We start from the raw sequence: 72,089 nt of genomic DNA on the forward strand, positions 1-72,089 counted from the left end.
GAGGTTGTGGGGACAGAGGAACCCTTTTATATTGCTGGTGGGAATGTAAATTGGTACAGCCTCTGTGGAGAGCAGTCTGGGAAACTCTCGGAAGCCTAGACATGGACCTTCCATATGATCCAGTATTTCCTCTCCTGGGTTTATACCCCAAGGACTCCATAACACCCAACCAAAAAGAGTTGTGTACTCCTATGTTCATATCAGCACAATTCATAATAGCTAAAACCTGGAAGCAAGCCAGGTGCCCAACACCAGATGAGTGGCTGAGAAAGCTGTGGTATATATACACAATAGAATACTATGCAGCTATCAAGAACAATGAACCCACCTTCTCTGACCCATCTTGGACAGAGCTTGAAGGAATTATGTGAAGTGAGCTAAGTCAGAAAGATAAAGATGAGTATGGGATGATCCCACTCATCAACAGAAGTTGAGGAAGAAGATCTGAAAGGGAAACTAAAAGCAGGACCTGATCAAATTGTAAGTAGGGCACCAAAGTAAAAACCCTGTGGTGAGAGGTAGACATGCAGCTTCCAGGGACAGTGGGGGGTGGGAGTGGGTGGGAGGGATGGGTCACAGTCTTTGGGTGGTGGTAATGGTGTTTATGTACACTTCTAGTAAAATGTAGTCATATAAATCACTAGTTAAATAATACGACAGGTGGAAAATTAATTGTATGTCTCGAAGTTTTTTAAAACACAAACTGAATCTTTTCAATATATAGGCTGTGTAATTGATATGCAGACTCTCTCAAAAGCCTAGACCAAGTAGATCAGAAGCAATCAATAGCACAACTATATGCAAGATACTGGGTACTGTACAGCAAACCCTAACAAAAGGACTTTTCAAAGTTAACCCAATTACCAAATAATGTGATGATAACATTAACTTTCGATTGTCTTTTTGAACCCTAAGACAGCAGGAACCTCACATCTCCACTATAGAGCCTCTACTTTCCCCAGTCCTGGAACCCTTGGATAGGGCTCACTTTCCCGTATGCCTCTCCCAATCCATATCAAATAATATTGCATCTGCCGATCACAACCTAACCAACACAACGATGGCCACCTCAACATGCTTCACTTCAGACTGTGTCCAGAGACTTCACGTGTGGAATGACAACCCTTCAGCTTCATTACTCCGGTGAGACCTTTCCTTTCATAGTATACTCTAATTCCATCTCAAGTAGTTCACTTTCTAACAAAGTCCCAAACCCTAGATGTACACCAGTTTCTGTGAGAGAGAGCATATGTTCACACGTATCCGTAAACTACTGCAAAATATATGCCTGAAAACAGAAGTGCACTAGAGTTTGCAGTGAGTACACCCTATCATTTCTTCTCCACTATTCCAAGCTTTGGGTCCATGATTGCTCAACAACTTGTTTTGCTTCATATGTTAACTCTCTTTTCAGTTACCAGGTTCCAGATGTCATCAGGATGCCGCCCAGGCTTCCCTAGACTGAAGACCCCACCAATGTGTCCTGGAGCTCTGCTTCCCCAGAAACCCACCCTACTAGTGAAAGAGAGATGCCGACTGGGAGTATGGACCGACCAGTCAATGCCCATGTTCAGCGGGGAAGCAATTACAGAAGCCAGACCTTCTACCTTCTGCAACCCACAATGACCCTGGGTCCATGCTCCCAGAGGGCTAGAGAATGGGAAAGCTATCAGGGGAGGGGGTGGGAAATGGTAGTCGGTTAGTGGGAATTGTGTGGAATTGTACCCCTCCTACCCTATGGTTTTGTTGATTAATCCTTTCTTAAATAAAAAAAAAATAAAAATTATAGTCACAAAAAAAGAAATATAGAATTATATCTAAATGTCTAATTTGCTGGAAGATCTGGTATGAAAATTTTGCAAGCATAGCATTCAGTCCCTACGGTTTTTGTTACTTGACTATATTGTTTGTCTAACGACCTGTTCTCTGCCTTTCTTTGTCTGTCCCTATCTGAAAAAAAGTTAGTTTGAAGTAGGGAACATTCAGTGATAGAAGGGAAAAAAACAAATACAAAAAGAAAACAGCACTAGTCCCGTGTGTATATCTTCATCTGCCTCTACTCTTCTCACAAATGGACGTCCTGGTAGCTACTCTTTCATTTGCTTAGACCCAAACCAAATGATACCTCAATGAAGAACCGAGTCTCTCTGGAGGCATGGCTTAAGTGGAGCTATCAGCTAAGTCCAGCCAATCCCTTCACTCCAACCTGCTAAGAAACAGTAGTATGAGCTAAAACATATATAGCTTTTTACTATTTAATGCCATTCTGTCTCTATTTTGGAATGCTATGCGGTAATTACAAACTAATATACTTATATAGCCAAATTCACAAGGCACTTACTCTTCACCTCACTGTAAGATTCATCAGTCTTGTTTTGAATGAATTCATAAGCCTACCTTAAAGTAGAATCTTGGTGGAAATCACCATCAAACAAGAGTTTGAACAAAATGCTGCTTGCTGAACTCAGACAGAGTAATAATATTTGCATTATAAGACAAAACCTTACCATTCATAATGCAGTGTTCTATTTTGAAATAATTATTTTATTTGCTCCATAAGCTACAGATAAAAAGAGAGAAGGGAAATCAGAGCAGTACTCTAAGGTACACAGTTCAGGGGATTACATTCAGGACTTCATGACTGAGTACAAGCCAAGAGTTCTACCATTGCACCACCTACCAAGCTACAATGCAGCATTCTTGGTTAACATTAGAAGCTTACAAGGATATAGTATGTTTCAAAGAGAGTTGGTATGTGCAAAAAGAGACAACACCATTGCCCAGTTATTTCATTGAATTGCTGACAGATTCACCTCTGGGTTTGTTCAGCCTTCATAGTGACTAGGTAATGGTAATGTGAGTTATCACCTTGTCTCAAGGGAGGATATTGTAAAACACTCCCTGATAATCTGGATGGATGGGGGTAAAAAAATAATATCACAAACAAACCACAACATAACTTTAAATCAGCATATCATTCAATGATATAACTTATTTCTATAGTATAACTATTTTCCCTCTGCTCTTAATAAAACATGTCATTGCTTTTCTTTTGTAAGTAACTATCTTTATCATCTCAAAATTGTAATATCATAGCAAATATACCAGTCTACAAGATTTTTAGTAGCTGTCCTAGAAATTATGACATGTTGAAATTTGACCAGAGTGGTTTTGAGCTGGAAAGAGCACCAGAAGACAACTAGATTGCCATTCTTGGGAAGAAGCACTGCACAACATAGTTTAGGTAAATTTACCACTGCTGGGTATTCACATTAGTTGGGGGGGGGGCAGGCAGTGGTGCACCTGGTTAAATGCACACATTATGTTCTGCCAGGACACAGGTTCAAACCCCTGGTCCCTACCAGCAGGGGAAAGTTTCACAAGCAGCTCTGCAAGTGTCTGTCTCTTTCTCTCTCTAGCCCTTCCTCCCCCTCAATTTCTCTTTGCTGCTCTCCAATAACAAATAAATCAAATATAGGCAAGAAATAAAAACATAGTTTAATAATAAACATTAGTTATGAAGTTCTGGGCACACATTTTTTCAGTTAATGAATGACTAGACTGTAAAATGACTTTAACAGCTACTTGTGTATAAATTCTAAGTGTCTCGTCATTTTTTCCTGATAAGTTTCTTGTTATAAAATCACTGATCAGTATAAAGGTTTTTAGGAAGCAAATTAGTAATCTACAGTTTAGATGATGACCCAAAAATGAGATGAGTTCTGTAATTATGGGGAAAAAAAAACAACTTTCCACAAACCAGAGAATATCACCGTCTCAGAAACTTGTCTGTTACACTGATTATCTATTCTTCTAATCCTAACATTTTTCTAGTTCTTGACATTTCCCCCTAAGGTGGCCATCCGTCACTCTATTTTTCCTAATATAGTATAACACAATTTATACTAAATTTCAATTTTAACTAGGTTGTGTATTCCGAAGATTACATTCAATTTATCTTGAGGAGTTCTGAAGATCCTCAAACTCATCAGTCATACAGTGTGCAAAAGTTGATTACTACGTTGTTGTTAATGGCTTATCATGAATAGCTAATCATGAGAGCTAAATGTGGACTTGTACAGTTTGACTTTAAATGATTTTTCCTTCTTTCTAATTAAAAGTAAATTCTTCTTTCTAACTTTAGTATCACTCCCAGTGAACACATTCTCTCTCAGTAACTGTTGATAGCTATTTTTTGAAGGAAATGCTTAATGAATTAATTACTGAAGCTATAAACCTAAAAGATGGCAACATTATTTACACAAAGTTTGAAACTTTAAAACAGAGGCTAGAAACATAGCTTACTGGGCATGACACGTGCCTTACAGGACCCAGGTCTGAGTACACGGAGTGTTCTACATTGGCACTAAAAGATACTTTGGTGTCTTGGTGGTGTGGTTCCCTCTCCTGTCCATCGTTTTGTTTATCTCTAGGTAGAGGTAGACTTTCAGCATTCAGGTAATGATGGAAATGTTCAGTGATGGAGTCCCACATGCGTTAGGACTCAATGGTGCTAAATCAATATACAAGTAAATGTGAGAGCATGTGAACATGTAGAGCAACGTCCATTTCCTTTCTTTTCTTTTCTACTTTTTCTTTTCCTTTTCTTTGAATATTTATTTATTTATTTATTCCCTTTTGTTGCCCTTGTTGTTTTATTGTTGTAGTTATTATTGTTGTCATTGTTGGATAGGACAGAGAGAAATGGAGAGAGGAGGGGAAGACGGAGGGGCAGAGAAAGATAGACACCTGAAGACCTGCTTCACCTCTTGTGAAGTGACTCCCAAGCAGATGGGGAGCCAGGGGCTGAAACAGGGATCCTTATGCTGTTCCTTGCGCTCTGCTGCCATGTGCATTTAACCCTCTGGCTACCGCCCGATTCCCTCCTTTCTTTTATTTTAATTTTATCTCTGAAGTTTTTGATTATGCATTTTCTAATATTTGTCTTTCACTTTTCCATTTATAAGAGAAGTAAGATTTGTATCTTTTCACGGGATCAGACAGTATTTCTCATATTGAAAATAATTTACCTGTATTTATGGTCACATCTACATTGTCATTTTGTACGTACTTGCTGACCATTAAAGATGTATCTTTTCTTTCCTCCCCTTGGAAAGAACCAAATGCCCTGAGACCATGTTCCTTTTCACAGTTTTGAGATTTTTTTTGAACTTGGCATAAGTAATATAGAATATTAGATAAGTTAGAATGACTAAATGAAAATAAAATAAATAGAAGCGATGACCTTTAAAATAAATTTTTGGTGAAAACAAATAAATAATATCTCAAAGTTAACTATCATTATCATTTTAGGAATATTATTAGGTATTTCCCCCTTTTAATTGTTATTATCTTCAATAAATCTGAGTATAATATTGAGCATTAAGAATATTAATGACAAATCATTGTCAGTATTCTAGCTTTTCACAGCATGACAGATACTAAGATCGTTAAAAATAGTAACCAATGAGAGTCAGTGGTGTGAATGTAGGGTTAAGTTCTAACCAGAAAACAACATTTAGAAACCAGTTCTTGAGACATTCTTTATAAAAGAAAAATTATGCATGGCCTTTCCCCCTTCTAAATCTTGATCCTCATTTCAACAGTGCTGCCTAAAAAAATCAACATTTGTATCATGAAAAATAAGAGTTCATTCAGGAAATTACCTAGTGAAAGAAGGAGAGTATTCCAGAATATAAAGCGTCAAAGACTATCTAGAACTGTTAGCCTCTGGATTTAATTCAAAGAACAGAGAATTGAGCTCAGTCATTTAAATTAAGAGTATATTTTCTTTTTATTTTTATTTATTTATTCCTCTTTGTTGCCCTTGTTGTTTTAAGAGTATATTTTCATCAACCTACACTTTGTCCTCCTTGATACACTCCTGAAGTATCAAACAATATGTCTCCATTTCCATGACTTTGGCTGATTCTTAATGCAGGACTCCCAGTAGAATACAATGTCCACACTTGAGCACTATAATTTAGGGAACTAATATACAAATTCCCTGGGAAAAAAAAAGCCACAGGTAAGTCAATGGAAAAGATGGTTTTCTATTCTTATAGGAAAGATGAACTGACTGCCCTATAATATATTTGTGATCACTAAAATAGCACAATCTCATCAGGAACAGTACCTCAACATAAAGCTTTTGCACAAGGAAGGCAAATTTTACATTGTGCACAACTTTCATCCTCTCCCTTGTGACTATTTCTCTCTCATTTAGGACAAAAACTACTGATTTGGTTGCATGTGTATGTGTAACTTTATACACATAACTTTATATTTACATTTCTGTGTAGATGTATACAAAGAACAATTTGCAGTACTTGTCATTTTACCGAATAATTGCAAAATAACACTGTATTAAAGCTTATAGACTAAGTATTCACCAGGAAGTTAATTTTCTACAACCACAGTAGTCCGAACATTGCCAAAAAGTTTAGGTGGATTGCATACAAATAGAAAGGAAAGAAAATGATCATAATTTATAATTAATCTGAAATGACCAAATTACTAGAGAGAAAGTAGAGATTTTAAGTAATAATGAAAAACCTGTCTTGCTTTCAGATGATAGCTGAATTGAATGTACTTCGATTTCTGAATGTCTGATTTCACTAGAAGAGCTATATTTTGAAAATAAACCAGTATTTTCTGAAGGAAATTAACCCTTCTAAAAATTGTGTTAAGGGAGCTTAGTCCATTAAAAATACAGTGATCAAATAATTGTGTGAAAGCCTTTGTAGAAAAAAACATCTTATGTCCAATAATTTGTACTTTTTGAAAAAATGATTTTTTTCTTTTACCTACTTTGTATACTTAGTTTCTAAGTTTTAGCAATATAGATTTAGGATTGTCAACTGCAGTTTTTTTCCTAGGGGAAATCCCAAATCAAGCCCATTATTTTCCATCTACCTTTTTAGATTACAATTGAAAGAAATGTGGAAAGGAGCAAGTTCTATTAGTTGGTAATGTTCTGAGATACTAATTTGGAAATGTTAGTGGAGTTTTCCATGTCACTGAAAATAAAGAAAGCCAAAAAAAAAAAAAAAGGTAAAGAGTAAAACTGATAATCAGAGTGGCAAAAATAAGACATGCAAAAAAAAAAAGAAGAAAAAAGTAAGCCTTACTAGTCCTTCATTTGGTTCATGTCTGCTTTATTCGCTGCTTAGCTTTGTCATGATCCTCTGTTGTTTATTATATACATAGATTTTGAATAAGTCAAGTTATAGGTTTTTGTCTTATCTGTTGGTGATAAGAAGTGGATCAGAAGCAACCAATGGCACAGCTACATACAAAATACTGGGTACTATACAGCAAACCCTAACAAAAGGACTTTTCAAAGTTAACCCAATTACCAAATAATGTGATGATAACATTAACTATCCATTGCCTTTTTGAAACCTAAGGCAGCAAGAACCTCACATCTCCACTATAAAGCCTATATTTCTCCCAGTCCTGGAACCTTAGGATAGGGCCCACTTTCCCACATGCCTCTCCCAATTCATATCAAATAATACTGCGTCTGCCGATCGCAACCTAATCAATGCAACGATTGACATCTCAACATGCTTCAGCTCAGACTGTGTCTAGAGACTTCACATGTGGAATGACAACCCTTCAGCTTCATTACTTGGGTGAGACCATTCCTTTCATAATATTCTCTAATTCCATCCCAGGTGGTTCACTTTCTAACAAAGTCCCAAAACCTAGATACAGACCAGGTTCTGTAAGACAGAGCATATGTTCACACGTATCTGTAAACTACTGCAAAATATATACCTGAAAGCAGAAATACACTAGAGTTTGCAGTGAGTATCCCCCTAACACTTCCTCTCCACTATTCCAAGCTTTGGGTCCATGATTGCTCAACAATTTGTTTGGTTTTTTATGTTAACTCTCTTTTCAGCCCCCAGGTTCCAGATGCCATCAGGATGCTGGCCAGGCTTCCCTGGACTGAACACCCCACTAATGTGTCCTGGAGCTCCGCTTCCCCAGAGACCCACCCTATTAGGGAAAGAGAGAGGCAGACTGGGAGTATGGACCGACCAGTCAACGTCCATGTTCAGCGGGGAAGCAATTACAGAAGCCAGACCTTCCACCTTCTGCAACCGACATTGACCCTGGGTCCATGCTCCCAGAGGGATAGAGAATGGGAAAGCTATCAGGGGAGGGGATGGGATGTGGAGATTGGGTGGTGGGAATTGTGTGGAATTGTACCCCTCTTACCCTATGGTTTTGTTAATCTATCCTTTCTTAAATAAAAAATAAATTAAAAAATGGTGTGGCTTGGAAAAGTGAAGGTGAGGCTTGGGTGTTAAAAGCTGGATCTGTAGGGATGGTGTGCTCTCTGGCTAGGTCACCATTTGTGTAACAGCTCTCTTCTCTCTTCTTTCTCTCCCTACCTACATGGAACTCCTCTCAAGATAGAAGTAGGGTCTCTCTCTCTCTCTCTCTCTCTCTCTCTCTCTCTCTCTCCCTTGGCCTACCATGTGAATGTCCTCAATTTTGTTGAATAAAGTTTAAAATTCCTGAAATTCATGGTCTCTTCTCAATTCTTTGTTGAGATAATGCATGACAGACTTTACAAATGTTTGGGAAATAAATGCTGGTCCACCTATCCCTCCCCCAATCCAATCTGACCTCCAATAAGACAGAAGGATTAAAAAAAAAAAAAAAGCAAGGTAAAACAGGATGAAACATTGCTAAACCTTGACCAATTTTCAGTATGTCTAAGAGTTAAAGAGAGATTGGGTAGAGGAAATCAAAATGAGACTGAGGTCACGGTACCATATGATAGAGGGAGATGGCACTTCAATAGTGGATTTGGTGTCCTGGGACCTATTTTGGGAAAGTGTGAAATAGGGTCTTATACTGTATTTACTTTCAGTAAAAAATAAATCAGCATAAAAAGAAAAGATTGAAAAATGTGTTTCATCTTGAGTATCACTGGTGAATTGAATGTAGATTGAGAATCACTCAACATGCAGATAATTTTTTAAAAAAAGAATGTTTTAAAAAATAAAGTAAATAATAAAAAATAAATACAATATAGGACATATTTCTTTCTGTATTCAGTAACATAAGTAGACACAAATCTTTTTGGATGGTATGCTGGGTTCTTTAGGATATATCCCTAGAGAGAGAGAGAGAGGAGAGAGACCCCCTATTTTGTCAAAGGCTTTCTCTGTATCTATTGATATAACCAAGTGGTTTTTTGGTCTTGCTTTTATTGATGTGGTAGATTACACTGATTGATTTATGTATATTAAACTAACCTTGCTTCCCTGGAATAAACCCCACTTGGTCATAATGAACTATTTTTTTAATATACTGCTGTATCATGTTGACTAGAATTTTCTTCAATATTTTAGCATCTATGTTCATCAGAGATGTTGGTCTATAGTTCTCTTTTTTGGTTATGTCCTTGTCTGCTTTGAATATCAGAATAATGTTGACTTCATAGAAGCTCCAAGGGAGTATTCCTGTGTTTAAAAGTCTCCTGAAAGACTTTTAAAAGTAGAGGTATTAACTCTTCCTTGAAGGTTTTATAGAATTCATTTGTAAAATCATCTGGTCCAGGACTTTTATTCTTGGGAAAGTTTCTGATAACTATTTTAATTTCATTGGCTGTGATGGGCCTGTTTATATTATATACTTCCTCTTTATTTCATTTTGTAAGTTTGTAGGTATCTAGGAAATCTTCTTTTCCTTTGAGGTTCTCTAGCTTAGTGGCATATAGTTGTTTATAGAAGCCTCGCATGATATGCTGAATTTCTGCTATGTCTGTTGTGATATCTCCTCTTTCATTTATGATCTGATTTATTTGGGACTTCTTCCTTTTTTGTTTTGTGAGTCTGGCTAAAGGTTTGTCTATTTTCTTCAGTATTTCGAAGAACCAACATTTACTTTCATTGATCTGTTGTATGGTTTTCTTATTTTAAGTGTTATTTATTTCTGCCCTAACTTTAGTTATTTCAGTCCTTCAGGTTGCTTTAGTGTTCCTTTGTTCTTCTTCTAGGTCTTTAAAGTGTACAATAGGTTGTTTATTTGTGCTCTTTCTTGTTTCCTAATGTGTGCTTGTACAGCTATGAACTTCCCTCTCAGTTCTGCCTTCACTGCGTCTCAAATATTTTGATAGCTTATGTCTTCAATTTCACTGAACTCTCGAAACATTTTGATTTCTTTATTTCCTCTTTGACCCAGTAGTTGTTAAGTAGGATATTGTTGAGCTTCCATATTTTGGAACTATTACTAATCTTTTGTTGATTGTTGAGTGTTAGTTTAAGTCCATTGTGGTCTGAGAAGATGGTAGGGATTATTTCAATGCTCTTGAATTTGCTGATGCTGTATTTGTGGCCTAACATACGGTTTATCCTTAAGAATGCTCCATGTGAACTTGAGTAGAATGTATATTCCAGTTTCTTGGGTGAATGACTCTGAAAATGTCAAATAGTTCTAGTTTATCTATCTCCTCATTTAGCTCCCTCATTTCCTTATTGATTTTCTGCCTGCATGATCTGTCATGTTGAGAGAGTGGGGTGTTGAAATCCCCTACTATTATTGTGTTACTGTTAATATGTTGCTGTAGCTCTTTCGGTAGATGTTTGAAGTATTTAGATGGCTTCTCATTGGGTGCATAGATGTTAATAATTGTTAAGTCCTCTTGATTGACTGATCCTCTGGGCATTAAGTAGTGTCCATCCCTATCATTTTTAATTTTATTTATTTTAAAGTCTATCATGTCAGATATAAGAATAGCTGTTCCTGCCCTTTTTTGTGGGCCACTGGCTTATATGTTTCCCATCCTTTTACTTTGATTGTGTGTTTGTTTTGTTGAGTTAGTTGAGTTTCCTGTAAACAGTATATTGTTGGGTTGTGTTTTCTGATCCATCTTCCTACTCTGTGCCTTTTAATAGGTAAATTCAGGCCACTTATATTTACTGGTATCATAGACTGAAGATATTTTAATGTCATTATTATAGTTTTTAGAGTTTTCTGATATATGGCCTATTTATGGTGGTCTGACTGTTTATAGCAGACTTTTCAGAATTTCTATCAGGGCAGGCTTGTGATAGTTGATTCTTTCAACTGTTGCTTGTCTGAGAAGGTTTTTATGCCTCCATCTAGTCTGAATGGCAGTCTAGCAGCATACAGTAGTCTTGGTTGAAAGCCTTTATCTTTGAGCACTCAATAGATAACTTGCCATTCTCTTCTGGCCTGTAGTGTTTGTGTGGAGAAGTCTGCTGCTAATCCTATAGGTTTTTCTCTTTAGGTGAATCTTTGCTTTTCTCTTGCAGCCTTCAGGATCCCATCTATATTCTTATTCCTTCCCATTCTAAATATGATGTGTCTTGTTGACCTTAAGTGGGTTAATTCTGTTAAGGACCCTGAGCTTCTTGATCCTTTATGTCTTTTATGTTGTCTACACTAGAGAAGTTCTCAGTTATTATGTCCTGAAGAATTCTTTCTTCCCCTCCCTCTCTTTCTTCCTCTGGTAAGCCAATAATGAGCATATTATTTCATTTGAAATCATACCATATTTCTCTGTTGTTGTTTTCAGTATCTCTAATCTCTTTTTGAGCTCTCTTACTTCTTTTTTGTTGTCTCTAATTTGTCCTCAATCATGATAACTCTGTCTTTGGCCTCATTTATTCTATTCTCTCTCCCCTCTACTGTTTTCTGTAGCTCATCTTTTTTGTTACCCTGTTCTGATACTGCTTTAACTTGTTAAACTAGTTGTGTTCTTAGCTCAGCTATTTCAGCTTTCAGTTCTCTAATAACCTTGAGATAATTAGTGTTTTCTTCCAGAGTCTCATTTGTTGTTTCTGCATTTCTGATGACAATTTTTTTCAAACTCTTTACTCACCCTTGTGACTATTTCCTGAACAAGCCTTTGGATGTTGACCTCATTATTTTGTTCTTCAGTCTTTGTGGGGCTTTTAGCTGGACTCCTCTCCTGGTTCCTTTCTCCAATATTTCTTCTTGTTGGTTTGACCATTCTATATAGTATGTTATGAGGTCCCTCTCTCAGTACTTTTCAAATTACTGATCACTCTTGCCTGAATTGACTTGTGTCTAAGTAAGGTATTTAAAGAGTTCACAGCTGTGGAAATTAAGAGTTCTTTTAATATTATTCCAATCCCTGATTTGGAACACAGAGGCTGTTAAAAGCCTATTTTGTTCTTTTTCTTCCCTGTAGGCTATGGGAACCTGAGGGCTTTTAAACTATAAGTAGACTTCTTAGCTTAATCACTCAGTCCTGACCAAGAGATAAAGTAGGGTGGGGGAGAGATAGCACAGTGGTTATGCAAATGGACTCTCACTTGCCAAGTATACAAAGCTCCAGGCTCAATTCAGCTTCTCTGCTTAGCTGGGCAGCACTGTTGGGCCCTGTGAGTTTCTAAACAAGACCCGTTTATAGTCTGTAGATTCTGAGGCAATTATTCACCATGTTCTCATCAGTAGAACAATGTGGAAAGGCTCCCACCACACAGTCCCACTGCTAGGCTACCAATGTTTAGCTCTTCTCCTGAGTTTCCTGTTCAGTTTTCTATTCCCAGATGTCAGCACAGGGCCTCTCCCCTGCTGCTCCAGCCCCTGATGGAAGTAGCAATGGAGACTCACAGTTGCATTTGGTGAGTCTTAGGGGAGTCCTCTTCTCCCTTCAGCAGTCTTTTTGTTGGTAAAACAGACTAGAGGCAGTGCCTCAACTGTTAAACTGCTGGACTGTTGCCAGCCACTCAATCTCACCTGAGGCACCTCCCTGTCCAGGAGCCATATATGTTTGCACTCACTGGTGGTTTGGGTTCTTGAAGCCTTTCTAGTCCTGCTTTGTTGTGGTCTCAGGTGGTCTTCTTTGGTATTCCTTGTTGACCTGGGAAAGGAGAGGAGAGAAACCTATAGTTATTGCATTTTTTATCAGCAATCTACAATGACTTGTCTCTTTATTTATTTAATAGATATATCGATAGACATGTAAATAATCATATATAAATGTAGATAGATATAGATATATGTGTGTTTCAAATCTTTATCAGCACTGATTATGAAGCATGGGGCTTGAGAGTTACTATTTTGATATTATACAGTTGGATTCAGCAAACTCAGGAGAGTGGTATAATGTAAAAATATAAGATGCAAGAAGAGTACAAAATCTCCCTTGAGCTAACCAGAGATTCTTGCTCAATGACAGGCAAAGCTCCAAGGAATATGATCCCAATCGTTAGCTCATGCTTTTCCTCAGATCATTTAAAGTAGAACCCAATTGGGTTGTCTGCTTCCTTTTGACATGATATCTGCCCTAGGCAAAGCTAACCTCAAAGGGACCAATTACAGTAAGAACAGGTTGGTTATTTCCTTTTAAAGTCCCTTGGCTCAGTACAGTTGGCTCTCATTTTTCATGCCCTCAGGAGGTCCTTCTTAGGACTACCCACCTACTTGTGCAGAATTGTGTCCCCCCACTTATAAGTCCCTGTCTATCAATAGTATTCTCACTTTGTGCTCTGTGAGCCACACTCACTACCTTTAATAAACTGTGTGTATGAAGTTAACGATAAAACAACTATCTGTTTATATTCCTTAATTCTTATTCTATTTAGTGGAAATTTAGCTTTGTAAAAGCAATGGAGCAAAGAGATTTAACTGAGTTGTCAGAAAGGTTGATATCTCTCTATTGATCTAGAAAGTTTCATATGAAGATAAATTAACCCTATTCCCCCCAAAAAAACAGGCCACCCTGTCTTTGAAGAGGTTGAGTAAGTTGAAAGTCAGTCAGAAATGGTTTTTGTTAAATAGCTCTACAGTCTACCAACTCCACTCTTTGAAAACCTTAGCCAGGCATATTACTACAGAGTAGACCTTAGGCAATTAACTCAGAGAAAGCCAGGGCATCCGCCCATTATCCAAGGTTCTGCAATTCTCTTTGTGACAGGTACAAGTCAGGTGAAACTCTCTTTTGTGATTCCTCTTTTGAAAATTGACATGGGTCTGTGAAGTCTGTCACAGAGCAATTAAAAGAGAATCCAATCACACAGTTCTACTGTATCTTAAAGTTGCAGCTTGTTCAGCCAAGACTGGTAAGTCTTCTAAGTCAGAAAGGAAGAAAAGCTGGTATAATTTTCTTTCTATAGAACTTTTAAAAAAATTAACTGTGAATTTGTGTAAATCTTAAGATTATATTTAGAGGCCTATAATTTCATATTAAAGTTTTACTATACCATCCTATCCATAAAAGTTCAATATATCAGAAACAAAAATATAAGATGAAAGACTATTTGAATTGTAAACAGATACATGTATTTTGAAGTTATAGTTATTCTCAAGTAACACAAAATTTGGTCACTTCTCATTCCAATCAGTATAACTGAAAGACAATTGAGTATAAGTTCTATGTTAAAGATTTATAACACACAAGTTTTAGTTTCCTGGGATGCTAGAAATATATACTAGGAAATACAAAGGGGCCAGAAAGATAACTCACCTGGAAGGGTGTCTGCTTAGCTATCCATCCATATCACCCAGGTTTGAGCCTGGCCTTCAGTGTGCTTAATGAAGTTTTACTCAAATGATCTATTTCCCTGTGTAACTCTGTCACATTAACTTGTACAAGTTATGAAAAAGCTTTAAGATCTAACACACAGTGTAATGATAAAATAATTGTCATACTATAGTGATGTGATGTGATAAATATTGATTCGATGACATATTTGAAAGCAATACAATGTATACCTTAAGTTTATAAAATGCTATTTTGTCAAAGTTATCAAATAAAGAAAATAAAATACATCTTTTATTATGTATATATCTTAAAATGTTTATTTTACAAATAGAAGCTAGACTAAGGCAGCAGCCCTTAAAAGCTTAGTATTTTACTTTTCTACCATGACTCACAACCATAATGTGTTTTTGGGTAATAGGAGTTATTGGACAAAAATACATCTTTATACAATTTTAAATTAACATGCATATTACCTATGACCATAAAACAATAAAGGTAGTATCATATTCTAAACATATATCAAGCAAAAACATAGTCATAAAATATAAATGGTAAATAATCATAATAAAATACATTTAGTGAAAACCTAAAATTTGATAGATCACTAAGAAATGAGGCAGACAAAGAAGATTAAACAACCCACTTACAAATTAATAATGCCACTATTAACTACATAGTAAACAATATGAAAATAAAAATTGCATTTTAGCATTTGGGGAAAATAGAAATATTATTTATTTATTAAATTTAAAAGTAAATCAAGTTTCAAAAAAAAACTTATGTAATATTTACAGTTTCTTACAGATCAATCTCTAGAAGACAAAGAACAGAATGACTCAAAATTTACAGCACATCTCTGAATTAAAATATATTAAAAAAGCAGAATTAAATCTTTTACATGATAGTGGAAAATTAGCTGCATAAACATAAAGTAAATCACCATCCAAAATTAAATAAAAGGACAACACAAAAATGTAATTATTAAATACCCTAAAACCAAATTAGGCTTTGAAAAGAAAAATAAATGAAAAAAAAAAAAAAAACACTGACAAGAAAAATAATCTGTCTGTGTAAAGTATTAAGATTTCAAAGGAGAGCTGCAACAGTAAATTTTATTTTGTCATTTTTACAGGCCATTTTTGTTAGCGAGCATAAATCAAACCACCATCCACTGTAAGGAAGCAAAGATGTTTATTGACGAACTGCAATCCGGGCCGAGATGGTGACTGGTGTTAGTCTACCAAGCTCGGCCCCGAACAGGGCTCAAACCATACAATTTATAGGAATTCAGACTACACTCAGGGAGGGAGAGCACATCACCTTATCAACCTACATCCAATAACAGGCTATAGCAAACACAAGATCCAATCATTTCAAACTTAGCAAAAGCATGATCCATTCAAAGCAAAGCGCGGGCTAGTTTCAAATATAGTAAGATCACACAACCAATAGAATTCAACCAGGCACATCCTCCTGGCTATGACCACCCATCCGGTAGACAGCACACCACAAAGTCTGTTCAAAGGTCCTGATAAGGCTTGTCCCCATGTAGGGTCCTTCGAACAATGGGTGGCCTTCACTGATAAGGTCCTGATAAGGCTTGTCCTCAGGCAGGGTCCTTTGAACAATGGGTGGCCTTAACTGATTAGGTCCTGCTTATTCAAGGGGGAAGGGGCAAGGAATTTTACACCTCATACTACAAGCAACTCATACTAAAAGCACTTAACAAACAACTGCATAAAAAGGGAATTTCAAGGCTACTGCCTCTTACAATTTTTAAATTATAATAATAATGATTTACAAGATTATAGGATCACAGGGCCTACACCACACCCACCTAAAAGCATTGTATCCCCATTCTCTCAAGGACAACTACTGCAACAGTGAATATGAAAAGCTATCTAAAAAGAACAAGGGTTAGTGAAATAATTCTCTTGAATAGAACATTGTTTTACCATATATGTGACCTAGGTTCAAGCACAGCCTCCACAACAGTGAAGGAAGTATGGTCCCTTTTATCTCTCTCCCTCTCTCTATGCTTCTATTAAGACATAAGTAAAATAAAATAAAAAAATTAAAAGGGAATGAATATATTGGAAGGATTTATACTTTAAAATTTAGGGAAAATGGACAATACACTAAAAATATATATAGTTTGCCAAAATACAATTCATAGGAAATAGAAAACATTAGTAAACTCTAAATATTAGAAAAATTTACCCATCCCCTCAAAAAAGAAAAGAGTCAGATAAAGGAAAAGAAAAAGTGAGGAGGGACAGATAAAAGAAACAGAAGAAGGGAAGAGGATGGGACTGAAAAATATACAAGAAAAGGAGTTGAAAAGTAACTCATTTGTTATGGGATATGTTTTGCTATGTAAGAAAACCAGGGTAAAGGCAGGGTGACAGTATAATGGTTATGCAAAGAGACTCTAATGCCTGAGGCTTCAAAGTCCCAGATTCAATCCAACTCTCCCCACCCCCACCAGAAGCTAATCAGTGTATATATATATATATATATAAACTACTTATTGTGGTTTCTCCCTCTCTGAGTACAAAAGTGGCCCAGAACAGTCAATCATATATATGCAAGGTCCAGCTCTGGGAAAGAAAAAAATATATATTTGTAAGGGCCAGGTGGGGGGGTTTAACACATCTAGTTGAACACACATGCTACAAAGTGTACAGACCAGGGTTCAAACCCCCAGTCTCCATTTGCAGGAGGAAAGCTTTGCAAGTGGTAAAGCAGTACTGCAGGTGTCTCTTTGTTTCTCTGTCTCTCTCTCTCCCTATTTCCTCCTTCCCTCTTGATTTTTAGCTGTCTTATCCAATAAATTAAGATGATAAAAAAATAAGTAAAGTGAAAAGAAAAAAAAGAATGTCAGGGTTCAGTCCCTGGCATCACATAGGAACTCTAAATCACCTAGGACATCTCTATGAAATTGTGCAGTAGTTTTCTCCCCTCTCTGTTTACCTACCTACCCACCTACTTTCCATATGTCTATCATCTACCAAATATGTATACTGTTTTTAAAGGATGGAAAAAAATCATCCCCAGAAAAGAGTGATGTATATGTATGAAACCCATAGTCGAAATAAAGCACCAGGTACTAGTGGGAAAACGTAATATTTCATATACAAGTTCTCTCAACAATGCAAAAGAAATAACTCTGAGCAGATAAACATAACAAATGTATGTACATATTACAGAAATCAGCATATGAAAATCTGTACCAAGTAACAAATCCTGTTTTGAAAATTGTTTCCCAATTTTCTGTATGTCTATGTGCTATATAAAATATTTTCAAAAAAAATTTTTTTTGTGGTTTGATATTAAGATATACTGATTCTGAAATTTCTGTGAATAAGGAAAAAAGAATGGCTGAGAATAATGAAAATATTACTTCAAAAACAATTAGGCATTGTATTTAAGCAGATTCTATCAGATATCAAGCATTTTGCAGAAATTACAAGGTACTCAGCATGATGGAATACTAAAGGTGTCTTGTTTTTGAGTTCCTACCAAGGAACAAAACAGTCAGTCCAAATGGGTACTGTGGGCAGGTTGACAGTGAGAGGGAATATATCAACCAGAACACCCAGAGTTCATTAATTATAAAGGAACTATGTGGGAGTCGGGTGGTTGTGCAGTGGGTTAAGCACACGTGGCACTAAGCGCAAGGACCAGCATAAAGATCCCAGTTGGAGCACCGGGGCTCCCCACCTGCAGGGGAGTCGCTTCACAAGCGGTGAAGCAGGTCTGCAGGTATCTGTCTTTCTCTCCCCGTCTCTGTCTTCTCCTCTCTCCATTTCTCTCTGTCATATCCAACAACGATGACATCAATAACTACCAATAACAACTATAACAATAATACAACAAGGGCAACAAAAGGGAATAAATCAATAAATATTTTTTTAAAAAGGAATTATGTTCCATCAGGACAATGGAGACCACAAGTTTGATCACTCATCAAAAATGACTGGAGCTGGGATGGGATGTATTCCCACACTCAACATTCTCACCTGACTTTCTACCATCAGTCTTCCATTGATTTCTCTCTCTTCAACAGTCCTGGTATTACAACAGTGTGATTCAGAAGAGGTAAATCAGCACATTGTTTAGTTTTTCACTGATAAAGACAGGTCCTTCTATCATCAAGAAAGTAAGAAACTCACAGAAATATGGCAAAAGGTTACCAAACAAAATGGGTAATATATCACTGATTGATCGTTGTTCCTTTTGTAAATAAATGAACTTTGAAAAATACAGGATAAATACATCATGACATTTCCAATAACCCAATAGATTCTTACATGCATGACCCAGGTCCCTCTCACTACATTGAAGAAAACTGGTGCTGTGGTTTCTTTCATTCTCTTTGTGCCTTGCGTGTCTCCCTATCTTGATCTTAAAAAGCAAAACAAAATATCAAATAAAAGTACAGTACAAGTGGCACACTTGGTTGTGTGCACATGTTATAGTGTGCAAGAACCTGACCTGCAGGGGGAAAGCTTTGCAAGAGGTAAATCAGTACTGCTGGTGTCTCTCTTTCTCGTTCCCTCTCTATCCACCACATCCCCCCCGCCATTCCCTCTTGATTTCTGGCTGTCTCTATCCAATAAATAAATTGAAATTTAAGAAATTAATTTAAAAAGTACAAAACAATTCTTTTTTAAAATTTTTTTAAAAATATTTATTTTATTTATTTATTCCCTTTTGCTGACCTTGTTGTTTTATTGTTGTAGTTATTATTGTTGTTGTCGTTGTTGGATAGGACAGAGAGAAATGGAGAGAGGAGGGGAAGACAGAGAAGAGGAGAGAAAGATAGACACCTGCAGACCTGCTTCACCGCCTGTGAAGCGACTCCCCTGCAGGTGGGGAGCCGGGGTTCGAACCGGGATCCTTATGCCGGTCCTTGTGCTTTGCGCCACCTGCACTTAACCCTCTGCGCTACAGCCCGACTCCCCCAAAACAATTCTAAATGTTGCTAACATAATGGCATTTTTTAATCAATCTGAATGTGAAGAAGTTGAAATTTTTAGGTTCCATTGATGAAACTAATATAGCTCCATCCCAAAAATGACGTTGGTGAGTACTTGCTAAACTTGATGAACTACATAGGTTTCAAACAAGTCTTACTATTCTAGTTGTATGCCCTAAAGAGATACATGTATATTTTCTCTTAAAGGCGTATACAGAAATGCTCAAAGAAGCAGCAACTGAAATGACAAGAATTTAGAAGCAACTGAAATATCTACTAACAGTAGAAAAAGGTGACAATTTGGGGCATGTATATTCACTATGGCCATTCACATTCACTGGGTCCCGCGGCAAAGAAGTGGCTCTTTTCATTCCTGTCCCACATCTTGGAATCTGAGTCTATGCCCAAAGTTTGGTGTCGTGCAAAGATTATAGCGGTTTTGAAACCAAAGAAAGACCCAACACTGGCCGCCAGCTATAGGCCAATTTCTCTCCTCTCCATGTGTTACAAACTCCTTGAGAGGCTGCTTCTGTCACGTATTTCTCATCTTACAGAGAAATTCCTATTACCTGCCCAAGCTGGTTTCCGCCCAGGAAGATCTACCTGCGAACAAGCCCTGGCCCTCTCAACTTACATTGAAAATGGATTCCAGAAGAATTTAAAGACGGGTGCTGTGTTTGTTGATCTCACAGCAGCCTATGACACGGTCTGGCACCGTGGTCTCCTAGTCAAGATCTCAAGATGCCTGCCTCCATGGGTGGCCAACACTATATCGTTTCTTCTCCAAAACAGAAGATACCGGGTGCATCTGGGTGACAAGTCTAGCAAATGGAGACCTGTCTCAAGTGGCCTCCCCCAGGGCTCTGTTCTGGCTCCTACGCTATTTAATATTTACATCAATGACCTCCCAGAAACTTCTTCAAGGAAGTTCATCTACGCCGATGACATCTGCTGTGCAACTCAGGCATCAAAGTTCGACATCCTCGAGGAAACACTCACGAAAGACATGTCTCTGATATCTGATTACTGTAAAAAATGGCAACTAATCCCTAGAACTGCAAAAACGGTATCATCTGTTTTCCATCTACACCATGCCTCGGCCTCGCATGAGCTTAATGTGCAGCTTGGCGGTACGAGAATCCGGCATGAAGCCCAGCGAGTCTATCTTGGCGTTACTCTCGATCGCACTCTGTCATTTCACAAACATCTCATAAAAACTGCAGCAAAGGTGGGCGCGAGGAACAACATCATTGCAAGACTGGCCAGCTCCTCATGGGGCGCAAGCGCTTCCACACTACGATCATCATCTCTGGCATTATGCTATTCTACTGCAGAACACTGTGCCCCAGTATGGTTCCGTAGCCCCCATGTCCACTTGGTCGATTCCAAATTATATTCCTCCATGAGGATAATTTCTGGAACCATCTGTTCCACCCCGGTTCCATGGCTGCCAGTTCTTAGCAACATCGCCCCGCCAGATATTCGTCGGGATGCGGCATCATCTAAGTTCATTTCCCACGTCTATGCTCGACCGGACCTACCAATATACGCAGATATCTTGGCCCACCCTGTCCAACGCTTGACGTCTCGTCACCCAATCTGGTCCCCTATGCCTACACTGAACTTCTCTGTTCCAGTCTCTTGGAAACAGAGTTGGCAGTCAGCTGAGGTAAAGAACAAACACCTCATCACAGACCCCTGCAAGCGTCAACCCAGCTTTGACCTAGCACGTTATGATTGGGCCCTCCTCAATCGCTATCGAACAGGCCATGGCCGGTGCGCCGCTATGTTCCATCGCTGGGGAACCAGAGACGACCCGAACTGCCCCTGCAGCTACAGACAGACTATGACCCACATAGTCAACGACTGCCACCTCTCCAGATTCAAAGGAGGTCTCGAAACTTTACATCAGGCTCAACCTGACGCTGTTGACTGGCTACGGAAGAAGGGCAAACGCTAGAAGAAGAAGAAAACTATGGCCATCTAAAGTTTTGAAATGAATTATACAGAGCTATATGAATCTGAAGCAATTTCTATAAATACTAAAATATGGAATATAATACTACTATACATATGTAAGTAGCAATGTGTAAAAGAATAAATGAAATTTGTAAGCAAAATTTCAAAAGTATGCTTAACCTTGGTTAGAAGGTGGAGAATAGAATCTAGAGGATTCTGCAAAGCTTTTCTGGTGCAAGTATTTCTCTCTTAAGCTTACTACGGATATATTACCATAAAGTATGCATTCTTCCTTCCTTCTCCTTTTGATTACTATTTATATGATAAAATATCTTATGATGATTTCTTTCTTTTTAAATATTTATCTATTCCCTTTTGTTGCCCTTGTAGTTTTATTGTTGTTGTAGTTATTATTGTTGTTATTGATGTTGTTGTTGTTGGATAGGACAGGGAGAAATGGAGAGAGTAGAGGAAGACAGAGAAGAGGAGAGAAAGACTCCTGCAGACCTGCTTAACCGCTTGTGAAATGACTTTCCTGCAGGTGGGGAGCTGGGGGGGCTCCAAAAGGGATCATTCTGCGTGTCTTGCGCTTTGCGCCAGGTGCACTGAACCCGCTGCGGTACCGCCTGACACCCCCTTATGATGATTCTTAATGCATGTGTATTTGTTTTAAAAATATTTTATTTATTTATTTATTATTGGATACAGACAAAGAAATTGAAAAGGGAGGATATAGAGAGGGAGAGAGACAGAGAGACACCTGCAGACCTCTTTCATCACTCATGAAACATCCCCCTGCAGATGGAGGACTTGGGTCCTTGCACTATAATGTGTGTGCTAGCAGGTATGTCACCGCCTGACCCTGAATGTGTATTTTCTCAAGATTATAGAAGAATGATAAGAAGTAGACACAAAATTTCATTTTACAAGTGAATCACTTTAAAACAAACTGAATTTATTGTCTTGTATCTGAGTTGGCAATATTAGCTCTATCAATTTTGAGAGCAGAGTCTTCATACTATGAGTCAGTTTTTTGAAGAATCTCATCTTTCTGACTCTCCCCCCTGACAAATTTCCTCAACTCGGGAACATATAGATAACAACACTACAGAGGTACATGAAGGTACAAAGATCATGTCATCATGCTAGGAACTAATCTGTCTTTCTGATTAATATTAGATGCAAGCAATTTCAGACTACTGATTAGATTTATCAATAATTAATGCAATGTTATTGTGGATGATTAAGGTTATTTCATTTAATTGGATTTTCAAATCACTTTTAACACCCTTTTATAAATTCTTGATGACAGATCCCTCTGTATATAGTTTTGCACACCTACCCAGACAAGCATTGTACTCATGATTCAACCAATCTCAGTGTACATATAAGAAAAATAAGCTTTCTCAGGTCTAAGAAATGCTTAAAGTAAAACTATTACATGTAGCTATGTGGTTCCTTACATTCAATCTTAGATACGTTATGCCTTTGTGATTTATTTTACCTGATATCTAGGTGTGTTTATTCTGTAAATTTATGCCCATGATATGAAGTAACGTCTTTGAACTTAAAGATGAAAAAAGATGTTTCCTTATACTTTTAAAAAAATACTTTTAAATTATTTTCATTATCTTTATTTATTGGATAGAGACCGTCAGAAATCGACAGGGAAGTGGAAATTAAAGAGAGAGAAAGAGAGACATCTGCAGCCCTACTTCACCACTAGTGAAGCTTTCCCCTTGCAGGTGGGGACTAGGAACTTGTACCTGGGTCCTTGCATGCTATAATGTGTGCGCTTCACCACCTGGCCCTTCCTTATACTTTTAATTTTTTAAAAATGGGAAGAATACATAACAGAAAAGTCGCCAAAAGGGAAAAATAAATTTTCATAAAAACAAAACTTCAGAACCTGCCTCACAGTCAGATACATTCAGAGAATAAATCACTAGTGAAATATCATTTTCTCCTGTAATATTATCAGAGAAGCCTTTGGTAGTTGATAGTGTGTGTGGAAGTTAGGCTGTTGTGTAAAATGTGCTTCCTTCAAACCATAAGACCCTTCAGATCTGAACTAAGGATTCTTCAGTCTTGGGTAGGAAGTGACTCAGCATGGAGAGCACATTCCATGAATGACTAAAAACTATGGTTGATTCCTGGCATCATCTTTGTCAGGTACCTGCATTGGCTTCTCTCTCTTTCATAGAATAAAAAAAATAATAATAATCTTATAGACTGATTTTTAAAAAGATTTGGCACATATTAGAATGTCAAGGAATTGAAGAAATGAATATTTAGATGCCCAATTACTAGTAATATAAAACAGTGTAATTTTTTTTGTTTGTTTGTTTGCCTTCAGGATTATCAGTGGGGCTAGCTGCCTTCACTACGAATCCACTGCTTCTGGAGGCCTTTTTTGTTCCCCGCCTTTCTCTGTGTTATACTTGATAAAAGAGGACAAAAAGAAATTGTGAAAGGAGAGGAGATAGTGAGAGAGAAAGCTAGACATCTGCAAACCTGCTTCACTGCTTATGGAGTGCCCCTCGCCTCTGACAGGTGGGGAGCTGGGAGCTCGAACTTGGGTCCCCTTCACAAAGTAACAAGTGCTTAACTGGGTGTGCCACCTGCTGGTCCCAAACAATGTAATTCTTTATTTTAAATATTTAATTCTTAAGACTTTACTTATTTAATTTGATAGCAAAGAAAGATGTTGAGGGGATAGGGAAGAAAAAAGGTAGAGAGAGACAGAGAGACACCTGCAACATAGCTTGTTTGCTCTTGAAGCTTTTTTCTTACAGATGGAGACCGAGTACTTGGACTGAGGTCTGTACACATGGTAACATTCACTTAGCTAGGTATGCCACCTCCTAGCCTCAAAATATTGCAATTCTAAAGACCGGTTTAATTATTCCTACTAAAGTTTACATAGGCATTTTGATCCAGGAATATATGGATTATAAAAGAGTATATTTTCTGTAATCAGAGTATCTAGCTTCAAACCTTGTATCATTATTAGGGCTGCTTAATTTATCTGTGCCCAATTTTACTCTTACTTAGAGTTAATGATAGTGTTTCCTATAGAATGTTCATGAGAACTAGACAAGTGAATAATTATAAAGAACATAGAACAGTGCTTAGCATTACAGTAAGCATAACTATGTAAGCCTTTATTAATACATCAATTATGTAGTATTCAAAAGCAGCACATTTTTTCTCCTCCTGATGCCAGCTGAAGTGAATATGGTAATTTGTTGAGAAGCTGTTGAAGATTTAGAAAACACTCAGCAGCAGGGAAGGAAAAATGTCAATAAATCAATACATTTATTAATGATGTCACAAAGTGAAAATAGTTCAAGATCAGTGTTCTAGAGCCGAAGATGATATTTAAATATTTGGCTACAACACACTCAGGGAGAACAATCAGAGTCCAATTTTCATTTTAGAATTACTCACTGATAAGTTCTCAGAAAGCTTGGTGAAGTAGAGGATGTGTTAATAACAGGGTGGGTTCAAGACCCCCAAACTGCAGTTGAGCCATTATTTGATTTGTGACCAGGAAGATGATTGACCAGTTTGGAGGCTAAGACTAGTTGCTAGGGTCATGTTGTATGCTTCACATTGGTTTGGTCTCGCTCTCCCTCCGCCAGGAGAATTGGTTTGGCCCTTGCTAGTTTCGCGCCTCTCTTTCTCCCCCACCCCTTATGCTACGTAGTTGGGGAGTTCTGGCAGAGCCGCCGGAGGAGAAGGATGCAGGACAGATCTGTGTGGTGATTACTTTGGGTTAGTTTATGAATCGTTGTTTGTGAATAAAGAAATACAGCTTCCCGGCCCAGCCGTGTGTCCTCGAATCTCTGTTTACCGCTGCGAAGCTAGCTCAGCCTGCTGAAGCCCAAACTTTAACAACAGGGTCAGTGGAAAATTATCAGTTCTTTCACCTAAGGGGAAAAAAAATAATAAAACTGGTAGCAGGGTAGTAGCCCACCTGGTTGAGTGCATATGTAATCTTGTACAAGGGTAAAGACTTGAGTCCATTGTCTCAACCAGTAGAGAGGAAGTTTCATGAGATTGGTGAAGCAGTGTTACAGGTGTCTCTTCTCTCTCTTACTCTGTCTCTCACCCTCAATAAAAATTAAAAAAAAAAAAAGAGGCTGAGTAGTAGCGCAGCGGGTTAAGTGCACATGGCACAAAGTTCAAGGACCAGCATGAGGATCTTAGTTTGAGCCCCCATCTTCACATTGCAGGGGGCTTGCTTCACAGGTGGTGAAGCAGGTCTGCAGGTGTCTTATCTTTCTCACACCCTCTCTGTCTTCCCCTCCTCTCTCAAGTTCCCTCTTTCCTACCCAACAACAACAGCAGCTATAACAACAATAATAATAACAACTACAAGGGCAACAAAATAGGAAAAATAGCCTCCAAGAGCAGTGGATTTATTTAGCAAGGGATGGAGCCTCAGTAATAATCCTGGAGGCAAAAGGAAAAAAAAGAAAGAAAGGAAAGAGAAGAATGAAATAAAATAGTACCTGGGGAATAGTGGAGTTGTACAGGTACCAAATTCCAACAATAGCTTTGGTAACAACATAGAAAAAAAAAGAATAAATAAAATGCTAAGAAGCCTGGATTTCCAAAAAATCAAGATGCCAGTGTGAGAATGTTTCACATCAGTTATTAGGAAAATTTAAATTAAAGCTGCTCCACTCACCTAATTGCCTACATTAAAAAAAAAACTTGGAAATATTGTGAAGACCATAAATACACTTCTCTAGAAAGGAGATATATTCAAACCTATGTTCATAGATGTTCTAGCAGTTCTGTCTACAATAGTCAAAATGTGGGACAGGGGTGATAGCATAATGGTTATGCAAAAACAGTCTCATGCCTGAGTCTCTGAAGTCCCAGGTTCAATCGCTTGTGACATCATAAAACAGTGCTGAGCAGTGCTCTGGGGGGGGGGGAGGTAGGGTGGGATGGGAGGGAATTATGATGTCTTCTATTCACAATAATCAAAATATGGAATCAACCAAAATTACTGAATAGAGAAGTTACTCAAAGTGTACACTATGGAATACCACCCTGCCATTAAGAAAGGCATTCAGGACAAAATGAATAAACTGAAAATGAGTATGCTAAACAAAATAAGCAGGGAAGTGAAAGACAACTATGAGATAGTTTTGGTCATTTAAATAAAATAAACAAACTTGCAAAATAATATAATAATGAGGGGGCAGGCAGTGGTGCACCCAGCTAAGTGCACACATTATCAAGTGTGAGGAACCAAGTTCAAATCCCCCTCACTCCCCTGCTGCAGCGCGGGGGGGGGGGGGGCACTTCAGGTACAGATATCTTTTTCTCTTCCTCTCTATCTCCTTCTCCTCTCTGAATTTCTCTCTGTCTTATCTAGTAAAAATTAGAAAGATAGAAGGGAAGGAAAGAAAGAAAGAAAGAAAGAAAGAAAGAAAGAAAGAAAGAAAGAAAGAAAGAAAGAAAGAAATAGATAGAAAGAAAGAAAGAAATAGATAGAAAGAAAGGAGGGAAGGAATAAAGAAGGAGGAGAAAAAGGGGGAAAAATGACCAAATGGAACAGTGGACTTGTAGAGCTGGCACCAAACCCCAGTGACAACCCTAGTGGCAGAAAAAAAGAAAAAAAAGTAATAATAACCAAATTGACATGTTGACTCTGTGAAAACAATGATGCTATTTGGTGGAGGGATGCTATTTGGTGAAGGAGATGTTTGTCTGGTGTAATAACAATGGAATTTGGTGAATCATACACACATACAAATATAGAGGTATGGAACTATATTCCTAAAAACTTGTAAAAATATAAACCAATGTCAAGCAGTCACAATAATGAATATATTCATAAACAGGAAAAAATTACACTACAGATAAGGAAGTAAGACAAGGAAGGGAAAAAAAACATTCCAAAAATATGAGCTGAGTGGAATGTTACTCTTTATACTTACATCAATGCCACATAAGTACCCAAATCCAAACTCCTCTATATTTAGAGAAGATAATCTAACCAAAAGTCTTCTATATAACCCAACTGGTGTGAACCAATTCATAATTTCAATTTCTTATCAATGAGGTGAAGTAATTAACTCTAATAGTGAGTGGCTATAGACACACATAATCCTCATATTTAAATCTCACATCCTGCCATCCAGTTATATAGGCCACACAGTCTTTTCTTTTAAACTTCGCACAGTACACAGTTTATTCTGAAAAAGACTCAAACAGAATGAGTCAGTATGGATTCTAATAATACAGTTAGGTGGTTAAAAATTTACTGCTCCTATTAACTGTCAATTTATTTGCTACTTCTTAGAGGACATCATGAACAGTACAGTTTTACACTTTTACAACAGACACATTTGTAATCATCTGTGTAAGTTGAGAAACAGATGGTGAGAATTGTGTTTTGAATTTCAGGAAAGCAAAAAAAAATTCTTATTTAAATAAAACTAGTATCTGAAGTATATGTGTATATATATGGCATGTATATTTTAGCCTCTAAAAGTGCTCAAGCACCTGCTTCTACAATTTATTGTTTTCAATATAATGACTTGCTTTAACTCTCATTTGTATTTTATTTCTTAAATTTATGGGATATAAACGACCGATATATTTATGTCTATAAGTATAAAAGTAGACTACAATAATAACTGCAATTACATGGTGACTCTATTCTATTCTGATACAACTTCACTTATCTCTAAATTTGATTTATTTTTGTGAAGTAGTTTAAACATTGGAAAGATAAAAGAAAAAGACATTTGGGAGTTTTTGTAGTTAACAACTTTGCTTTGCATTTTAAATAAGTTTCTTAATTGTGCGCTAGAAATCTGGGACTAACACCCCCTTCCCACCCCCACCCACTCAAGTACAGAAGGTAAAGCAATTTTTTTATTAGTGATTTAATAATAATCTACAAGATTGTGTTATATGAGGGGTATAATTCTATACAGTTCCCACCATGAGAGTTTCACATCTGCTTCCCTCCACTGGAAGCTTCCCTATTCTTTATCCTTCTGGGAGTATGGACCTAAGATCTTTATGAGGAGCAGAAGACAAGTGGTCTGGCTTCCATAACTCCTTCTGGACCTAGGTGTTAACAGACAGATTAATACTCCTAGTCTGTTTCTATCTTTCCCTAGTGGGTTCCAGGACTCATTGTTGAGGTCATCTGCCCAGGAAAGTCAGGTCAGCGTCATGACAGCGTCTGCAAGTTGGTGGCTGAAAAGCATTAATATATAAAGAAGAACAAATTGCTTAATAATCAGGAACCTATAGGTAAGAATATAGCAGATGAAATCAGAGGTTTTGGGGTGGGAAGAAGCTAAGAAGTCCATTTTGGTATATTTCAAGGGACCCATGACTATCTTATTTTTTTGTGCAAACCAAATAGCTAACATGCAGGCAGACTAGGAGTATTGTCTAGGAAGATGGTGTCAGAGTTTGTAATAGAACTAGAAAGCTGGATCAGGGCAGAGAGAAGCTCCCAAATATGGTAAAAGTATATAAATACTGTTACCTATAAACCCCTGTATATCAGTAAATAAGACTGTAAATCAGTCTTATCTAGGACCTATATCTATCCATACTTTGCATAGGAGCCTGTGCATCCCAGCTGGTATGAACGAACACACATTCCATGGTCCTAGCTAGCAATATTCTAAGCTTCACTCATTTCAGGACCAGTCTTCCTCGAGTGAGAGAGTATGTTGACCCAGCTTCCCTTCAGAGAGTGGGGTAGTTTCTCTAATTGTTGTTTTACATTGAGGGCAAGGTCCTATAGAGGCCCACAAGAGGATTTATGATGCTGTTACTGATGGAGATTACCAGTGATGGTGGAGAGAGGAATCTGTTAAAGGTCTAGGCCCATCATATCTATGTGGGAATCCCAGAATTCCCTAACTAGAGTCCAAGATGAAGGCATGGCCTGGTAGAGATCAACAAGGCCATCATTAAAGTGTTGTGTTCTCTTGCCCTTATTCACCTTTTGTAGTCCTTACTTTATCTAACAGGATTAGGTGATTGGGGGAATGCCTGGAGCCATGTTTTGGCAGGTCACAGGTTACTTCCTGAAGGAAAAGGGAGTCATTGAATAAATGAAGTGAAAGACATGTCAGCTGCTTCAAGTGCAGGAGAGAAGCATCTCTCTCTCTTTTTTCTCTCTCTCAGGAGATCTTTATTTTTAAACATTTTTTCCCAGATATAAGTTGATATCATGCAAAATTGTTTTTATTAACATCAAGGATACAGTTGACATCATGCATGATTGCTTTCTTTAACATCAAGAATAACCTTAAACATTACTATTATTCTACGTATGTTTTCCTTAGAAAGTTCCCTTGGTCTGGAGCATCTTACTCTTTCCTTGAAAGTTCCTTTGGTCAGGGGCAGCCTAATCTTCCCTTGAAAGTTCCCTTGAAATGACCATCTGTGTTTTGACCATCTCTATGTTTTGACCATCTGTCTGAATCAACATTCCTCCCTGGAAATCAGTCTCAAGCTTTTCTTCTTAACCCATTCTTGGATGGGTCTAACTAAATTATATGAACCAAGTATTTCATAAAATCTAGTAAGCTGTCTACCTAAAGAAATATTCTGCTGTAAAGTAAGTATACACTATGGGAGATCTCTTCTGTCTGACCTTTGTATATATGAAAGTTTAATAACTTTTACCCATATAAACTAACATTAGCTATTTAACTGCACAACCTCTATATTTATCTCAGATACCTGTAAATGTTAGTGGGGGGGAAGCTGGGGGGGACGGTACACAATAGGGCCTCTTTTTATGTGGGTGGAAACCACACTCTGCCACTCACTCTATAAGCCACTCACAGTTCTAGTTTTTGGTCCGAGTCCAGCTACTAGAGAAGCTATAGTGGTAGCAAATAGCATTTTCTGAAAGCCTCTTAATGACTACAGCAGCTTCTGTTCCTAGGCCATTTTTAGTCTTGTTACACTCCCTGCCGTGATTGTTGTAACTATGTACTTCCCCTGGAGATCTCTTTTTACTGTCCCCAGGTAATATCTGTGTATGTCCAATATCGCCAATAGGTCCTCAAATTACCAATGTAATTGAAAAAAAAAAAAGGATGAATAGCTTTAGTTGGTCTTAGGACTTCCCTGTTTGCAGGTAGTGCCAGCTTGTCTGAACTTTGTCAGTCAGCAGGCTTGAATCTGCCTCCACCAGGGGAAGTGAAACAGGAAGTAGAGGAAGTAGATGAGGAGAATATCTAGGTCTATGTAGAAAATATTTTATTATTAAGTAATTTATGTTGATTAAATACTTTATGGTGTATTTTTTAGGTCTCTCTACTTGCTTGTTGCACTTATTGAGTCACTGTAGAGTACTGTGCACTCTTACTTTAAGATATACATTTTCCCCTAGCTTATGCATACATGTGCATGTGTATCCTATCTCATGGGCCCTGGTCAATTTCTAGGTTTTGTAACTCTGCCATGAGGTATTCTGTACTACTTGTCAACATTCCTAGGTTGAGGGTGCTTTAGGATTCAGAAAAATCAAAGAAAACTATAACAAATTTCTATCAATGACCAGTGAGGAACCTTATACGTTAAGTATTCAGTGAAATGTTAGAGTGGAAAATATAGTAGGTGACTAGCCTAATCAAGAAAACACCTAGAAGTACTCCCACTTATATTTCTCAGCCAATGGAAAATATCAGCAGAAGCATAGTGAAGAGAAAAGAATGACAGGAGTAGAATCCCTGATGAAGACAGAATGTTGCCCATTACATGACCAATGCAATGTAACATTTGATGGACTACAGGGCAGCTCTAAAAATCCTGCTCAGCCATGTTTGTACATACCCAGATGCCCATTTTATTTCAAATTTAGAAAGTGAGAATGGAAAGAGACCAGAAACAAAGACAGAGCTAGCCATGTTAGAAACAGAAGTATTAGTCTGGCATGGAGGCACTTGATAGTCAGAGCCAGGAATGGATTTAGAGCCAATTGGATTCAAAGAGCAACTAGCATGAAATAAAAGTGGGAAAAGTTCCCAAAGCAGAGAAGGGGCTAACCAGAAGGGAGGAGAGAAAGCAACCACATGGCTGAAAACAGAGCCAAGCTTTCAGGATTCCCATATATCCAAATCAGTCCCATTCCCCAGTGGTCCATAAATAAGAAGTTTTGCTTTATTTTTACACAAAGACACAATATTTGGTATGAAGCCGACTGTTCACAAAAGAATTCTGCTAGCAACCATGACCTATTTCAGTCAAATTTCATAGGAGAAAAATGTAGAAAGAAAAAAATACAAGCATAAACATTCTTGTAGTTTATTAGAACTACCTGAATTTATAGGCAGTGCTATCACAGTGAAAATTTTATGACAATACTGAATGAAGAGCTGTGATGTGGAGAAAACTCAAATAAAATGATTCCAATGAGATCATTACCACATATTGCTAGCCTATAAGAAGAAGATGACACCCTTTTTTTATAAAGGTATTATACTTAATCTGGCCTATTGGTATGATAAACCATTTATTACAATGTTTGTTGTGATTTGAATCTCATAACCTTATTACTTACCTTCTCCTCCTTTTTCAAGACATTTCATCCTGTCTAGTGATTGCATTTCATCAGTTCTTAAACATATTTAGACTAAAACAAAACAGAATCCTTACTCTGAACAAGACAGGCAGGCCTTTATACTTACTTACACATCTATATTTGATGATGTTGATCATCCCAGAGTGCTGTGACTTTGGAAATTCTGTTTCTACAGTGCTGACAGCTGATGGATTTCTGACCTATCATCTAAAAGAAAGAAGAACACTTTCAGCATTTCCATCAAGTTCTTTCTTGAGAGAGACTAGGGAGCCAATTAGCATCTTTAATACAGTTCAAGTAAAAATTTGGACAATTTTGTATGGAGCTGAACATGCCCTATCAGAGAAATTATCTTATTCAAAATTTTTCTTTATTTTTAAATATTAATTTTATTTGCTTGTTATTGCATAGAGACAGAGAGAAATTGAGATGGAAGGGGGACACAGAGAAAGAGAGAGGTAGGCATCCATATATCTACTTCACCACTTGTGAAGCTTTCCCCCTACAGTTGGGGACCAGGGGCTTTGAACCTAGGTTCTTGAGCATTGTAGTGTGTGTGTGCTTAATCAGGCCTGCCACTTCCTGGCTTATTTGTATTTATTTATTTGTTTGTTTTTTGTCACAAGGATTATAGCTGGATTCAGTATTTATATAACAAATTCCTGGTAGCCTATGTTTTCCTTTATTTCTTCCTTCTTTTCTTCCTTCCTTCCTTCCTTCCTTCCTTCCTTCCTTCCTTCCTTCCTTCCTTCCTTTCTTTCTTTGTTTCTTTTAGATGATAGTACAGAGAAAATTTGAGAGAGGAGAGGGAAAGAGTAAGATAGATACAATACTGCTTCACTGCTGGTGAATTTCTCTTCCTGCAGGTTTAGACCTGGGGTTTGAACCTGAATTCTTGCATATGGTAAATTGTGTGCTCTGTTGGGTACACTACTTTTTTGACCCCAGGGGAATTGTCTTTTCTAAACTAGGTCAAACTGACTACATTCCAAGAAGCCAGCGTGGATGAGAATATCCTCTCTGAATGAAGTGACAAAGTATTATTTTATCTAACTATATTTTGTGAGACTTCCACTTGACCATTTTACTTTGTGACCCCTCTACCTAACCAGAATCTCATCTATTATTTCATTCTTCTATTTTCTATACAAAACAAAAATTCTGACCTATGTTTCTCCTTGAGACATCTGTTATGTTTCTATCTAAATCTAAGTCCCTTGAATCACAGTTCCTATTAAACACATTTCAACTTGCCTGATAATCTTACTGTTTTCTCCTTAAAAGTTACCAGTTGTTTAGATCCACTGGAATAAAATATAAATATATATATACTTCTAGAAGCAGTTCTTCCAGAATTCTGGTGAAACCTGCTTCTTTAAAGAAATAATAAAAATTGGTGCTCACACTTTGTGCATGGTCTCATTACTTACTTTGTCCACTATGCATTTCACATCTTCAGCAAGAAACCTTGTTCTCTGATAACAGAGTAGAACCTAGCGGACGTAGTATTATAGTACTGGAAATATTATACATGTATAAACTATCGTATTTTACTGTCAACTATAAATCATTAATCAGCCAATAAAGAAATAAAAGAAACAAATAACCCTGTTCTTTTTTTTTTATTTATAAAAAGGGAACACTGACAAAACCATAGGGTAAAAGGGGTACAACTCTACACAATTCCCACGACCAGAACTCCATAACTCATCCCCTCCCCTAATAGCTATCCTAGTCTTTATCCCTCTGGGAGTATGGACCCAAGGTCATTATGGGATGCAGAAGGTGGAAGGTCTGGCTTCTGTAATTGCTTCCCCACTGAACATGGGCGTTGACAGGTTGACCCATACTCCCAGCCTATCTCTCTCTTTCCCTAATGGGACGGGGTTCTGGGGAATCAGAGCTCTAGGACAAATTGGTGGGATTTTCTGTCCAGGGAAGTCTGGTTGGCATCATGGTAGCATATGGAACCTGATGGCTGAAAAGGGAGTTAACATATAAAGCTAAACAAGTTGTTGACTAATCATGAGTCTAAAGGCTGGAGCAGTGCACATGAAGAGTTGGGGGTATGGGGATCTGTGTTTTGTTGATAGCTAGTAGGCATATTTTAGTTATATTCCAAAGGGCCTATGGCTATACTAGTTTTTTTTTTTTTCCCGTGAGCCTGAAATCTGATATGCAGGTGGATCCAAGTTATTGTCTGGGAGATGATGTCATGGCTGGAAAAAGGACCAGTAATCTGGATCAGGAAAGAGAGTAACTCCCAAATATGGGAAAGATGTATAAATTTTGTTGACTGTAAACCCCATCGATTTGATGTGACCTAGGACCCATATTCAGCATAGGAGCCTATGTGACCTCTGCATCCCTGTAGATCCAAGCTCACAGTCTGTAGTCATGATTAGGAACGTTTCAAGCTGTCCCAGTATCAGGACATATCTTCCTCAGTGTAGCATAGAGTATGTTGTCAAAATAACCCGGTTCTATTGGTAGATTTTCAGCTTGTCCCAAACTCTAATTTCTGAGGACATTAAATCTTTAATTGCTATTGTTATTTACTAAAGGCTCAGATGAAATATTTATCCATTTACAGTCAAAGGAGACACATTTTCTGATTGACAACTCAGCTCCTATTTTACCCATTGTGCACCAGCATTTCTACAGTTCCTTATTCAAGATCAGTAAACTCAGGTCACAGACGTAGTTCACCGTCTTTACCATACACAAAGCACAGCATAAGGGAAGTGCTATGGCACTGAAGGAAGTTTCAACACTGTTAAATCTCTACAAGCTTCTCTCTCTCTGAATTAAAAAGTACCCTGGTTACAGTGGAATGACGGCCTGGTTCTTCTTCTACTACCATTATAAATAACAATAACTAATTAATTATACAATAACTTCCTTTTTTTCTTCCAAGCATCTTGGAACAAGGAGTTCTAAGTCCTTATAAAATACACTGTATAAGACTTTCTCCTCAGGAGCCGGGCTGTAGTGCAGTGGGTTAAGTGCAGGTGGCACAAAGCACAAGGACCAGTGTGAGGATCCCGGGTTCGAGCCCTGGCTCCCCACCTGCAGACCTGCTTCACTGCTTGTGCAGGGGAGTCGCTTCACAAGCGGTGAAGCAGGTCTGCAGGTGTTTATCTTTCTCTCCCCCTTTCTGTCTTCCCCCTCCTCTCTCCATTTCTCTCTGTCTTATCCAACAACAATGACAACAATAATAACTACAATAATAAAACAACAAGGGCAACAAAAGGGAATAAATAAATAAAATAAATATTTTTTTAAAAAAGACTTTCTCCTCACAGAAAAAAAATTCTCATTTGAGAAAGACTTTAAAATAGGAGAGCCTATGGTTACAAGGACTAAAACTAAAAGTCACCTTTAGGGAGAGATAGAAATAGGCTGGGGGTATAGATCAACCTGCCAACACCCATGTCCAGCAGAGAAGCAATTACAGAAGCTAGACCTTTCACCTTCTGCACTACATAAAGAATTTTGGTCCATACTCCCAGAGGGAGGAGAAGTGTTAGAGGAAGACAACCAGAGGGCTCTGAACTCCAATTCCATCAGGACCTAGAAAGAGAAGAAAGGGGAAGCACTCAGAAGTACTTGGTGTAACTTAGAAAGGAAGAAAAGGCAGCATTAGAGGAAAACTGGGAATATATATATATATTAGTCAACTCATATCTGTGATCTTGGGAGAACTACTATAGCTTCCAATGGAGTGAATGGGGACACAGAACTCTGGTGGTGGGAAAGGTATGGAATTATACCCCTGCAGTCTTATACTTTTTAAAGCCAATATTAAACCAGTAATTTAAAAAAAATTACATAAGTGAAGTTGGCTTTTTTGTTACCCTTTTTTCCAGAAACATGAATAGAGTTTAGAAATAGATATTTAATTTTTATTTTCCTTATAAAATTCATTCTTCGTTTCTCAAATATCTGATGTTCCATGCCAGCTACCACATCCTGTTCTGTCAGGATATCACCTCAGTTCTCTTAACTTTGTGCCAAGGTTTACTGCTATATCAATAACTAATGACAACACTCATTGTTGGCAAGTGATCTTGCTTGAAAACTTTATCCTTAGCACCTGCTTTCTCAGACAGATTGAGTTTTCCCAGAAGCATGTTTAAAGATGTAGTTTAGAATGCAGGTGGTTTATTAATGACAGAGTACAAGAAGTCGAAGGAATCAAAGAAAAAAAGATCAAGCTGTGATACATACACAAAATAATTTTGGCAACACAGTGGGGAACTCTGAGGCTAAAATGGTCTTCATTTTAGTTTGCTTTAGATTTTTCAATTGTACAGAAATTTTCCACATATGTATTATACATACGTATAAAATATATATACATATATATTGAGTTATTGGATGTGAGATATCGGAGGAACTTGGAGTAAGTAGGTTTTTGAGATAAATTTTTCATATGCTTTCAAATGGCTGAAACAGAGAATCTATTCATTGATATGACTTGCAGCACTTGGGTCTATGTTTCCTTCACTGAAGTGAAGTCTTGTAGATCCATATCTGTGTTCACCATTTCTGCAGTTCTGGAAGTTTCCTTCAACTCTACATGACTCAGGAATGGTATCGTTGGACATAATGCTAAATTTTGTAAGTATTGTGAGACTACTCTTAGATGGTACTAAGCATTTTTAGTGGCACCAAAATGAATTCTGATTCCTCACAATCTCAACAACAGTGAAATGAGTTTAAGCCTTTCTATTTAGCAAAATATAAATCTATTATATTTATTACTAGTGAATTGAATATCCATACAACTGTTAGCCTTTAGGTATTTTTACAGGTATTGTGTATGCACCTTACTTAGTCACTTTTCTACAGTTTCACATATTATGTATTTATATGTTTAAATAATTGACCTTCAATTAATATCAAATGTTTTCTGGATGAAAATATAGTTCAGCTATTGGAGCCCCTATTTACATGCCTGAAGTTCCAGAGACTGCAGGTATAATCCCTGGAAGTTCTACCTCTTCCTAATCAAGACACACTGAGTGATGTACTACTGTACTGGTTCTCACTCTCTGTACTCTTATGAAAATATTAAAATTTTTATGAAAAATCCTAAAAAGTTGTTTAGATATTTCAAATAACTTTCCTCACCTGCTACTTATGGATCAATAAGAATTACATATTGGTTTCAGTCTTTGGTTTCTGACTTAGAACTCTTAAGGAAATTGGAAATAAGACTCCAATGAAATTTTATAATCTTTTTATTTTAAATCTTTATTTATTTATTTATTTATTTATTATTGGGTAGACACAGAAAGAAATTGAGAGGGAAGAAGGAGATAAAGAGGGAAAGAGACAGAGAGACACCTGCAACCATGCTTCACCACTTGTGAAGCTTTCCCACTGCAGGTGGCAATCAGGGGCTTGAACTTGGGTCCTTGTACACTGTAATATATATGCTTAACCAGGTGTGCCACTGCCTGGCCCCCTAGAAATTTTCTAATCTTTAATCCCAATCCCTGGCATACTAAAATTCGTATAGCTTTTTCTGAATAGGTGAAGGGTGGTCAACAGAAAGACCAAACCAGGCCTTTCAGTTCTACCCATTATTCTCAGAAGAAGAAGAAAAAAGAATTAGAAATATATAAGAAATTATATTTACAAGACAAGACTTTCTTATACAGTTATAAAGCACAGGATTCCGAGATGTACCAGGTGAGTGATTATATCTGCTGTTACACTCCTACTATAATGAGGAAAGAAACTCATGTCTAAGTAAAGGTGAGGCCTTCCCTTCTATATTGTTCCTTCTACCTGCTCATTTTCTTCTTTGTATCCGTTATAAGTCATTACCTGAATTCTGTGAGTCTTTCTAAAATTTCCTGAATAAAAAAAAAGTTGTAGCAATTCTATTTACAGGCAGAAAGTCAAAGGTACATACAGCACTCTGGTATTTAAGATTAACACGTGAAGCCAAGAATGTCTTTTGTAATGAACCTTTAAACTTTTTTTCTCAGTTCCTCCAAAGTACACACATAAATATTTGTACACACAAACACATGCAGCAGCATCACTGCATAAAATTAAGAAGATTTGGTGTTGAATGACAATCAGCTAAGTATTATCTGTAGAACTTCCAAAAAATAACAAGTTAAATTGGCAAAGAGGGTCTCAGAAAAGAAGTATGGTGTATAGAAACAAATGAGCAAGTCTTTTTTTTTTTTTTTTTTTTTAGTAGACTAAAGTAAGACATCTGTATATGTGGCTGAGTATTGTAAAAATGAGACTGAGATCCTCTCTTTATGGAGGTCCTGGAGTCAGGCAGAGATAGTAGAAAGTAGGGACAGGGAGTATCTAAAGGAAAATGAAACCAAAAGTGCAAGATACCAATCTCACGTATTTTCTGTTTCTCCAATAGAGAGTTGAACTCTTTTCTGATGCTTTCATTTATTGTATTATTTAATTCCATTACTTATTTAATTAGGGGTTAATAGGTTTGTTACTTGCTGCTTGTACAGAATGAACTTCTTTGTTAGAGCATTTCATTAAGAATGTTGATATTTGTTACCATACCATAGAGAATGTATTGTATAATATTGAAGCAAGTACATACTACTATCATTTTTTTCTAATTTTTTAAACTATATTTTTATTTTACTTATGGAATAGAGACAGGCAGAAATCAAGAGGTAAGGGGGTGATAGAGAGGGCGAGAGACAGAGAGACACCTGCAGCCCTGCTTCAACACTTGCAAAGCTTTCCCCCTGTGGGTAGGGACAGGGGCTCAAACCTGGGTCCTTGTGCATTGTAACATGTGTGCCCAACCAAGTGTACTACCACCTGGTCCCCTATTATTTTTTCCTATAGTATCTTTGGGAGAAGGGAATTTATTCTCTAGCATCATACTAATTCTTTTAAATTTTTACCAGGGAAAAAATAAACATCATCTTTTAAATAGGAAGAGCTGAACTCATAATGTAATCTTAACATTGTACTTCCTGCTCTTATAAAGACTTTTAATTTCAAGGAATCACCATGACTAAAATAGTGATAAATTATGGAAACTAATAATCCATTTATGCCTCAGCGTATTCTTTTATTCCCTCCATTTTCAGTGTTCTTTTTTTTTTAATTTCACTTTTTGAATTTGCAGTACCTATTTGATTCTCTCATTAACCAAATTCTAGAAAAAAATGCTCTGAGACAAAAATAGGCATCATCTTTGGGCATGTCCTCAATGGGCCTTTAAGCATGAATATTATCAAATCAGTCTGGTCAGATCTCTCTGAACTCCTGCACTTGTCAATATCTAACTATTTTTCTCATCCTCCACCATCCTTCAGGTAATATTCTATTAGGTCAGTTTAGCAACTATTACCCTAGTCTCTAAGTAATTTTCTATCCATTAATCCTCCATCCTACTTCTTAGCATGTACTGAGAGTTAAATTCAATAACTGTCTCCTATTTAAAAGCTACTTTCTATTAAACTGTATCTACTGAGACAGTCTTGAATAAAATCTGCCTTGCTATTTGAATACTTTATATTAATTTTTTACTTAGAACAGCACCCAACATACAGTTTTACAACTATTATTATGTGCACCATCTCATTAATATTTTATTTTCATCTTACCCATTTTCAGTAACACAAATCATTCCAGATTATTTTACAACTTAATGCCAAAAAGATGGCCTCAAATAAACAAGATGGAATCAATTTTTAATTTAGTTTTGTTTATTTATTTAATAAGATCAGCAGCTGATTATACTCTTGACAATATAGATTCAGATTCAGGCACGATGCTAGTTACCAGTGAACATCTATGTAGATGCTGAGAATAAATTTATAATAGACATTACATTGTAAGGACTAATTTCAGAAAATTTTTATTTTACTTTACAAAGATTTATCACATCATATTATCTTGTGACAAATAAATGTACATTTGTAGAGAGAGTAAAAGTGAAAAATGTAACTAGAAATGGGTCCAAAATGTAGATATTTTGGTGCAATATACCCAAACCAGTCCCAAGTTCTGCTTTGTGTTTCCACTTCCTTTTATTTCTCAACTTTTGTCTGTGAGTAAGATCATCCTATATTCATCCTTCTCTTTCTGGCTTATCTCACCTGACGTAATTCCTTAAAGCTCCATGCAAATGAGGCAAAGAGATGAATTGATGAATTCTTCATTTTTTAAATAGCTGAGTAGTATTCCAGTGTGTAGATAGGCCCCAGATTTTTCAGACACTCATCTGTTGTTGGAGACCTGATGTGTTCCCCGACTTTGGCTATTACAAATTATGCTGCTGTGAACATAGGTATACACACAGATTTCTGGATGGCTATGTTTGGTTCCTTAGGATACTCCTTTGGTTCCCCAGGAGAGAGATTGTCTGGTCATAGGGTAGCCTCACTTCTAGCATTCAGAGAGTTCTCTAGACTGTTCTCACAGGGAGGGGACCAATTCACATTACTACCAGCAATCAAGTGTTCTTTCGGACCTTCTCCCCCCAACAACCACCCTTTCTGATGTATGACATTCTCACAGAGTTGAAGTGGTATTTCATTGTTGTCTTTACATTTCTCTGACAATCAATGACTTGGAACATCTTTTCATATGTTTGTTGGCCCTTTGGATCTCTTCTGTGGGGAATACTCTGTTCATACCCTCTTCCCACTTTTGGATAAGGTCATTGCTTTATTTATTTATTTATTTTGTTGTTGTTGCTGAGTTTGGTGGACTCATTGTTTATTTTGGTTATTAGCCTCTTGTCTGATGTAGGGCATGTAAAGATATTCTCTCATTCTATAAGGAGTCTTTGTTTAGGTGGCAGTTTCTTTTCCTGTGCATAAGGTTTTTCAATTTGATGTAGTTTCTTGGGTTTATTTTTGTTTTAATATTCCTTGAAATTGGGTTTGTAGCGCTGAAGATGTCTATAAAATTTAGGTGGAAAATAGTTCTGCCAATATTTTCTTCTAAGTATCTGATCATTTTTGGTCTAATATGCAAGTCCCTGATCCATTTAGAATTTACTTTTGTCTCTGGTGTAGTGATTCAGTTTCACTCTTCTTCACATTTCAACTCAATTTTTCCAACACCATTTGTTGAAGAGACTCTCCTTCCACCATTTAATAGTTAGGCCTTCTTGTCTAAATTTAGATGTCCATAGGTGTAAGGGCTTGATTCGGAGCTCTCAATTCTGTACAAATTGTCAGTGTGTCTAATTTTGTTCCAGTACCAGGCAGTTTTGACTACAACAGCACCATAATCCAGTTTGAGATCTGGGAGTGTGATGCCATCAGTTCTATTCTTTTTTCTCAAGATTTTTTTTGTGAACAATAAAGAATGAACTCTAAGATTGACATTTTCGACAACTTTCTGATTAATTCTACAACTGAACAAAACTAAATTAAGGGGAAGGTATGAATCCATGCAGAATTACAGGTTATGCTTAATGCTTAGCAAACTTTTCTGAAAGTCTTACTACAATTTTCAGAATGGAGAAAAGGATAAACTAATATTTCCATTAAATTTTCTTTAAAAAGGGACAAGAGGAAAGATCAATTAACTACGACATTATGTGCTAGACAATAAAATAAAGACAAACTTGTTAAAAAGATTGGACAAATTATATATTTTTTTCTTAAATGCACCTTAAAATTCAAATTAATATATATTATTTGTGTTAAAATGTAACATTTCGAGTAACATTTCTAGTAATATAGTATATAAAATGTAGAAACTACAAAACTATATCAATAGTAATACAATAATATAGTAGACTTCAACACCCCACTCTCACACTTAGACAGGTGAATAAGCAGAGAATCAAAAAAAGAAACAAGAGAATTAAATGAAGAGATGGACAGACTAGACCTCCTGGACATTTTCAGTGTCCTTTACCCCAAAAAACTGGAATACACATTCTTTTCAAATCCACACAACACATCATCAAGGATAGACTACATGTTAGGCCACAAAGACAATATCAACAAATTCAAGAGCATTGAAATCATCCCAAGTATCTCAGACCACAGTGGAGTTTTATAAAATGTAGAAATTGGATGTGTGACATGTAACTTATTAAGCAGTTTACATTCCTTGTTTTTTTTTTTAATAAATGTAAAGTGAATATTTATGGAAATATGAAGCTTAATTTATTTTTCCTATGTAATATCATAAAATACACAATAAAAATCAAAATATTTCTCAGTCATCCTTTACTGAGTGAATATTAATGCTGAACCACTGAGACCATAATAGTTCTGTGTTGGAGAGCCCCTGATTTCATGGTGCCTGTTACTTGGTGCATGCTTGTATTATTGGTCTTTCTGCCATCCTATTTCCTTTGTTTAATTAAGAGACATGATGTTCAGCTATTGTGCAGAAGCTCATGCTTCCCTTTTGTTCCAGTTCTCACTCTCTGATGTAAGGGTGTCTGGTGGAAGTCAGTAGCTAATGAATAACCTGGGTCAACAGATCCCCACATATAGCAGATCTGGATTCAAATGCTGCTGACCAAACCTAGTAGCCTTTTCAGGGTCTGAAAAGTACAAAGTATGAAGTAGACATGAGACTAGACACTATATTTCATACAAAGTTTCATACGAAGCCAGAGGGTTTGAACAAAGGCTAACATCTGTAAAAATGCCTGGATAGTCAGACATTAAACACTCTGATGTATGCATCCTGATGTTAACAACCCCGATATATGTACCATAACATTAACTACCCTTATGCATGCACACTTGAAAAAGTACTTTGAAGTTCCATGTTCCTCTTTAGTACAGTTCATACCTTGGTCTGTAATAAATATTGCTAGGGAAATCTGTTTGTGGTTGCACTTGTGTCATCCCATTGTTATAGTAACAAGTATCAGCAATCTTTTAGACTCCTCTTTGACTGCCATAGTATTTGAAGCAATTTTCTCAGTCTGAGATACCTATCAGAGACCTTGGAACCTAGCAGTCCTGGGCACTATTGCATTTAATATGAGCAGGGTGAAGCGGGGATCTGTTTTCAGGTCAAGAACTCTTGAATGGTGGGATTGGTGGGGAAGAAGATAAGAAAAAAAGATGAATGTCTGAGAAAACTGTGGGATATATACACAATGGAATACTATGTAACTACTAAAATTAATGAACCACCTTCTCTGACCCATCTTGGATAGTGCTAGAAGGAATGTAAAGTGAGGTAAATCAGAAAGACAAAGACAAGTATGGGATGATCCCACTCATCAAAAGAAGTTGAGAAAGAAGAACAGAAAGGGAAACTCAAAGCAAGATCTGACTGAGTTTGGAGTAGGACACCAAAGTAACAATCTCTGGGTGAAGGTGAAAGTACATGTTCAGCTTGATGGAGTTGGAGGGGGAGGGGTTCGGGATTCAATCCTTTGGTAGTGGGAATGGTGTTGATGTACATTCCTATTAACTTGTAATCTCATAAATCACTATTTAATTAAATTGAGAGGAGAAAAACTGATAGAATGCCTCAAACCTTTTAATGCACAGAACATAGGCTGAATATATATTCTTTTAGTCTAAGCACTTAAGACTTCAAACATGTAATCAGACTGATTTTTTGTAGTACCTTGAGTATTTATTTTACTTATTTATTTATTTTATTTTTTAAATTTATTTAAAAAATGAAACATTAACAAAACTATAGAATAAGAGGGGTACAACTCCACAGAATTCCCATGACCAGATCACCATACCCCATACCCTCCCATGATAGCTTTCCTATTCTTTATCCCTCTGGGACTATGGAACGAAGGTCATTGTGGGATGCAGAAGGTGGAAGGTCTGGCTTCTATAATTGCTTCCCCACTGGACATGGGCATTGACTAGTCAATCCATACTCCCAGCCTGCCTCTCTCTTTCCTAGTGAGTCTGGCTAGAGGTTTGTCAATCTTGTTTAATTTTTCAAAAAAACATTTGGCTTCACTGATTTTTTGTATGATTCTCTTATTTTTATTTTGTTTATTTCTGCTCTAATTTTAATGATTTCCATCCTTCTGGTTGTTTTAGGGTCCCTTTGTTCTATCTTCCTCTAAGTCCATAAGGCATGCAGTAAGGTCATTTATTTGAGCTTTTTCTTGTTCTTTAATATGTGATTGTATGGCTATGAGTTGCCCTCTCAATACTGCTTTAGCTGTGTCCCAATTATTTTGATAACTTGTGCCTTCATTTTCATTTGTTCCCAAAAACAATTTGAATTTCTTGCTTGAGTGTCGCTCAGACCCAGCGGTTCTTAAGCAGTATGTTGTTGAGTTTCCAAATGCTGTGACTTTTAGTAATTTTCTGTTTGTTGTTGAATGTTAGCTTAACTCCACTGTGGTCTGAGATACTTGGGATAATTTCAATGCTCTTGAATTTGTTGATATTGTCTTTGTGGCCTAACATGTAGTCTATCCTTGATGATGTGTTGTGTGGATTTGAAAAGAATGTGTATTCCAGTTTTTTGGGGTGAAGGACACTGAAAATGTTCAGGAGGTCTAGTCTGTCCATCTCTTCATTTAATTCTCTTGTTTCTTTTTTTGATTCTCTGCTTATTGACCTGTCTAAGTGTGAGAGTGGGGTGTTGAAGTCTACTATATTATTGTATTACTATTGATGTATTTTTGTAGTTATTTCAGTAAGTATTTGATGTATTTAGATGGTCCCTCACTGGGTGCACAGATATTAATGACTGTTAAATCTTCTTGGTTGATTGATCCTCTAATCATTATGTAATGGCCTTTCCTATCTTTTATTACTTTATTTAATTTAAAGTCTATGGTGTCAGTGATGAGAATGGCAGTTCCTGCCCTTTTTTGTGGCCAACTAGCCTGTATGATAGTTTTGCATACTTTCACTTTAAGTCTGTGTTTGTCTTGTTTGGTCAGGTGGTATTCTTGCAAGCAGCATATGGTTGGGTTGTGTTTTTTGATCCATCCTCCCACTCTGTGCCTTTTAATGGGTGAATTTAATCCATTGACATTTATTGGTATTATGTATTGAATGTATTGTAATGACACTATTCAACAATTCTTTATTTCCTCTGATATGTGGCAAGCATTATTATAGTGATGTTATCTTTTTTAAGAGGTCTTTTAGTACCTTTTTTAGGGCAGGCTTGGTAATGGTTGCCTCCTTTAACTGTTGTCTGTCTGAGAAGGTTTTGATCCTTCCATCTAGTTTGAAAGAAAGTCTAGCAGGATATATTATCCTTGATTGAAACCTTTTTTCATTCAGGGCTAGATAGATATCTTGCCATTTGTCTGGCTTTTAGAGTTTGAGTGGAGAAGTCTGCTGATAGTCTGATAGTCTTATGGGTTTTTCCCTCTATTTGATTTTTTGTTTTTCTCTTGCAGCCTTTAGGATCCTTTCTTTATCCCTACTTCTTTTTTTTTTTTTTCTTTTTTTCTTTTTTATGTATAAAAAGGAAACATTGACAAAACCATAGGACAAGAGGGGTACAACTTCACACAATTCCCACCACCAGATCTCCATATACTAACCCCTCCCCTGATAGCTTTCCTACTCTTTAACGCTCTGGGAGTATGGACCCAAGATCATTGTGGGATGCAAAAGGTTGAAGGTCTGGCTTCTGTAATTGCTTCCCAGCTGAACATGGGCATTGATAGGTTGATCCATACTTCCATCCTGTCTCTTTCTTTCCCTAGTGGGGAAAGGCTTTGGGGAAGCAGAGCTCCAAGGCACATTGGTGGGGTTGTCTGTCCAGGGAAGTCAGGTCACATACTATTAGCATCTGGAACCTGGTGGCTGAAAAGAGAGTTAATATACAAAGCCAAACAAACTGTTGGACAATTATGGACCTAAAGGCTAGAATAGTGCAGGTGAAGCGTTTGGGGGATCCTCCATTTTGTAGATAGCTAGTATGCATATTTTAGTATTTTAGTTATATTTCATAGGGCCTATAGCTATACTACTGTTTTTGTTTGTGTGTTTGTTTGTTTGTTTGTTTTGCCTGAGCCTGAAGTCTGATATGCAGGTGAATGAATCCTAGTTATTGCCTGGGGAGATGATGTCATGGCTGGGAAAGAGACCAGAAAGCTGCATCAGGGAAGAGAGTAGCTCCCTTATATGGGAAAGGGGTACATGTATTACTGTAAACTACATCAATTTGATATGATATGGGGCCTATAATTATCTTAGGAGCCTGTGTAACTTTTGCATCCCTCTAGATCTGAGCTCACATTCTGTGGTCATGAATAGGTGTTGTTTTCGACGTGTTAGGTTGTTTTCGCCGGGCTGGCTTCACGGGCAGGTAACAGACGACCAGGGACTCATAGTTGAGCTGTAGGCAGTATCTCTTCATTCATGCAGGACGCAGCACAATCTAAGACGAGCTAAGCTAAACTCAAGGTAAAGTACTCTAAAACTCACAATGCTGTCTTTATATATACTTGCCAAATAGGGTGGAAACAGGATGTGACATAGAGAGGGTGGAGAGAAAAGTGACTGGTAAAAATCAGAGTGTGACAAGGAGGGGGCAGATTAGGCGAGAATCCTATCACTGAACTACAAATGCCCTGGAGGGAGGGTGGAACTTGTTAACAGTAAATAGAATGAAGTGGTTATGTAAATAGAATAGTGTTAAGCAGGGGGGATTTAAACCAAATGAAACAGAAAGGGTCTCATGTATACCAACAAATAGGAACATTCCATGCTGTTCAAATATGAACCCATCTTCCTCAGGTGTATCCTAGAGTATGTTGTCCATCCTTCCTTCGGAGGATGAAACATTCTGTACCATTGTTAATCCAGGTTGAGGGCAAGGATCTATGGGGGCCCACAAAGGGGTCTATTGTGTTGTTCCTGATAGAGATGACTGGTAACAGTAGAGAGAGGGATTTATTCGCCGTCTAAGACCTTCATATCTGTTTGGGAATCTCAGGACTCCCCGAATAGGGCCCCAGCTGATGGGGTGACCTGAAAGTGACTAAAGAGTCATTGTTAAAGTATGCCAGTCTCTTGCCCTTATTCAGCTTTTGCAGCCATTGCTTTGCTAAGGTTATCTTTGGAGTGAGTGAGAGAACTGTAATAGGAAGTAGGTGAGGAGGGTATCTAAGTCTAAGTGGACACTATTTCATTGTGAACTTGATACTGACTCACTACAGACTATTGTGTATTTTTTCTTTTAGGTATATATTCTGCCCTAATTTATGCAGACATGTGAACATATGCTCTATTTTACGGGACCTGGCCTATATCTAGGTATTGTGACTTTGTTAGGAAGTGAACCTCCTGGAATAGAATTAGAGAATACCATGAAAGGAAAGGTCTCACTTGAGTGATTAGGGTGAAAGGTTGGAAATCCATGCCTGATGTCTCTGGACAGTCTGAGGTGAAGCATGATAAAATGGTACTTACTGCATTCTTCTTCTTCTAGCATTTGCCCTTCTTCCGTAGCCAGTCAACAGCGTCAGGTTGAAAGCTGTCAGGAGCTGCTTGTTGCTGGCTTTGAAAGTGACTGGGATCCATGTGGATTCAGTCAGCTAGGAAGGATCGTCAGTTTCCACAATGAATGGGTACTCACAGGATGCACCACGGGAAGGTCGATCCAATGCATCCCTGCATTGATTAGGTTGGAATCCGCAGATACAATATCATTTGGCCCGACTGGAGAGAAGCATGCAGGGAAGTGAGGCCCACCCCAGAGGTTCCAGGATTGGGAGAAACATAGGCTCTATAGAGGAAACAGGAGATTACTGTTGTCCTAGGGTTTAAGAAGATAATAGATAGTTATTGCAATAATCACATTGTTTGGCAATTGAGTTAACTTTGAAAAATCCCTTTGTTAGGTTTTGCTGTATCATACACAGTCTCACCATAATTTATTTCCTTTGACATTGTTTGAAAATAGCTGTGCCACCAGTTGCTTTTGTTCTCCTTGGACTAAGCTTTTAAGAGAGTCAACAAATCAAAGACTCAGCCTTTTATTAAAGACTGAGTCTGTGCTTTAAAAAGTTTGAGATATTCAATCAATTTCCCCCTCTCATATTAATTAGTGATTTATATGACTGCAAATTGATAGGAGTGTACATAAACACCATTCCCACCACCAAAAGACTATGTCCCACCTCTCTCCCCACCCCCCAGCCCCTCCCCTGTCCCATGAAGGTGAACATTCACCCTCACCCTCCACCCAGGGTTTTGTCTTTGGTGCCCTACTCCAAATTCAGTCAACTCCCACTTTGAATTTTCCTTTCTGTCCTCATGCCTTACTTCTTTTCATTGTATTTATGATGTGTCTTGGTGTCTTCAGGTCTGAGTTGATTCTTTTTAGGACTCTCTGGGCCTCTTGAATCTTAATGCACTTTCTGTTGTTTAGGTCTGGGAAGTTTCCTCATTATTTATTATAGAAAATTTACTTTCTCTTCCTCTCTTTCTTCCTATGGTAGGCCAATTATACAAATATTACTTCTTTTGAGATCATCCTATATGTCTCTGTTGTTGTTTTCAGTATCTCTAAATCTCTTTTTTAGCTCTTTCACCTCTTTCTTAGTTTTCTATAGTTCATCTTCTGTCTGGCTAATTCTGTTTTCTGCTTCTGTTAATCTGCATTTCTTTCCCTCAGCTTCTTTCTTCCGTTTAGTTATAGTATTAGCTTGTTCTGCTAGTTGGCCTTTTAGCTCAGTTATTTCATCTTTCATTTTCCTAATTACCTCAAAGTAGCTTGTATTTTCTTTGAGTTTCTCCTCTGTTGTTTCCCTAATTCTGATAGCCCTTTCCTCCATAGTTGTCGTCATTTCTGTGATTATTAGGCTTATTATTGCTTGCATACTTTTCTTATCTATCTATGGTTATTTTTTACTGATTTGGAGTTTCTTATGGGCTCCTGTCCTGATTCATTGTGGTAGCAGTTTTTTCTTTTTGCTCTTGTTTTAACTTTTTTTATTGATGTGATTTTTCTTTTTCTGTTCTGTCATTCTTCAGTTGTTGTGTTTTGAGTACAAGCCATGTTGTACTAAAGACCTTTATGATAAGTGCAGTCACCAACCTCAGACATTACAACAATAGTAACTGAAGCAAAGATTGATGTAGTTCAACTAATACCATTTAGCCAAACACCTCCAGTCCAAGAAAAAATAGCAACTAAACAATAGAAAAAGAAAGAGACAGGAACAAAGGGAAAGCAAGAATCAACAATTATGTAAATCTACTGTCTACTATAAATTCTAGGGATAGAAAAAGGAAAAAGGGAAGTAGAGAAGACACACACACACACACAGAGTCCATTCTGAGTCAGATTTCTTCCCCAAAATAATTCACAAGCGAGTATCAGTGAATTCAGAAAACCAAAGAAGGAGGAAGGAAGAAAAGAATAAAACTAAAAATAGAAGAAAGAAAGAAGAAAAAAGGAAGAGCAGTGAAAGGAAAGAGTTTCATTTTATTTATTTTTTAATTAGCTAGGAGGAGGGAAAAAGGAGCGTAGAGAGAAGAGTTAGATCGAAAGAAGTTCCTCTCACAATGGATAGGACATGCAGTCACCTAGCAATGGAAAAAACAATCCCAGGCAAAGATCAAGCTCTGATTGATCAGGTGATTTGTCACTCATATAGAGCTCCAGCCACTTAAAAAAGAGAGAAGTTGAAGGAAGAGGCTTGGAATGACACCTGTAGTGAGCCAGGAATCTTGTTAAAGAAAATAGCTCAGTGGGAAGCCTGATAGGAGTAGCTGCACTGCCCCTGGGGGCTGGTACTGGGGTGGGGGGATGAGCTCAGAAATAATCAAAGGATTTTCCTTTGTCCCCCTGACCTCAGTTTGTCAGCCCAAGAGAGAGTTATTGGACTGTATTTTGGTGTCATTCTGATCAGCCCCTGTTCACCCTCCTACAGACAGCCCAGTATCCTACCCTATCCAGTGGATCTGGGTTGCAAGCTGCTGCCTCTTGGAGCCCATGGCATCTGGTCTCCAAAGCCGCCATCTTGGCTCTGACCCCAACAGACTGAATTTTAACAGTGGTCTCACATTGTTACTACATTTCTAATAATGACTTGTTCTTTGAAATGTTAACTCCTAAAAGCTTAGACCAGGGAGAACAGAAGTAACCAGTGATGTTACTTTATAAGACACAGCTATATATAAATAACATCAAAGGACATAAATTATGGTGATGTTATGCATGATACAGCAAATCCTAACAATATGATTTTCAAAGTTAACCCAATTGCCAAATAATGTGATTATAGCAATAACTATTGTCTTCTTAAACCCTAAGACAGCAGGAACCTCCCACTACCATGTTTCATAAAACCCATATTTCTTCCAGTCCTGGAACATCTAGGGTGTGGCTCACTTTCCTGCAAGCTTTTCTCAATTCATACCAAATGATACTGCATCTGCTAACCCCAACCTAATCAATGCAACATGTATCACCTTGGCATTCTTCACTTCAGACTGTGTCCAAAGACATCAGGCATGGAATATCAACTCTACAGCCTTATTACTCAGGTGAGACCTTTCCTTTCTCATAGGATTCTTTAATTCCATTTTGGGTGGTTCACTTTTTAACAAAGCCCCAAAACCTAGATATAGACCAGGTCCCATGAGATAGGGCATATGCTTACATGTATCCATAAATTAGGGCAAAAATATATACCTGAAAGCAAAAGTACACAGTAGTCTGCAGTGGTCAATAAATAAAGCAAGCAAGTAGAAAAACCTAAAAAGACACCATGAAATACATAATGATATAATGTGTTAAAATAACTTTTCATATTCACACCTATAATTTTAGAAAGTCCTAGGTAGCATCATCTTTCATTTATTGTTTTCACCAGAGCACTATCCATCTTTTGTTTATGGTGATACTGGAGACCAAATCTGGGGTCTCTAGTGCCTCAAACATGGAAATCTTGTGTAAGCCATTGTATTATTTTCCCAGTTCATCTCTTTATTTTTTTGTATAAATAAAACACTTTGCATTAACAAAAACTTACTGTTTATTGATACTATTTAAAACAAAGTGAGGTGTACAAGAAGCTTGTCTAACTTGGAAATATGCTTGAAAACACAACTTGATGTGTTTTCTTCCTAAATACCTTGGGATGACAATAACTTAAAAAAAATATTTGCAATAACTTTTAAGGAAAAATTATACAGAACATGTGTAGCCATGAGTAGTTTTGATAAAATTATATTCAGTAAGACAAATAGAAAAAACAATCTCAAGACTCTTCTTTTGTAATTTCTTTTTTATAAGGTTTAATTTTTTATCTTTATTTATTTATTTATTGAATAGAGACAGCCAGAAACTGAGAGGAAAGAGGATGATAGGAAGGGAGAGAGACATAGAGAGACACCTGCAGCCTTGCTTCACCCCTCCCAAAGCTCCAAAGCTTTCACTTGCAGGTGGGGTCTGGGGGATCGAACCTGGGTAACATGTATGCTGAACCAGGTAAGCCACCACCCTAACCCTTTTGTAATTTCTATATTGATTCTTAAAAAGGCAATATATCAGGAAACATCATTTGCAAATTTACCACTGAGTACTAAATCTTATCTAGAATACACAAAAATGCTTAATTAGGGGGTGGGTGGTGTTGCATCTGGTTGAACACACATTACAATGTGCAAGAACCCAGGATCAAGTCCTTGGTCCCCACCTGCTGGGGGGAAGCTTTGCAAGGAATAAAGCACGGTTGCAGGTGTATTTCTGCCTCTGTCCCTCTCTATATACCCTTCCCTTTCAGTTTCTGGCTGTCTCTATCCAATAAATAAAGATAATTAAAAAATCACTTATAAAAAGGATATTAAAATGCTTAATTTAAATGACAGGACACACAATAGAGGCATCAAAAAATAAATCAATGAATACAATTGAATTCTGTATTTACTGAGCCTAGTTATAGTATTTTACTTTCTGTATCAGGAATGGAACAGTCAGGATTTAAAGAAAAAGCATGAATACTTACAGACTAAATGCTTGCTTTTAGTAATAAGTTGTCGGGAAATTGTGAGGATGTGGTTGAGCTTCGCAGGGCTTGACTTGAGGGGACATCCATCCTGTCAGGATTTCTTTCTCTACTTAGAAGTTGAGCAAGGAGGGACAAGACTCCCCAAGGTTTTCCCTATCTTACCAGACTCTCTGCCTTAGGAAGCACCCTGCATTTTTCTGCCTCCAGAAGCCTGGCATTCCTTAAAACATTAAGCCAGCTCCCCCTGCTCCACCCTGCATTCCTGATACTATGGCCTATCTACATAATCACTGTTTTGCCTGAAAGATCCCCACCCATTCCATTCCTTTGATCTATCTTATTTCTACCCTAAGACCCTCCCTGAATGCAGGGTATTATTAATCCTACCAGTTAAAACCAGCACAACAGTTGCTAAAGAAGTTCCTACTTTTCCCAGTCCCCTTTTGCCTTTCTCTGCCCCTTTCCAAACCATGTCAAACCATTTCTGTTTCTGACTTGCCACTTCTGGATCTACCCTTTAAAAGCTTTGTCTCTCTGATCAATAAAGAATCAAATTGCCTCACCACCATGAGCTCTGTTCATGAGTCATCTCCCTCGCGTCGCTGAGTGAGTAGCAGCTCAGGCTGGCTCTGGTCATGTTCTCTCCAACCCACAGAGAATGCGGCCTGGAAGAGGCACCCCCACACTAGCCCGGCAATAAGTGATAACCACTGAAAGGATAGATTTGTCTACATATATTGTCACTCTTTTGGAAAACAGTTATCAAATATTATAACTCTGATACAATATGAGATGTTAGAGATCCAGATAAAAATAAAGTGAATAAACCATGATCCCTGCACTCAGGGAACTCACAGTTTAGTTGGATTGGCAGAAGGAGGTAGAGACCTTTAAATAAATCATCAGAACTGCATTGCAGATTTCATCAAAGTGCATAACTTAAAGACATGACCTAGCTATAGAAAGTCACTGAGATAAACGACATACAAGAAGTATTCCCAACAACCTTCACTTTCAAAGTGTTTTAAAAGAACTGTAGAAGGTGTAACAGTGCTGAATTCCACTTATTCACCTGAATAAAATGGTTATCATATGAAGACTTCCTTTGTACTGCCAGTAATCTACTTCAAACTTCCAATAAAATTCTGTAAATCAAAATCAAATCCCCTAAAATACTTTGGGAGAGACAGAATTACAAATAATATATATAAATACTAACAGCTGTTGTTCCAGATTACCCCTGCTGAAAAATGCAATAACACAGACCTTTTTCTTTCTTGACAGTCATTTAATAAAATAAAATTCCCCCAAGTGAGAGTTGCCTGCCAACAAAGCATGAACAACAACAACAAAAAAAAAAGTTATGTACTTCAACACATTTTTTTTTCTGTGTCGATTCCTATGGGAACATTCTAAAAATGATTTTCATAAATCCTTTTCTTTTTTTTAATTTTGCAAACGTACTTGTTATGTGTGATCTTGTGGTGGCTTGATTCAATAACGTTATATGAGGGATCTTCAATTTGTTCTTCCAGGATTACAGAAAGGTGTCATCTATATACTCTTGTCAGAATGTATCAGAATCTGTCATCTAAACTAGATGAACAACAGTTGGCTTCCATGGTCATGGAGTTTACTTTATAGTATGTTTCAATTGAAGTGGAAGAGGAAAGAAGGAAATCTTGTATTTCTTGAAGCATGAACATAAACTAATTGTGCTGAGGGGAGATTGAAACAGCTAATACGATCCATTATTAGACAAAAGTGAGTTTGGAATAGGACTTCAAGGCAGCAAAGAAATAACTCACTAGAGAAGGCAGCTATCTTGCTGGGGGAGGGGGCCCAGACTTGAGCCATGGGAAATGCTAGCAAAAATTCCAATTTTGTGGTGTTGTTCTCTCTTTTGCTTCCTGTCTCACTATATTTTTATATCTATGCTGGTCCTTGCACTTTGTGCCACATGCACTTAACCTGCTGCACTACCATCCAAACGCATACATCTACATATGTATATATCTACATTTATGTCTATAGTTTACTATAAATATATTCATATTTATGTCTTGAAAAAAACAAAATAATTAAATTAATAAGTAATACTTCAAATTAACTATTAATAATGCTTGTGATCTATGTGAGAATATTTTGGTTTCTTTTTTGAAATTCATATTTTATAAATTTTATTTTAATGGGAGAGAGAGAGAGACACCACAGTATTGTTCAGCTAGGATTTATAATAGTGTGGGGATTGAACCTGGTATATCTGAGTCTCAAGCATGAAAACACGGTGTGTAATTGCTGCCCTATGTGGCATGACTCAAGCTTATTATTCTTGACAATATCTTAAGTGGCCAGAAAGGGATCTCAGTGAGTAAAGTACAGTACTTGCATTCATGAGGTCACAAGTTTAATTTTAAGCACTACATATGCAGGAACAGAGCCATGTTCTGGCCTCTAAATGCTAGGATGAGTAAGCCAGTAGGAGTCAGGGGCTTGAACCCAGGTCCTTCTGCTGTATAATGCACCAAACCTGGTCCCCTGCAAGTGTATGTTTAAATTTTAAAATGTAAGATATATATATATATATATATATATATATATAAATGTTGGTATTTCTAGGGGGCAGGTGGTAGCACAGCTAGTTAAGTGCACAATATGTGAAGCGCAGGACCAGCATAAGGATGCTGGTTCCAGCCTAGGCTCCCCATCTCCAGGGCGGGGGAGTCCTTTACAGGCAGTGAAGCAGGTATGCAGGTGTCTGTCTTTTACTACCCTTCTCTGTATTTCCCTTCTCTCTCGATTTCTCTCTTTCATATCCAGTAACAACAATGACAGCAAAATGGAAAAACAAAAATAGCTCCCAGGAGCTGTGGATTCCTAGTTCAGGCACTGAGGCCCAACTATAACCCTGGAGACAGAAGAAGAAGGAGGAGGAGGAGAAAGAAGAAGAAATGTTGGTATTTCTTTCTTCATGGAAAAAATTTAAAAAATGTTTTTTAATGTTATTTTTTTGGATAGAAACAGAGAGAAATCAAAAGGGATAGTGGATATGGAGAGAAAGAGAGAGAGAGAGAGAAAGAGAGAGAGAGAGATTTCCAGTACTACTTCACTGCTTTTGAAGCTTCCCCTTGTAGGTGGGGGTCAGGGGTTACTGTAATGTGTGCACTCAAATTGGTGTGCTACCAAGAGCAAAGATTTTTATCCCTCTCCTATCTAGCTGCTTCCTGTGTCTGTTACTTTTGTCATAACTGATCATCTGAGTAGTGTATAATATTCTCTTGACTCCAGTTAAGAGGAAATCATAAGAGAAATGGAAACTCAAAGCAGGGTATGACTAAATTTGGAGCAGAGCACCAAAGTAAAAACCCTGGGTGGAGGGTGAGGGTGGATGTTCACCTTCATGGAGTGGGGGAGTGGGGGAGATGGGATGGGACAGTCTTTTGGTGGTGGGAATGGTGTTTATGTACACTCCTATCACTTTGTAGTCAGATATATCACTGTTTAATTGATATGAGAGGGGAAAAATTGATTGAATGTCTCAAACTTTTTAAAACCATGGACTGAGTCTTTTTAGTACATAGGCTGAGTCTTTGATTTGTTGACTCTCTTAAAAGCTTAGTCCAGGGATAACAAAAGCAACCGGTGGCACAGCTATATGCAAACAATATCAAAGGATATAAAATATGGTGAGAGTGTGTATGATACAGCAAATCCTAACAAAGGGATTTTTCAAAGTTAACCCAACTGTCAAACAATGTGATTATTGCAATAACTATCTATTATCTTCTTAAACCCTAAGATAACAGGAATCTCCTGCTTCCTCTATAGAGCCTATGTTTCTCCCAGTCCTGGAACCTCTGGGGTGGGCCTCACTTCCCTGCATGCTGCTCTCAAGTCAGGCCATATGATATTGCATCTGCCGATTCCAACCTAATCAATACAACAACTACCATCTCAACATGCTTCACCTCAGACTGTGTCCAGAGACATCAGGCATGGATTGCCAACCCTTCATGCTCATCACTTGGGTGAGACCTTTCCTTTCATGGTAGTCTCTATTCCACTCCAGAAGGTTCACTTTCTAACAAAGTCCCCCCTCACCCCTCCAAAAAAAAAGAAAAGAAAAAGGAATTCTGAGGACTCATTAACAGAGTAACTAACTATCTTTTCAAGAAATAATGCTGCATATACTATATACTCCAGTCTAGTAATGAAGCTTGGCAATGATTCTTTATCTTTACCCAAAACTGTGCTTGGATCACATTAGTTCTGGGGTTCTGTTTTTCATCTCTGCTTCAGGGAGAAACACTTTACGTAAGTCATGCATTTCTTTAGTTTTAATGTCAATTATTGTGAATTTTTAATATTGACGTTTATTTATTTATTATTAATAATTTATTTATTTATTTATTTATTTATTTTACCAGAGTGCTGCTCAACTCTGGTTTATGGTGGTGCTGGATATTAAACCTGGGATTTCAGAGCCTCAGGCATGAAACTCTTTTGCTGAACTACTATGCTATCTCTCCAGCCCTTTAATGTCAGTTACTTAACGATTACTCTCGTTTAAAAGAAACTATCTTGGTGGCAAGGCAGTGGTGCACCTGGTTAAGTGCTCTTAGTACTAAGAGCAAGGACCCCACAAGGATCCAAATTCAAGCCCCACCCCATCCCATCCCTTCAGCAGGGAAGCTTCACAAGCTGCAAAGCAGGTATGCAGGTGTCTGACTTTCTCTCTCTCTCTATCTCCCCTCCTCTCCCAGGTTCTCTCTCTCCTGTGCAATAAAATGGAAAAGAAGGCCACCCCACCAGGATCAGTGGATTCATAGTGCAGGCACAGAGCTCCAGTGATTACCTTGAAGGCAAAAAAAAAAAAAAAAAAAAAAAAGGTCTAATCTCTTATTCTGCTATTGTTCATTATCACCTACATTTGATATTATTATTTCATATTTTTATATTTATTTATTTATTTATCCCTTTTGTTGCCTTTGTTGTTTTATTGTTGTTGCTATTGATGTCGTCATTGTTAGGACACAGAAAAATGGAGAGAGGAGGGGAAGATAGAGAGGGGGAGAGAAAGATAGACACCAGCAGACCTGCTTCACCGACTGTGAAGTGACTCCCTTGTAGGTGGGAAGCCGAGGGCTCAAACCGGGATCCTTATGGCTTTGCACCACATGCGCTTAACCTGCTACACTACCGCCTGACTCCCTATTTAGTATTAATCTTATGAAAACCCTTGCCCTAATTATTACCACTTGCTGTGACTGTACTCATTATTTTGTTCTGAACAAATTCTATTTACATACCTATTGGTAAGTTTAAGCACAGTCTTCTTTCATCTAAAGTCAAGCTTAAATTCTCAATTACATTTATCCTACTTTTTCCCTGCCCCATATTATCTGGATAACCATATTTCAGATAACAATAGTTTTTTGTTTGTTTGTTTGTTTACATAGCCTCCAGGATGATAGCTGAGGTTCAGTGCCTACACTATGAATCCACTACTTTTTGCAGCCATTTTTTCCCCATTCTTGTTGCTGCTGTTATTATTGTTGCTATTGTTACTGTTGGATAAGACAGAGGAGGAGAGAAAGACACGTGTACACCTGCTTCACTGCTTGCGAAGTGATCCCCCTGCGGGTGGGGAGCCAGGGGCTCGAACTGGGACCCTTGCACTGGTCCTTGTGCTTAGCACTATGTGTGCTTAACCCAGGTGTGTTACCGCTGCCCACCCCTGCACCTCCCCCGAGTTTCTTTTTTCTAATTGTGTTAAATTTCAACTTTAAAGTTTGAATCACAGAGGGACCTTGACAAACAGAGGGATGCTTTCTCTGGTCACTGTTACTGGAAAAAAAGCAGAGGAAAGCATATACAACATTTTGCTTAGAATATCTGGATTAGTGCACACATTACTATGCAGGAAGACCTGGGTTCAAGGACCCAGCTTCAAAGGCCAGGTTTGAGCACTTGCTACCTGCCTGCAAGGGGGAAAACTTAAATGGTGAAGCATGTCTGCATATGCCTCTTTCTCTTTTCCTTTTTTTTTTTGCTTCCAGGGTTATTTCTGGGACTCTGTGCCTGCACTAACAATCCACTGCTCCTGGAGGCTATTGTTGTCCCTCTTGTTTATCATTGTTATTATAATTGTTGTGATTGCTGTCATTGTTGTTGGATAAGACAGGGAGAATTGAGAGAGGAGGGGAAGACTGAGAAGGGGAGAGAAAGATAGACACCTGCAGACCTGCTCCACTGCCTGTGAAGTGACTCCCCTGCAGGTGGAGAGCCCAGGTCTTGAACCAGAATCCTTAAGCCGGTCTTTGCACTTCGCCATGTGCACTTGATCCACTGTGCTACTGCTACAGCCCCCTCTCTTTTCCTTTCAATCTCCCTCTCCTCTCCCAATTTTTATCTGTCCAATCAAAATAGAAGATGGATAGATAGGCAGATAGATAGACAGACAGACAAGACAGATAGACAAATAAGGCCAATGAGAGTGGTGGATTCCTAATGCAAACACTGAGCTCCAGTAATAAGCCTGGGGGAAAAGGTAAAAAGAATATATGGAATATAACTCTTTTTTTTTTACAATAGGGCCATTTTCTGCATGATGATGCCACTTCTTCAATGAGTTATTTAATTTTTGACAATGTTAACTAATGAGTAATATTCTAATTTTCTACCCCTAGAACTAATTTGTGCAAGATCATTCCACTAACGTGATTATCTAAGAGTTGCTTTATAATCTTTGATACTGATTTTATAGTCTCTATGTGATTTCACAATGTGATCATGAGAAGCTATGTTTCTGAATGTATCTATATTTTAATTTATTAAATTAAGAGGACTTGACACTGGACATCAGACAAGCAGTTTTAATATTCATTTAGTCTTGACTTTTTAATCCATTAACTACTATATTATTTCATCAAATACTTGTTGATTTATTTTTGTGAAAGCTAGGAAGGACTCAACACTTTGAGAATACAGAGCTAAGATAGTTTAGATAGTGTTTTTTTTAATTGTGTTTATTTATTAAATAGAGACAAGAGAGAAACTAAGATGGAAGGAGGGTGTAGAGAAGGAAAGAGAACATTAGACACTGGCAGCATTGCTTTGTCAGTCACAAATCTTCAACCCTACAGATGGGGACTCGGTGCTTGAACTTGGGTCCTTATGCATGGCAACAGGTGCGCCCAACCAGGTGTGCCAACACCTCACCCCACAGAATAGATTTTCAAGGGACATTCATTTAATTGAAATGGAAATTATAAATGTAGATGAGTAACAATTAAGATAATGATGTATTTTATGAGAAACATATCAGGTTAATGGAAATGGAAGAACACTCTGGCAGTAAGCTTAGAATTGACTGACAAGGTTAGTCATGTGACAATTGAAACATTCTAGATAAAGGAAAGACAAATTAGCAAAGCTGCAGAATAAAGTGCATTATGACTAATATGTAATTCTCCGAGAGCAAGTCATATTAAAAGACACATGTAGGGAGTCTGGCAGTAGCACAGCACCCAGGTGCTGCAAGCACAAGGATTGGCGTAAGGATCCCAGCTGGAGCCCCCAGCTCTGCACCTGCAGAGGAGTCACTTCACAGGCAGTGAAGCAGATCTGCAGGTGTCTATCTTTCTCTCCCCCTCTCTGTCATCCATTTTGGACCTGTACTCTCCCCTGCACCCACCCAAGATTCTTTTACTTTGGTGCAAAACGCCAACTCCACTTCAGGTTCTATTTGTGTCTTCTCTTCTGATTTTGTTTTTTAACTTATGCCTGAGAGTGAGATCATCCCAGTTCATCCTTCTGTTTCTGATTTATTTCACTTAACATGACTTCTTCAAGATCCATCCAAGATAGGCTGAAAATGGTGAAGTTAACATTTTAATAGCTGAGTAATATTCCATTGTATATATATATATATCACAACATGCTCAGTCACTCATCTGTTGTTGGACACCTGGGTTACTTCCAGGTTTTGGCTATTACAAATTGTGCTGCCATAAACATAATTTTGCACAAATCTTTTTGGATGGCTGTTTTAGGTTCCTTAGGATATATCTCCAAGAGAGGAATTGTTGAAACATAGGGTAGGTCCATTTCTAGCCTTCTGAGAGTTCTCCAGACTGCTCTCCACAGAGGCTGAACCAACTGACATTCCCACCAGCAGTAAAGAAGGGTTCCTTTGACCCCACAGCCTCTCCAGCATTTGTTGCTGCTACATTTGCTAATGTATGACATTCTCATAGGAGTGAAGTGGTATCTCATTGTTGCATTTTCTCTGACAATCAAAGATCTGAAGCATTTTTTATGTGTTTCTTGACCTTTTTGATCTCTTCTGTGGTGAATATTCTGTCCATGTCCTCTCCCCATTTTTGGACGGGTTCATTTGTTTTCTTGTTGTTGAGTATGGCAAGCTCTTTATATATGTTAGTTATTAGTCTCTTATCTGATGTATGGCATGTAAATATCTCCCATTCTGTGAGGGATCTCTGCTTTTTGTTTGTTTGTTTGTTTTGTTTGGGTGGTGGTTTCTTTTGCTGTGCAGAAGCATTTTAATTTGATGTAGTGCCATAGGTTTATACTTGCCTTAGTCTTCTTTATAATTGGATTCATTTCACTGAAAGAACCTCCTCTTTCATTTACAATCCTATTTATTTTGGTCTTTTCCCTTTTTTGTTTTGTGAGTCAACCTTAAGGTTTGTCGATTTTGTTCACTCTTTCGAAGAACCAACATTTACTTTTGTTGATCTTTTGTATGGATTTATTATTTTAATGCTATTTATTTCTGCCCTAACTATAGTGATATCTGTCCTTCTGGTTGCTTTAGGGTTCCTTTGTTCTTCTTCTTCTAGTTCTTTAAGGTGTGAAATCAGGGGTTTTTTTTGTGTGTGTGTGCTTTTTCTTGTTTCCTAATATGTGCTTGTATGTCTATGAACTTCCCTTTCATTATTGCTTCAGCTGTGTTCCAAATATTTTGATAGCTTGTGTCTTTGTTTTCACTGAACTCTCGAAACATTTTGATTTCTTCCTTTATTTCCTCTTTGACCCAGTAGTTGTTAAGTAGTGTACTGTTGAGTTTCCCCATTTTTGGACTCTTACTAATCTTCTGTTGACTGTTAAGTGTTAGTTTAATTCCACTGTGATCTGATGCTTGGGATGATTTCAATGCTCTTGAATTTGCTGATGCTGTCTTTGTGGCCTAACATATGGTCTATCCTTGAGAATGATCCATGTGGACTTGAGTAGAATGTGTATTCCAGTTTCTTAGGATGAATGACTCTGAAAATATCCAATAGTTATAGTTTATATCTCCTCATTTAACTCCCTCATTTCTTTATTGATTTTTTGCCTGGATGATCAGCCAAGTTGAGAGAGTGGGGTGTTGAAATCCCCTACTATTACTGTGTTGTTGTTAATATATTGCTGTAGTTCTTTTAGTAGGTGTTTGATGTATTTAGATGGCTTCTCATTAGGTGCATAGATGTTAATAATTGTTAACTCCTCTTAGTTGACTGATCATCTGAGCAGTAAGTAGTGTCCATCCCTGTTTTATTTTATTTTATTTATTTTGAAGTCTATTGTATCAGATATGAGAATACCTGTTCCTGCCCTTTTTGTGGGCCATTGGCTTGTATGATAGTTTTCCTTCCTTTCACTTTGAGTCTGTGTTTGTTTTGTTGAGCTAGGTGGGTTTCCTGTAGACAGCATATTGTTGGGTTGTATTTTCTGATCCATCTTCCTACTCTGTGCCTTTTAGTAGGTGAATTCAGGCTATTGACATTTATTGACATCAAAGATTGAAGATATTTTAACACCATTATTATAGATTTTTAGAGTGTTCTGATATATGGCATATGTATGGTGATCAGACTGTTTATAGGGGATCTTTTAGAAATTCTTTCAGTGCAGGCTTGGTTGATTCATTCAACTGTTGCTTGTCTGAAAAGGTTTTGATGCCTCCATCTAGTCTGAATGACAGTTTAGGAGGATACAGTATTCTTGGTTGAAAGCCTTTCTCATTGAGTATTTGATAGATATCTTGCCATTCACTTATGTCCTATAGTATTTTTGTGGAGAATTCTGTTGCTAATCTTATGGATTTTCCTCTGTAGGCTACTCTGCTTTTCTCTTGCAGCCTTTGGGATCCTTTCTTTATTCTTATTCCGTTCCATTCTAAATATGGTGTGTCTTGGTGTCTTTACATCCAGGTTAATTCTGTTTGGTACCCTCTGCGCTTCTTGATCCTTTATATATTTTATGCTCTCTAGAATAGAGAAGTTCTCAGCTATTATGTCCTGAAGAATGCTTTCTTCCACTCCCTCTCTTTCTTCCTCTAGTAAGCCTATAATGCATATATTATTTCTTTTGAAGCCATCGCATAGGTCTCTGTTGTTTAAGTATATCCTAAACTCTTTTTAAGATATCTTACTTCTTCTTCAATTGTCTCTATTTCTTCCTTGATCTTGTTAATTCTGTCTTCATCCTCATTTATTCTATTTTTCTCTACCCTGTACTGTTCTATAGCTCAACTATTTTGTTACCCTGTTCTGATACTTTTTTAGCTTGTTCAGTTAGCTGTGTTCTTAGCTCAGTTATTTCAGCTTTCAGTTCTCTAAAACCTGAGATAATTAGTGTTTTCTTCCAGAGTCTCATTCGTTGTTTCTGCATTTCTGATGACATTTCTTTCAAATTATTTACTCACTCCTGTGATTATTTCCTTAACTAGTGTTTGGATGTTGACCTCACTATTTTGTGGTTAAATCTTTGGGGACCTTTTAGCTGGACTCCTGTCCTGATTCATTTCTATAATATTTCTTCTTGTTGCTTTAACAATTCTGTATAGTATGTTATGAGGTCCCTCTTTCAGTACATTTCAAATTACTGCTCACTTTTGCCTAGATTAATTTGTGTATAAGTAAGGTCATTAAAGGGTTCACAGTTGTGGAAGTTGACAGTTGTTTCAATATTATTTTAATCCCTGAGTTGGAGCACAGTGGCTATAAAAGCCTCTTTTGTTCTTTTTCTTCCCTGTAGGCTATGGGAGTTGAGGGCTTTTAAGTTATAAGTAGGGTTTGTAGCTTAATCCCTCACTCCTGAACACAAGATAAAGCAGGGCTGGGGATAGATACCACAGTGGTTATGCAGAGACTCTCACATCCCAAGGATCCAACGCTCTAGGCTCAATTCAGATTCTCTGCCAAGTCAGGCAGCACTTCTGGGCCATGTGAGTTTCTAAACAAGACCTGTTTATAGTCCTCCTTTCAGCAGTCTTTTTGTTGGTAAACAGACTGGAAGTGGTGCCTCAACTATTAAACTGCTAGACTGTTACCAGCCGCTCAATCTTTCCTTAGGCTCCTCTCTGTCCACAAGCCTCACATGTTTGCACTTACCACTGATTCATGGGTTCCTGAAGTCATTCTAGTCCTGCTTTGTTGCAGTCCCAGATGATCTCCTCTGATATTCCTAGTTGACCTGGGAGAAGAGAGGAGAGAAACACAGCTGCTACTGCTCCTTAGTCCAGCCTCCCAATTTTTTTTTTTAAACACACAGGTAGTTTTAAAAAGATGGAACCTGGGAGTCAGGCTGTGTTACAGTGGGTTAAGTGCACGTAGTACCAAATGGAAGGTTCCATCCTCCAGCTCCTTAATTGCAACGGGGTTGCTTCACAAGCAGTGAAGTAGGTCTGCAAGTGTCCATCTTTTTACCTATCTTCCCCTCTCCTCTCAATTTCTCTGTCACATTCAGATAAATAAATAAACAGATAAATAAAAATGGCCACAGGTGCAATGGATTCTTAGTGCAGGTATGGAGCCCCGACAATAACACTGGAGGCAAAAACAAACAAACAAACAAACAAAAACAGATGGAACCTTTAATGAGTGAGTAGGGTGATGAAATCCAATCAAGTTTTGCTAAACAAAACTGAATGACTAGGAAACCAAATTTGACTATATAATGCTAGATGCTAGGGTCTATGAATTTCAAAGAAGATAATTTAAATATATTTATGGAAATATGGATTCCTAGTTACTGGGAACTGATACTAAATATGAGCAGATTAGAGTAAAAGGCCACTCTAGATGCCATGGAGACTTTAATTATGTAAGAAAGCAAGTGGCTTCAGCATTTAAGATCCCTGACAGCAAAAGAGCACATAGGCATTTTCATAAAGGAGGACAGATAAAACCACATTTTAAAGCCATTACTAATTCTCCCAAGCTTATCAGAGCAGTTAAATGAAGCATATATCTTGCACTTATTCTAGCTTAAAAAAAAAAAAACTATAATAAACATCTCAGAGAAATCTTTAGCCAAGAGATTGTATGTTTTCTGTGGTACCTTGCTAAGAGCTACAATAATGTTTCAATAATAGGAAAAATATAAAACATGATATATAGTAGGGCACCTGTTCCAAATAGTAGTGACATTTACCATGTAACAATATTCTGTTGTTTAGGGTCTTGTTTGTGATGTGATGTGATATGTGTGTGTGTGTGTGTGTGTGTGTGTGTGTGTGTGTGTGTATGTGTGTGCGTATGTGATTGCCTTCAGGGATATTGCTGAAACTCAGTGTCACACTACAAATCCACTGCTCCTGTGGCCATTTTTTGAGTTTTTAGGACAAAAGATAGGACAGAGAGAAATTAAGAGCAGGAGGCGACCCACTCCCCCCATCCCCCGCACAGGTGGGGACCCAGGGACTCAAACCCTGGTCCTTGGGCGGGTCTTTATGCTTCATACTATGTGTGATTAATGCTTATTCTGGTAGTGTGCCACCACCCAGCCCCCTTGTTTATGTGTCTTTATATTTGCCACCTCATTTTAATACAACATTCTGATATGATTACTATACCTAACTTAATTTTACAAAAGTGAACAGAGTTGCAGTTATGTTATATATTTTGGCAGATATTAGATGGCAGTAGATTTAAGATGTTGGACTCAAATTCAGAAATTTGACTTTAACTTCAGGCTTTTAACCACTATTTTTTATTGGCTATATTTTGTCACAGTGCAGGGAGGTATTAAGATAAAGCAAGACATATGATTGGTAATTTGTTATACGTTAGTTTCCATTATTAGCTTTTTTTTTAAAAAAAGTTTTCTTTCACATGAAACATTAGTCTTCTCAAATCAAATATAGCTATTATCCAAGATTTGTGAAATGACTCTTGTTTTCTTTAGCTAGTTAATCTTTACCTCTTCCCCAGTTAAAGTGATATTATTCCTTTTATCTTTTCTAATCACTCAAAAAGCTGCAAGTTTTTCTTCTCAACCAAAGATTTATTTTCTCAAAAAAATTTGGTATTATTAATAGAATTTGAGAATAATTGATCTTATATTAATAAAAGTCATCCTGCAGGTCAATTTTCATCTTTGAAAACTACATCCTTGAGAAATTGCCCTAACATTCTTAAACCATTGCATCCACGACCCCCCTTTTAAAAATTTATTTAATAATGATCTACAAGACCATAGGATAAAAGGGGTACAATTCCACACAATTCCCACTACCAAAGTTACACATCCCATTCCTTCCCTTGAAAGCTTCACTATTCTTTATCCCCCTTTATCCCTGATTATTGACTAAATTTCAAATGATTGCTTTTACTGCTATTAACTTCTATAACTAGTCATGTAGCTCCAGTTAATATTGAAGATTCTCTTCATCCTTACCTAATATAGTCATTTTATATTAATATTTATTTCAATAAAGTTACATCAACACATTGTTTTTTGATGTCTTTTCTCATGTTCTTATAACCACAAAAACCTATATTGACTATCCTGGTTTCCCCTTGTTAGGCTGTCTCCAGTCTCAACTATATCATCCCCCATTATATACAAATAAATGTAGGACTATTGAGCTAATTGTAATATTTTGCAATGACTTTAGGTCTTGTGAGACAAATTCAAGTTATGCAAATAACTTGAATTCACCCTCAAGTCAGATAAATATTAATGGTTTTAGTCACTAAATCACAGTCTTCCTTTGTATGAAACCTTCTCTTTCTTTTTTTATATTCATTTCAAGTTTTCTTACCATCTTCAACTTCAAGATTATATATATCACCTCATCTCAGTTTTATTAACAGCAAAGTCTCACAACAGATCTTGTAAATCATTCAGAATGTTTGGGGATTTCAAGATGAGAAGCTCTAAGATTTTTCCTTCTGTGTATATTCTGACAACAAACTACTTATCACCCAGGAATCTTCTCCAGGTAATGGAATTCCATTTTAAAGAAATTCAAATTTAGAAAAGACATAATGCAACCTTTAAGAAAGAATGTTTAAACTACTCTTAATGATAGCCATCTAGACTATGCTAAGCATATTAGGGATGGAGAGAGTAGAATCTTTTTTTAAAAAGTGATGCTAGCAGGAAGTTAACTTGGATTTGCATGGACTTAAATCTCTTGTCACACTGAAATTCATCTGTTCAGTCTTAATTCTCAACTTTAAAGTTATATAGAATTCTTTTGCTCACTCTCACAAAACATATTCCAAACACACAAAATAAAACTCTCTTCTTATGGAATTTATCCTTTAATACTTGTCACATTGTCTTTGGCTAAATGAATGAAATTTTTTTGATCATTTTATTGAAATGTGATGTAGAGAAATAAGTAGCCTTGTGCTGCCTCAAAACTGAACACCATAAAAATAAAACTTTAGAAGTAGACAGGTAGTTAGTGTATTAAGAGGGGAATTACAGGTCGAGTTTGTTCCCCACATGTTCAAATATCAGTTACACATAGTCTCAAAAAATGAATTGAGAAGAAAGCATGGTTTTCTGGAATTTTAATCTTTATTCAGGAAAATTGAGAATTTTAGATGCTAGGCTTGGGGGTGGGGGTTGACTCGCTTGCTAGTAGGCTCACCTAGACAGATAGAGAGCCAGAAAGAGAAGGGGAGGGTATCTTTACTCACATGCCAACAGGCTCACCTAGGTTGAGTAATGCCCAGAGGACTAGCTTATAAACATCAGGTCTCTGCCTTCACCTCCTTTCTAAGCCACACCCACAACTATTACCATGTTCATTTCTTTTCTTTTCTTCTTCTTTTTTTTTTTTAGAATAATACTTACAGATTTATTAGTAAGGCACATAATGAAAACTCTTCAGTCATAATCAGAATCTATCACTCTAGGAGCTCCTCTATAGCTGTGCTACTTTTAAATTTTATTTATTTAAAAATGGAAACACTGATAAGACCATAGGATAAGAGGGGTACAATTCCCACTAACAGAGCTCTGTATCCCATCCCCTCCCCTGATAACTTTCCTATTCTTTATCCCTCTGGGAGTTTGGACCCAGGATCATTATGGGATGCAGAAGGTGGAAGGTCTGGCTTCTGTAATTGCTTCCCTGCTGAACATGGACATTGGCAGATTGATCCTTACTCCCAGCCTGTCTCTCTCTTTCTCTAGTGGGGTGGGTTCTGGGGAAACAGGGCTCCAGGACACATTAGTGGAGCTGTCTATCCACGTAGGTCTAATTGGCATCAGAGTAGCATCTGGAACCTAGTGGCTGAAAAATAGTTAAGATAGAAAGCAGAACAAATTGTTGACTAATCGTGAATCTAAAAACTGGAATATTGCCAGTGAAGATTCATGGGTCTCCATTTTGGAAATAGCTAGTAGTTCTATTTTAGGTATATTCTAAAGGGCCTATGATTTTATTAATTTTTGCGTGAGCCTGATATCTAATATGCAGGTGGACCTAGATTATTGTCTGGGGAGGTGATGTCATGGCTGGAAAAAGGACTAGAAAGCTGGATCAGGGAAAAGAGTGGCTCCAAAATATGGGAAAAGTGTACAAATATTGTTGACTATAAACCCCATCGATTAGATCTGGGGTCCACATTCAGCATAGGAGCCTATGTAACCTCTATATCCCTGTAGGTATGAACTTGCATTCTGTGGTCATGAGTAGGATCATTCTGAGTTGCACCAATTTGAGGACCCATCTTCTTTGCTTGGTAGATAGAGTGTGCTATCCAACCCCTCCTTTGGAGGATGGAACGTTCTCTACAGTTGTTGATCCACATTGAGGGCAAGGTCCTATGGGGGCCCCCACTTCCGTTTCTTTCCTATGCCTGTGGAACATGTGCTCTGGCATTGTGCAGCAGTGTCTGTGTTCCCCTAGGTATTTCTGTCATTTCTGACCTCAACATTACAGAAGTCTCTTCAATGTTTTGGATAGTACAAACACAGATCCTCAATACAGATTTTCTAGATGAATATAAAATGAAGATACATTCCAGGTATGAAATATTTAAATATTAATGTTACAGAGTAATTGTCATTATTTTGGGATACTACTGTTTTTCTTACAAAACCAAATATTGAAATAATTATTAATAATCTATTATAAATACTCCTGTTTACTATATAGTCTTTGACTTTTTACTAGGTTGGATTTGTTTCAATATGAATATCCTTTATTTCAAACTCTGCCTGCTTTGTTAGCACATACTATATTTTTCCAAAGTACTAGAACAATTTCAGTTTTGCTGTATTTTTTGTAGTCCATTTCATTATTCAAAACCTTTCTAAATTATAATGCTGTAGTGCATCACTTTAGAGATGTTTTTTCCAGTTTTCTGCTATCCACCTGTTTGATCAAATGACATCACTGGCATATGGTAAGGAGAACTGCTTCTTACTTGTCTGCATTCCAAGCATGGTGTTAATTTTTTTTCAGACTTTTTCCTAACACATATACTTCCTCAGCCATCTTTCCATAAATTCCTCCCCTTTTTTTTTTTTTTGATAACTTGCCATCTATATCTTCATTCAATGGCTGTTCAGAATAGAAAAACTCTCCACTCAGAATAGAAAAACTCTCCACAATTCTACCATTTCTCCTCAATCACTAATTGAGACATTAAATTGAGAAATATTTCAAAAGTACCTGCTGAATATTAGACACTTTTGTGGTTCAGGGTTAACACCTTTAATAGCAGATGCTACTAAATGCTGTACCTACCGAAAAACAAGCTAGAGTGATGAGAAATGAACATGAAGATACATATTTGAAATAAGTGAAGAGATATAATATTCCAAAGGATACATTTTAATCCAAATCTGAAAGAAGCAAAAGAAAACCATGAAAGCATCTACATGAAAAATGATAAAAGGCTTTGGGGTGAAATTATGCTTCAACTATTCAAAAAGAAACAAGGAAGCACTTTTGAATGAAACAGGGTGATGCTAGAATTTTTTTACATTTTTTTATATTTATTTATTTATTTTCCCTTTTGTTGCCCTTGTGGTTTTTTTTATTGTTGTTGTAGTTATTATTGTTGTTGTTATTTATGTCATTGTTAGATAGGACAGAGAGAAATAGAGAGAGGAGGGGAAGACCAAAAGGGGGGAGAGGAAGATAGAAACCTGCAGAGCTGCTTCACTAACTGTGAATCGACCCCCCTGCAGGTGGGGAGCCTGGGGCTTGAACCAGGATCCTTGAGCCTGGTCCTTGTGCTTTGTGCCATGTGCGGTTAATCCGCTGTGCTACTGCCCAACTCCCAGATGCTAGAAATTAACATATTACTCAGGCCTCTGTTTTTCATTTTAAAACAGTTTTTAGAATTTTATAGACGGGTTAACAATTTTTTTAAATTTTTTTTTAATATTTATTTATTTTCTCTTTTGTTGTGCTTTTTTTTTTTTTTTTTCCTCCAGGGTTATTGCTGGGCTCGGTGCCTGCACCATGAATCCACCGCTCCTGGAGGCCATTTTTCCCCTTTTTTGTTGCCCTAGTTGTTGCAGCCTCTTTGCGGTTATTATTGCCATTGTTGACGTTGCTTTGTTGTTGGATAGGACAGAGAGAAATGGAGAGAGGAGGGGAAGACAGAGAAGGGGAGAGAAAGACAGACACCTGCAGACCTGCTTCACCACCCGTGAAGCAACTCCCCTGCAGGTGGGGACCCGGGGGCTCGAACCGGGATCCTTACACCGGTCCCTGCGCTTTGCGCCACGTGCACTTAACCCACTGCGCCACCGCCCGACTCCCTTTTTTAAATTTTTATTTATAAAAAGAAAACACTGACAAAAAACATAGGATAAGAGGGGTACAACTCCACACAATTGCCACCACCAGAACTCTGTATCCCATCCCCTTCCCTGAAAGCTTTCTTATTCTTTAACCCTCTGGGAATAACGACCCAGGGTCATTAGGGAGTGCAAAAGGTAGAAGGTGTGGCTTCTGAAGTTGCTTCCCCACTGAACATGGAAACACAGGTCAATCCATATTCCCATCCTGTCTCTCTATTTCCCTAGTGGGGCAGGGCTCTGGGGAAGTGGGGCTCCAGTACACATTGGTGGGGTCATCTGCCCAGAGAAGTTCGGTTGGCATCATGTTAGCATCTGGAACCTGGTGAATGAAAGAAGAGTTAACATATAAAGCCAAACAAATTTTTGACTAATCATGAACCTAAAGGCTGGAATAGTGCAGATGAAGAGTTGAGGAGCCTCCATTTCTGTAGATAATTAGTATGCTTATTTTAGTTATATTCCAAAGAGCCCCTGACAATACTAGCTTTTTTTTCCCCCTGAGCCTAACATCTGATATGCAGGTGGACTCAAGTTATTATCTGTGGAGATAATGTCATGTCTGGAAAAAGGACCAGAAAGGTGGATCAGGGAAGAAGAGACTAATGACCATAATATACAAAGAGCTCAGCAAACTTAAAAACAAAAAAAGCAAATGACTCCATCCTAAAATGGGCAGAGGATATGAGCAGAATATTCACTACAGAAGAGATCCAAAAGACTAACAAACACATGAAAAATTGCTCCAGGTCACTGATTGTCAGAAAAATGCAAATAAAGACAACATTGAGATGCCACCTCACCTCTGTGAGAATGGCATTCGTCAAAAAGGACAGTAGCAACAAATGCTGGAGGGGCCGTGGGGACAAAGAAACTTTTCTGCACTGCTAGTGGGAATGTAAATTGGTCCAACCTCTGTGGAGAACAGCCTGGAATACTCACACAAGTCTAGACCTTCCATATGAACAAGTAATCCCTCTCCTAGGGATATTCCCCAAGGATTCCATAACACCCAACCAAAAAGATAATTGTACACCTATGTTCATAGCAGCAAAATTCATAATAGCTAAAACCTGGAAGCAACCCAGGTGCCCATCAACAGATGAATGGCTTGGAATGCTATGATATATATATATATATACACAATGGATTACTAGGCAGCTATTAAGAACAATGAACCCAACTTCTCTGACCCATCTTGGATGTAGCTAGAAGAAATTATGTTAAGTGAGTTAAGTCAGAAAGACAAAGATGAGTATAGGATGACTCATTAACAGAACTTGAGAAAGAAGAACAGAAAGGGAAAGTCACAGCAGCATTTAACGAGTTTAGAGTATGGCACCAAAGTAAAAATCTCTGGGTGGAGGGTGAGATTGGATGTTCAGCTTCACTGGTGGTAGATGGGGAAGGATAGGATGGGACATAGTATTTTGGTGGTGGGAATGGTATGATGTATACTCCTATTAACTTGTAGTCATACAAATCACTATTTAATTAGTTTGAAAGGGGAAAATTCATTGAATGTCTCAAAATTTTTAATGCACAGGGGAATAACAATTTAAAGTATAGTTATTGACACATGGGTGCAATTTCTCATCTCCCCATAATAGATGTGATAGATGGCCACAAAACCCCATTTTAGATCTTTTTCCACTACATAGTACCAGAACTTCACTCCTCTCTTAGACTTCTTTATTCAAGTTATTCAAAGCATTTTCATTTTTACCAAAGAAGTATTCACTTATCAATCTAGCACTAACTTATATTTATTTATTGTGTGAGGATAACAACCAAAAGAAATAATGTTAAACATCTTGCTTAAATACAGATTCATATTTTTTCTGATTCTGCCTTATTTTCCTTTCTTTTTAATTTTTTATTTATTTAAAAAAGGAGACATTAACAAAACCATAGGATAAGAGGGGTACAAACTCCACACAGTTCCCACCACCATCACAGATCTCCATAGCCCATCCCATCCCCGATAGCTTTCCTATTCTTTAACCCTCTGGGAGTCTGGACCCAAAGTCATTGTGGGATGCAGAAGGTGGAAGGTCTGGCTTCTGTAATTGCT

The 72,089-nt window shown here is 37.5% G+C and overlaps 1 long non-coding RNA gene across 1 annotated transcript; it reads right to left on the reverse strand.

The window, feature by feature from the left end:
* Nucleotides 1-12,688: 12,688 nt before the first annotated feature.
* LOC132542002 (uncharacterized) lies at nt 12,689-52,406 on the reverse strand. The gene is made up of 3 exons (XR_009553128.1): nt 52,334-52,406; nt 51,944-52,034; nt 12,689-12,877 (listed from the first exon to the last, which is right to left on the reverse strand). It is a non-coding gene; the product is annotated as an uncharacterized LOC132542002 (long non-coding RNA).
* Nucleotides 52,407-72,089: the final 19,683 nt, after the last annotated feature.

Source organism: Erinaceus europaeus, chromosome 1 (genome assembly GCF_950295315.1).
Source record: "Erinaceus europaeus chromosome 1, mEriEur2.1, whole genome shotgun sequence".
Classification (NCBI taxonomy): domain Eukaryota; kingdom Metazoa; phylum Chordata; class Mammalia; order Eulipotyphla; family Erinaceidae; genus Erinaceus; species Erinaceus europaeus.